The sequence below is a fragment of the Sceloporus undulatus genome, chromosome 1 (assembly GCF_019175285.1).
Source record: "Sceloporus undulatus isolate JIND9_A2432 ecotype Alabama chromosome 1, SceUnd_v1.1, whole genome shotgun sequence".
NCBI lineage: Eukaryota > Metazoa > Chordata > Lepidosauria > Squamata > Phrynosomatidae > Sceloporus > Sceloporus undulatus.
In genome coordinates, this window is record NC_056522.1 from 37,271,398 (window position 1) to 37,341,494 (window position 70,097).

At 40.0% G+C, this 70,097-nt stretch overlaps 2 protein-coding genes across 2 annotated transcripts in view; one reads left to right on the top strand and one right to left on the bottom strand.

The window, feature by feature from the left end:
• The first annotated feature begins 15,999 nt into the window (after window positions 1–15,999).
• Window positions 16,000–56,169, top strand: CENPF (centromere protein F). Its single transcript, XM_042445377.1, is given in 20 exon segments — window positions 16,000–16,129; window positions 18,128–18,308; window positions 18,979–19,175; window positions 20,479–20,588; window positions 20,942–21,033; window positions 21,341–21,635; window positions 22,353–22,555; window positions 25,282–25,407; window positions 26,438–26,536; window positions 30,620–30,742; window positions 35,778–35,913; window positions 39,928–41,639; window positions 41,641–43,053; window positions 45,057–47,240; window positions 48,918–49,001; window positions 49,003–49,063; window positions 50,736–50,824; window positions 50,826–51,255; window positions 52,825–52,985; window positions 53,879–56,169. Coding segments are annotated over 19 exon segments (7,884 nt in total). The 5' UTR covers window positions 16,000–16,129; window positions 18,128–18,146; the 3' UTR covers window positions 54,086–56,169.
• Window positions 56,170–69,252: 13,083 nt separating this feature from the next.
• Window positions 69,253–70,097, bottom strand: part of LOC121919162 (spermatogenesis-associated protein 7 homolog) — a 106,029-nt gene continuing 105,184 nt past the window's right edge. The window contains exon 12 of the mRNA XM_042445463.1: window positions 69,253–69,633. Coding sequence (XP_042301397.1) covers window positions 69,618–69,633 — 16 coding nt within the window. The 3' untranslated portion in view covers window positions 69,253–69,617. The remainder of the gene's footprint in view (window positions 69,634–70,097) is intronic.

Below are 70,097 nucleotides of genomic sequence, written 5' to 3' on the forward strand. Positions count from 1 at the left end.
CCATGAAAATGCTCCTACAGTAACATCTGCATGCATTTGCTTTCAATTCACCTGCCAATTTATGGCAACTCCATGAATTTTATAGGGTTTTCTTAGGCAAAGAATATTCAGAAGTGTTTTTGCCAGTTCTTTCCTCTGAAAAATGCCAACAGCACCTGGCATTTTTTGGTGGTCTCCCTTTCAAGGACTAAGCAGAGCTAATCCTGCTTAGCTTCTAAGATCAGGTGAGATATGGTGACTTTAGGGTATTTAGGCCACTTCACAATGGCATCTACTTTGTTATAACATCTACCTGATTATATTGCTTGTTTCTCCTGCATAGCACAGTTCCCCAGGAGTGCTTTGCATGTCACACCCTAAGCTGGTAATAGGAAGGAAAAGAAGACACATTCCAGAGGTGGGCTGGAGCTCCGGTAAAGAACATAGATAAGACCTTGATGAACAGGTCTCTCTGAAGCCATAAAGTGTTTTTTTCAAAAATGTAATGTTTTTGGACCTATGCACCAATATAGTTCAAAGCTGCATGTGCTATAGCAAAAACAATTTTGTAGCGAAAAGAGATTTAGAAAGCTATTCCTCCTCCCCCTCCAACTATAACTCCATGGATCCCACTGCTGGCATGACCACTTGCCATAGGGATTGAGAGATCTGGAAGCTGTAGTCCAAAAATAAATCAATTAATAAATACAACTTTTCCAAGCCTTCTACTAAAGGTGGGGGTATTTCAGATAAATGGATGTTCAACTAGTGTCGTGCAAAATTCTACCCTTAATGCAGAGGTAGGCAACCTTTTTGAGCCGGGGGCTGGGTTGATGTCCCTCAGACAACTGGGGGGGGGGGAGCCAAAAAATAAATAATTAAATATTTTTTAAAAAATTAAATAAATAAATAAACGGGGACAAATGTAGAATAACATTTTCAAACGGAGGACACTTTTTTTAAAAAATGGAGGACACGCGAAAAAATTTGCTGATTTTTAAAAAAAATGTTAATATAAATGCATGTTTCTGAGGCTTCTATAGACAATTGCCCCCCTTGCCCACCACTTGCCCCCCCTTGCCCGCTGCTTGCCCCCCTTGCCCGCCTCCTCCTGATAGGCCAAAGGCCCCACGCCCTCACACAAGAGGCCAAAGGCTCCGGCGGCAATCAGCGGCAGGACTGGGCTGGGGCCGGTCCCAAGGCCTTGCCGGGCCGCATCCGGCCCGCGGGCCACAGGTTGCCTACCCCTGCCTTAATGGGTGTATATATATATATATATATAGAGAGAGAGAGAGAGAGAGAGAGAGAGTAGCAAGAAGAAAGATGGAAGGAGTAGTAAGAAAATATGGATTATGAATGGAAAAGAAAAGTATGTGAATCCCCCCCCCAATAATATAAGTTTCTGTGAACATGGCAATATCTTACCTGGAAATACAGTACAAATATAGTATGGCTTGCTGCTGCAGTTATTTGCCTGGAAAACTTTTCTGTTTAATTTCTTGCATAACTTGGGTCTTAAGTGCCTAACAACCTATGTCCTAGTTTGATTTTCATATAAGATAACTAAGGTCCATACAGAAAAACCAAAATAAAGCTGCTTTGGGTCACTTTGGATGTATGCTGTTTAAATGATGCATGCGTCCTAAGAGGCCAGAAGCTGCGCCAAAGCTGCACTCCAGTGGTTAGAACAGGAACGTGGCTTTGGCATGGCTTCTGGTCTCTTAGGACGCATCATTTAAACTGCATACATCCAAAGTGACCCGAAGCAGTTTTATTTTTGCCTGCCTGTATGGGCTCTAAGGCTGCATCTGCACTGCAAAAATAAGCAATTTGGTACTGCTTTAATTGCCATGGCTCTGTGCTATGGAATTCTGAGATTTGTAGCAGAAAATGTTCTTGCTTCACTCAACCAAGGACCAGAGACCCTCTCAAGCCGCAGGAGTTTACCTCATACCATGCAGCTGCAGACAAGTCTACATAAGACCACCAAACGCAGTGTGCAAACAAGACTCAAGGAACACGAGAGACACTGCAGACTGGGTCATTCCAGAAAAATCAGCAGTAGCAGAACATGTTACAAACCATCCTGGGCATAAAATACTGTTTGAAAACACTGAAATTCTGGACCATGCCAACCACTACCATGTCAGGATGCACAGGGAAGCCTTTGAAATCCACAAACACCTGGACAATTTCAACAGGAAAGAGGAAACCCTTAAAGTAAACAAGGTTTGGCTACCAGTCCTGAAACATCAACAAATGCAAATGAGAAACCTCCCAGGGTCAGGGGTTTCCCAGCAGACAATGAGCACTAATCAAGCAGACACTAATCCTCTTTTGCAGACCCTCCCACCCTGAGGCCTGCCATTAGCAAGAGAATACATGCAAATCACTCCTGCCTTTCCAGGTCACACAATAAATATACCCAACTCCTTTCCAGGCAAGCATTCTCTGAAGATGCCAGCCACAGATGCTGGCAAAATGTCAGGAAGAAACTCTTTTAGAGCATGGCCACATAGCCCAAAAAACCCACAAAAAACTATAAATAGAAAAGTTTTCCGAGCAAATAACTGCTACAGCAACCCGTATTATATTTGTTGTAAGGAGACTTACCTGTAGAAAACCTGGAAAATCCCTGACTGAAGAGACTAAAAAATGTCCTGGCTGGCTGGACCAGCTGAAGTAGTAAATCTCATGTTTCTCCTCTATTGCAGGCTGATAGGTAGGTTAAAATGTGCCAGTGGTGTTGAAACAGGAAACCATACAAGAAGACTGGCACTGGCAGAAGCCTCATCACATCCTGAAGACTCTGGTTGCTACTGCACAAAGATGGCCTTCTGTTGTGTGGTCATTGGGTTGCTTGAATGTAGGGCTAGGCAGCACAGTGGAACTTCAGTTGCAAACAGCTTTGACAGTGTAAAGGGTGCCCCTTTCTTCTCTGGGGCTGCCTGGAAGCCTCGCTCTCTTCACACTTCCTGGGGCCGGGGAGAGAGGGCGGTGAGAAGAAAAGAGAGCTCTTAGCTTGGTACTGGTACTGGGGTTGAAATGTAATGGTAGAAAAAGTGCAATGATTAATGTGCTGAATTTACATAAGCAGCATGAAAATTAATAATATGCATGATTATAATAATTTGCATAATATGCAAATTATATGTCTGGACATGAGAGACTGGAATATGGCAACTATATTTACCTGTATCAATTGCAAGCTGGTTGCCTTGCTGGAAAAAAAGATGCAATACAGTAACTTATTAGGAAAGATGAAGCTTTTTTGTCATTTGTTTTAACAGGGTAGAATAGTCTGTTCTGGAAGGGCAACACACAGTTAATGCCTCCAGATAGAAAAATAATTCTTACAGGAGGCAGACTCTTGGAAGAATACAACACAGAGAAGCAGAACTATCAGGAACTATGCCATTAGTTTGCACTTAGACAATCAAGTCATGTTCTCCCTTTGGTCTGTAATTATGAACCATATAGAAAGAGACAACACTCTCAGTCCTCAGAGATAATGGAGCTAATGGAGGTGGTCTGTCTGGAACTTTCAGTGGATGAAAGAGCTCCTGACTGTTTCCAAAGGAAGAAAATATGTGGGGTGCTTGTAGGTAATTACCTGCTGAGGGGCAGAGATGCAGTGGTGTGTGGGCCTAATGTCTTGAGAGCTTTGCTGTCCTCCAGGAGCAACAGTCAATGTCATTATAGAAAGGCTGATAAGGTTCATCAAACCCATAATCAGTTTTCCCTTCCTCCTGATTCATAGGGAAACAACTGATACAGCAAAGTATATTCATTAACATATTACAAGGGACTATGAGGCTATGGTAGGAAGCTGAAGTACCTTGGGGCACAGGTTGTTATTTCATCACTCCTTCATGTTGAAAGACTTGGCCCATGAAGAGATAAAAGAATACTGGAAGTGAATAACTGGCTCCACAGATAATGCTATTGGGAAATATTTGGTTTCTTGGACCACAGTCTGCTGTTTCATGGGAAAAAAAACACGATTTTTGGCAACATGAACCCTGTACATGGCAAATGTCGGAAGAGCGTCGTGGACAGGGGTGTTGTGGGGGGGGCGGGGGGGGGGGGGGGGGCTTTGTACTATGCAAAGAAGGGAGACACTATTCCAGAGGGCAGGAGGATACCAAGTACTGGGGACAATAGCCTCAAAGGAGCCCTGGTGGCGCAGTGGTTAAATGCCTGTACTGCAGCCATTCACTCAAAACCACAAGGTTGCGAGTTCAAAACCAGCAAAAGGGCCCAAGCTCGACTCAGGCTTGCATCCTTCCGAGGTCGCTAAAATGAGTACCCAGACTGTTGGGGGCAAATTAGCTTACTTGCTAATTAGCTTACTTGCTGTTCACCGCTATGATCTTTGGAATAGCGGTATATAAATAAAACAAATTATTAATTATTATTAATTATGATACACGGGTAACGGAGTATGATAACCCAGTAAAGGACAGTTGGGTGGGGGCAATTAGAAGACAGATAGAGTGAATAGCCCTTGCTTGGCTTTCCTATGGCTAGAGAGAATGGCTCTTGGTCTTAGATGTCTCTACATTAATAAACAAAGCATGAGAAATAAACAATAATAAACAAGATGAAGTTCAATTCTTAACACAGGGAGATAAATATGATTTAATAGGCATAACTGAAACCTGGTGGGATGGGTCTTGCAATTTCCAAATAAATACAATAGTAAATACCCTGTGCACTAAACAGGGTAAGAAGGAGGAAGAGCATTACATTACAAGGATTTTTACACCTGTGAGGAGAGTAAAAATGAAAGGGAAAGGAAACAAAACTGACATCATTGTGGGCATCGACTGTAGACCCTCAAGTCAAACTGAAGACTTGGATGATGCCTTCCTAAACAAAACCACACAACATTCCAAAAGGAGGGATACAGTAATAATAGGAGACTTCAGCCACTGATATTTATTAGTCAAACTCTGTCAAGAATATCAGATCAAACAAATACCTCACTTGCCTTGCTGACAGTTTCATTATCCAGAACGTGGATGTAATACCAAGGGGATTGACTGTCTTGGACAGGATTGTAATTAACAAAGAAGAACTGGTCAAGTGGAAACAAACAGTGGGATCCTTTAGTAAGAGGGATCACATTCTCTTGGGATTTGTTATATAGAGTAGACAGTAAGCCAAGCATAGACAAACACTCTGGATTTTAAGAAAGATGATTTATGTATTAAGTTTTAAATAATACTGGGTGAGACTTCATGGTAAGAAATGCTCAAGGAGAAAAGAATTCATGATAGACAGAAGTTTCTTGAAAGTGAATGGGATGTATAAAGCACAATTCTAATCAGAAAGAAAAGTGGAAGGTATCTGAAGAAACCAGGGTGGATGTATAAATAACTTTTAGACAAGCTGTAATTTAAATGTGACACCGGAAAGAAAGAAAAAGGAAGAGGGAATCACCAAAGAGGAATACAGAGAAATAACCAGTATTTGTAGGAAGAAAGTCAGAAAAGCTAAAGCTCAAAACAAGTTCAGGCTTTTTAAAGAGGTTAGAAATAGTTTTTAAAAAGGGTATGTTTGGAGCAAGAGAAATTAAAAACAAGTCATGCCGAAGTAATCTTATTACTTTTTTAAAATATTGTTACAAGCCTGGTAGACTAGGAGAATACTGTGATTATAGGTATATCTTAATTTCAGTTAGGCTTTTGACAAGGTCCCTTACGATGATGCTAAAGCTACTAGTGGGGTGTAACAGAGTTCTGTCCTGGGTGTGGCTTCGTTAAACATTATTGTAAATGATTTGGATGACTAAATAGATTGGTTAAAAAAAGTGGGAGAAGTATAGTAATATTACAGGTCGTGCTCATCAAATTTGCAGATGATAACTAATCAGGATTCAGAATTACTGTAACAGATTGGAGAATTGGGTCAAAACTAACAAAATTAATTTCAACAACAATAAATATAATATACTACATGTAAGCGGGGAAAATTAAACACACACATCTAGGATGACACTTGGCTTGACGGTAGTATACATAAAAGCCCAGTAATGTGATGCAGCATTTTTAAAAAAGCCAATACCATTCTAGGATTTATCAACAGGTATATAGGGAAAATCATAGTACCATTTTATTCAACTTTGGTCAGACTCATGTGAAATACTGTACCAAATTCTGATGGCTTGGTGGCACAGTGGTTAAATGCTGGTACTGCAGCCACAACGTTGTGAGTGCGATCCTTGCAGGGCTCCAAGTTGACTCAGTCTTCCATCCTTTTGTAGATCGATAAAATATGTACCCAGCTTGTTGGGGGCAATTGGCTTACAGATTGTAAATTGCTTAGAGAGTGCTGTGTTCACAATTAAGTGGTACAGAAATGTACATGCTATTGCCATACCACATATCAAGAAGGATGATGACATAAAAGGAAATCAATAAAAATTATATTAAAAAAGGAGGAGGAGGAAGAAGAGGAGGTGAGGGATAAGGACAGTTTAGAATGTGTCAAGAGAAGAGCAATAAAGATGATAAAAGATCTGGAAGCAGGCCCAATGCTTTAGGAAGCTTGGTATCTTTTAGTTCAGAGAACAGAAAACTGAGAGGTGACAGGATAGCTATCTTTAAGTATGTACAGGGATGCCATTTAGAAGATGAAACAAGCTTGTTTTCAGCTGTTCCAGAGACTTAGACATGAACCAAATTACAAGAAAAGAGATTCCATGTAAATATTAGGAAGACCATCCTGACAGTAAAAGGTGTTCAACAGTGGGATAGATTACCTCAGCTCCTGGTGGGCTCTCCTCCTTTGGAGGTGGTTAAACAGAAACTGGATGGACATTGCTCAGGAGTAAAGCTATGTATTGCTGCATGGCTGGGGTTGCAATAGATGGCTCTTGCCATCCCTTCCAAGTCTATGATTCCCAACAACAAGAAGCCATTATAGCAGTTCTATGGTCTAGGATGGTTGTTCCCAAATCAAGAACTAGGTCCCTAGATCTTGGCGGCTTGGAGGCTGTACACATCAGCCTGACAGGCCGGCTGGTGGGAGGAGTCGGGGCATAGCATCTCCATGCCCAAACTCTGTCCCCAGGATGCCATGACATCACGAGCCGCACCACACAGTGCACGGCATCATGGTGCTCCTTCGGTGCTGCATCCACATGGCACAGCACTAAAGAAGCACTGTACAGCCACAGCGCCATGGCTATCACACCCTTTCCAGGGTACAAAAAGGAGCCGCTTTTTGCAGCTCCTTTTCGCGCCCTGGAAAGGCCAGCTTGGGGCCGCGGCGTGCGATTGCTACAGCCCCGATCTGGCTGAAAAGGGGGCAGCTGGAGGCCACCCCTCGATCTCTCAGAAGCCCTAGTAAGGATGGCCACTGGTTAGCACTTCTGGAAGTAATAATATCCAGAAAGCCAAATTTGAAAACCACATCCCTTTTGTAGAATGCTTTGGATCAAGTCATAGTATTTTCTATATAACCAACTATAGCCTGTATACATTTCAGCATTCTCTCTGTGCTTTTTTTATATGCATTACTTCATAGATGGTATCAAAGTTTTGGGATATCCATCCATAAGATAGCAAGACTGAGGAATTAGAATTTGTCAAGGTTTGCTATTCACTGTCATTACAAATGCATTACAAATGCTTTTCACTCTCATTGCAACATTATAGGGTTTAATTTCAGTTTGTACTTTGGCTGTTCATAACAGACTAATCCCATCCTAACAACGGAGTCCAGAAGCATATCGTTGTCAATTATATCAAAAGCCTCTGAGGGGTCTAGCAAAACCAACAGGGACACACGCCCCCTGTCCAGTTCCCAGCAAAAATTGTCCACCAAGGCAACAAAAGCTTTCTCTGTCCCAGAAGCAGTCCTGAAACCAGACTGAAATGGACCCAGATAATCCATGTTATTCTGAAACTCCTGGAGCTTGGAGGCCACCACATACTCCAGTACCTTGCCCAAAAATAGAATGATGGAAACTGACTGATAATTATCCAGTATGTTGGGATCCAGGGAAGGCTTTTTCAGCAATGATTTTATAACTGCCTCCTTTAGACAAGCTGGAACGCTGAGCTATTATCCACTTCCTCTTCCCACTCAGCAGTCCCCCTCTGGCATTTTTTAAAATAAGCCAGGCAGGGCAGGGATCTAACATACATGTGGTGGCTCTCACCGCACCAAGAATCCTGTCTACATCATTGGGTTGCACAGTCGTGGGCACTGCCCTGACCATTTCCCCATTCCAGAGGTTGATCAAGATTTTGTTGGAATCACTTGCTGAGACAGGAGGAAACTTTTCAAGAGCAATTAGGAATCTCTCTGGATTTATAAGTCTCTTGGGGTAGACCATCTTTATAGCTTTCTCACCCACTGTGAAGGTGCTGAGTCCATCAAGTCTAAACCACCAGCAAGTGATCTGTCCATAAGAACGGAACTATAAACACTTCCTCTACTCCTAAATCACCATCATCCCATCCAGTACAGGAAACAAGGTCCAGAGTATGCCTAGCAGCATGAGTAGAGCCAGATACCACTTGGGACAGACCCATGTATGTCATAGCACAAGTGAAGTCTTGAGCCACTCCTGGAAGGGCAGTCTCAGCATGGATGTAGAAATCCCCCAGCACTACAAGCTAGGGGATGCCAACAATCCCAAGACACCAATAGAATCTCATTTGTCACACCCAGTTTCAGGCGCACACACTTGCACTGAGAAAACTTCAAGATAGGTACTTGGTTACAGTAGGAATCTCAATAGACCAGTGCAACTCTGCATCCCCATTACTCAGATCTCACTTGCTGTTGCACAGAGAACACCAACGGACAAAGTTGAGAGAAATCAACCACCTCAGCTTCATCCAACCAAAACTCTGTAAAACATAATATGGGCTGTGTAGAAACAGAATCTACCACATGGGATTTCTGCTTTGCAATATGGTAACTTCAAGTTCTGTTAGGATTACTATAACTACATCAAAGATCATTTTTCTACTGTCTGATGTGCACTCTATTAGCTACATGCTAATAGTTCTCTTGGTTAATCTTTTTTTCATCTTCTTCTTTTAGAAAAGGAATTTGGATTACATAATCCTGGAAAGCAAACCTGTTGTCATGAAGCATGATCTAACTTGTTATAATAACATGATGGCTCACAATTACTAAGACAGCACTGCAAGCCAAATACTTTTCGAGCAGATTATCATCCATAAAAATAAATAATACACTTAAAAAAGAATAGACTGAAGTTACAATGTGGACATTTTAGTGAAAATATGTTCTTTTACTGAACATTTTGAACACCAATAAAACAGCTATTCACTAAGACTCTTTTTTAAGTATGAGAGACAGATTATATTGCTCTGCTCTTATTTATAGTCTGAATAATTAATATTTTACTGTACGTTTTTTCCAACTATGTGTACTGCAGTATATTGACGGAAACTGCTTCAGGCTAGAATGCTCAAACTGCATGTTAACAGGCCAGAATCACATTTATGTGGTTTCTGTGAATGTGGTTTAAAGTTCTAAACACATTAACAATTATTAATTTTCAGAGAATAGAATACCTTTGCATAAATAAAAATGCATAGGTCTATTGCTTTTGAAATTAAGCAATCAGAAGTATACTGATGATACCCAGCCCAAGGTGGATTAGTCAAACTGAGTTTACAAAATAAAAAAGGACACAGATAAAAAAATCCACATATACAGTAGTTAAAAACATACATACAAAAATAATATTAAAACAATGTTACACTAACTATAGAATTAAAACACAATAAAACATACATTTAAAAACAAAAATTGAAACAAATATTTTTTTTGGATACTTCTCCATCCCCAGGAAAAAAAATACAAAAAGAAAGATTTGCCCATTCTGGAAGGCTTTGGGAGTGGCAATTCTTCTATAAACCCCCAAACTGGAGAGTACCATGCCTTTTTTTTTATCACTACCAGAAAAAGGTTTGAATTTGGAGGGACCACTTGTACATTTAAAGCCCTAAATGGCTTCAAACTTCAATACATGAACAATTGCCTGTCCCTGCATACAGCCTGTATGAGAATTAAGGTCGGATGGAGGAGCCCTCCTCTTTGTCACATCACTAGGAGCCACATGTTGTGGGAGGACATAGGAGAAAATCTTATCTGATGCTCTTACCTTATCGCCAGAAAAATCTTATCTCGGCTTGTGGAATACTGTAACCTTGGAGGCCCTGTTGGAACTGATGTAAAGCTTTTGGGTCTAATTCTTCCCGTTACATTCAGATTTTCACATGGTTTTAAACTATTTTAACTTCTTTTCAATTGTTTTAAATAGGAATTATTTTAATATTTTAATCCGTCAACAAATACATCACGGATTCATTTTTAACAACACTTCTAATAGATTTTTGTCTTTTCCACAGAAGAGCAATTATCATATTGGGTTTTTCTGTGGAAAAGGGAATCACCTAGTGGCAAGAACAGAAAAAAAGGGATCTGATTGTTTTTAACAGCCTGAGTCTTGTACATAGGAATAAGTAAATGTATATTTTCCTAAATTCCTTTTTCCTCTGCCCATCACTGTCTTGCTTTCTGCTTTTCCCCCTCCCTAGCTCTCCCAGCAACATTTATTTTCTCCCCCGCTTGCCTTCTGTTTCTTTCACTTGTAATTTTATTGCCTTCTATCCTCAGTTCTTCAGGCTACAGTCAAAATCCTCCTTCCCTCTCTGTTTCTCCAACTTTTTCCTTTGGGATATATGAGATTGCCACAATTATAATACTGCAACTTCCAGGAAATTTTGTAAGACGTATTCAGATAGACTGCCCTTTTGGATTATATAGCGTTGTTGGACTATCATTGATATCATTACCATATATACCCGATTATAAGTCGACCTCATGTATAAGTCGAGGGCAGGTTTTGGGTTTTGATATGACTCGTGGATTTTGATATGAATTTTGATATGACTCATGGATAACTCGAGGGTAAAACTTAGAAGCATGCAACAAAGGATCTAAAAGAGGACGCAAAGGGAAACTATGCCAAAGAACTTATAAAATTCCAGCAGACATAACTGTTTGTGCTCAGACTAAAGGCTGGATGGATAAGAGAACAGAGGAAGATCAGTGCTTCCAGTGTAGCCAGGGGTCCGTTAGGGGAATTTTATTATTATTGTTAGTAGCTCAAATATTGCAAGAGGGGGGGCTTGCTACGACAGCCCTTGCAGAATCGTCTCCCGATATGTATACGGAGTAGACCAGGGGATCCCAATAAATAGAGCTGAGACAGACTTTAATAACTAGATGTCTAATTTATTGAAATAGGGGAAACACATTCGCTACACATACACATGCATTCAAGGCTCAGGAAAAGCAGGAGTTAGCATGGAATAGGATTTTAGGCATCACTGGGGGTGATACGTACCAGAATGTAGACTCCCTCTAGGAATCCAAATGGAATATGATGAGGATGGCATGAGGCTCAGCCATGGAATGACTGGCCAGGAGCCAGGATTCAAAGGGACATAGCTTCCCCCTGAAATCCAGACTGGCCCAGTGAACAGGCAAATCTGATGATATTTATAGGCAAAATCTTGCTTCTGCCAAAGGTGCTTGATGGTGAGAACAAAGGTGTTTAATAACTTTCTTTTCACCTGGATGTCCCTGTCTGATTGTCTTAGTGGTCTTAAGCTGCTCGGACAACAGACCTGGGGAGGGGGCAAGAGCCTCAGGGAAGGCAAACATTTGCTCTTCCTGGTCCTATGATAATCCTTTTATGCGACTCTCTAGATATGATAATGTGAGTGCCCCTCAGGGGTGTGTGTACATGTCCTCATGCCTTGCTGGCAATGGTGGACAGGCTATTAGAGTTCATCTCGGGGTCATTAAGGGTTATCATTTATACCAAAATTTATATGGAGCATCATGGGTAACACCAGGACAGATAACACTTGCCTTTCACCAGTGGGTAGTTCCTGTTTTTTTTAATAAGAGTTCAAGTAGAATGCTTACATTGACTCATGGATAAGTCAAGTCAAGATTTTTGGGTCAATTTTTTGACTTAAACTTCTAGACTTATTCATGAGTATATACAGTATTTCACCATCCCTAGAATATTTTGTAATGATTTGTAACATTATTAGGATTATGGTGGTTACTATTGCAGGGGTCTGGGTGGTAAGGATTGAGTCTGCAACCTGATTGTAAGAAAACAAAATGTGGTCAGTGAGAGGCAATGGTTAATCAGTATACTCCATAAATAGCAGTTTGAACAAAGTTTTTGTTTGTTTAGAAAGATTTATCTGGTTGCACTACAACTCCCTTGTGTTAAAACTAGTATTTGGAATAGTGTTAAATACAGGGCTGGAAAAACTTTTGCGGTTTTGTTGGTCAATGCAAAATTCTGAAAACGCTGGCCCTCAATAGATCTGCAAAATACTCTGGCATGAGGGCAGAGTGGGAGTGTGGCAATCACCTGCCGATCGCTCCCATGCTGGTGTCTTGTTGCCCAACCAACGACACGTTGGGCGGTGTCACATCATGTCTTTGGCACTCGCGTGTAGACTCAAGGCATACAAGGCACACTGTGCCGAAGAGCCATGGAAAAACCGTGGCAATGGCTAGTGCACCATTTCTGTGGCACAAAAAGAAGCTGCTTTTTGCAGCTTCTTTTTGTGCTGCAGAACTGCTGGGTTGGTGGCGTGGCGTGCAGTTGCCGTGTCCCGAACCCAGGGCTTCTAGGGGTGGAGTGGTGCTACCTCTTAGCGGCGGTGTGCTGAGCCCCATATTTTGGTTATATTACAAGTGCCTTGTCTTCAAACCAGTGGTGAGAATTGTTGGAGTTTTTTTCCTGTTCAGTGCAGGAACTGGAAAATATCTTGCATATACAGTTGCCCCTTAGAAATCATGGGGGATCCATTGTGGATCCCACCCCCGCGGGTTCCAAATCTTGCACATATTCAAGCTCTATAGGTTTGAATGGGGTGCGTGCATGCTGGGCGTGTTTTGTGGCCACGCTCCCCATTAAGCTTAATGGTGGTCGCCCCTCTGTGGATTTTCAAGTCCATGGATTTGTATAGGGGCAACTATACTCAACTGTAAGTCGACCTCATGTATAAATCAAGGGCAGATTTAGGGGCCAAAATTAGGGAACTTGTCATGACTAGTAGATAAGTCAAGGGTGGTTTCTGCAGACCACCCACCTTCCACTCTGCCTCCCTACCACTTCCTTCTTCCTGCTGGGATGTGGCCTCCAGGGTGGCTGTTGGGGCTGAGATGCTAGGGAATCCTGGGAATTGTAGTTTATTGACAGAGAAGGCTAAATGTCTCACAAAACTACAATTTGCAGAATTCCATAGCATTGAGCCATGGCAGTTAAAGCAGTCTCAAACTGGATTATTTTTGCAGTGTGTTTTCAACCAAAGACAACTTTTCCAGGCTCTGATTTCTTCCCTCTTTCACTTCCAAATAACCTTCCTTCAGCCTTTCCATTACTTAGAATTGGGCAGACATTAGGGAGCAAAGGGATATATGGAAGGAACAAGACTCAGTAGCTCTAGTCAACATGGCTAATAGTCATAGGTGCTTGCTCATTCCTTGTTACAGTGCCTTTCTTAAAGAGGAAACAGCAAAAGACTGTGACACTGAAAGACAAAACCAAAACCCGGACTTTAGCTCCCAGAATCCCACACCATGGCTGAGACTTCTGGGAGATGAAGTCCATAAGTCTTAAAAGCCAGTTTATAGCTCTCATCAATGAAGAGTTATTTAGAATTTCAGTATGTAGAAAGATCTTGAATCACCTTTGAGACTAACTGAAAGAAAGAAGTTGGCAGCATGAGCTTTCATAAACTTAGGTCTACATCCTCAGATGGATTTGGATGCATTCCTCAGATGCATAAATGCACCTGAGTAAGTAGACTTAAGTCTATGAAACTCATGCTGCCCACTTCTTTCTTTCAGTGAGTTTCAGAGGTGCTACAAGATCTCTTCACATACTGATTCTACAGCCTATAGTTTAGTATTTCAGGTATGTGCTGCAATTTTAAGTATCTAAAGCTTATGCTATTAATAAAGGTGATTCACTATTATGGAGCTGTAGTGTGTGAAGTGGTGTGTGTCTGTATTTGTATTTGTTGTTATGTGTCCTCAAGTTGTTTCTGACCTAAAGTGAGTTTCCTCAGAGGGGGTTTGCTATTGCCATCCTTTGAGGCTGAGAGACTGTAACATGCTTAAGGTCACCTAGTGGGTTTCCATGGCCAAGCAGGGATTTGAATCCTGGTCTCCAGAGTCCATTGGAGTTTATCACACAGGACGGATCCCATGCAGAAACTTGATTTAAAGGGGGGGGGGAACCCACAAAAGCGGGTTGTTTTTCACACGATGTTTGGCTGTTAACCTGAATAGAAAGTAGAAATAACCTGCAAAAGCGGATCGTTTTTAAGAAAACTTTTGCATCAATGAGAAATAACATGACGTTAAGCCGAACGCAAAGTCGACAAAAGCCATTCCTTTTTTACTTTCGGAAACTTCCCGAAAGTAAAAAGGAGTGTCTTTTGTCGACATTGCATTCAGATTAATGTCGCATTATTTCTCAAACGTCGTCTGAAAAACAACCCCAAAAGCGGATTTTTAAAATCCAGTTTCCGCACGGGATTTAACCTCTGTGTGATAAAGTCCTATCTAGTCCAACGCTCAAACAACTGTCACCTGAAACCTTTCTGTCTTTTTGCTGTCAACTATATACTCCCTCTCTCTGTCCCTATGTAATCTTTTATTGAAACTGTGTTTTTTAAATATGTCTTAAATGTTCCAGCTGTTTTTAAACATTTTTAAAAAATAACGTTGCTGTTTAATTTCTTTTTCACTTTTAGAAAATTAATGTTTTAGATGCCCCCCCCCTTTTAAAAAATTATTGTAAGCTGTCTCAAGGTAATGAATAATAATAATAATTGTAAGCCGCTCTGATAGCCTTTAGGGCTGAAGGGCGGGGAATAAATACCATAAATACATAAATGAAATAAATAACATAAATTCAATAATTAAATAGACAAAAAACATTTTGAAGTGCCACAGGACTCTTTTTTTTTTGCTGATAAATTAATAGTATTATACCTTTGTGGGATTATGAATAGCATATGATGAAGAGAAGACAATAAGAAGAATTAAGATATTAATAATAATTGTTTGGTGTTTTTTATTCCGAATCACTGGTTTAGTTAATATTAAATGGTTTGATATGGATAAGATTTAGATAAGGTAGTAAATAATAGTAACAATAATAGATAATTAATGCGATTTATTACGTATTGTATGTGGAATATTATGTGAAAGGTATTTTTAAAATATTATTGTATGTAGGTTATAATATTAATTTTAAAAAAAGGAACCCCCAACTGAGGCTGCGACTAGAAATAAAGCAATTAGACACCGCTTTCAGTGCTGTAGATGCACTGTGATTTATAGTTTTACAAGGTCTTTAGCTTTTTCTGCCCAAGAGTGCCAGTGCCTCACAAAACTACAAATCCCAGGATTGTGTAGGACTGGAGGGAAGCCATGGCGGTTAAAGGGCTTATCAAGCCGCGCTGTTTCTACAATGTAGAGGTTTGAGTGTTTGGACTGTGGCTCTCTCTCTCTCTGGAGGCCAGGGTTCGAACCCTGTCTCAGCCACTGGGTGACCTTGGGCAAGTCACACTCTCTCAGCTTCAGAGGATGGCAATGGCAAAACCCTTGTGAAGAAATTTGCCATGGAAAAAAGCCTACGACAGAGTCGCCTTAAAGCAGGGAGCAACAACAAAGACGCACTCTGATGAAAACCCAACTAAATGGGCAACGCACCAAACTGCGCATGCGCGCCCTCCCCTTCAATTCCCGCTTCCTAACGAACTCTCCAGCCACACATTTTTACTTCCCTTCAGACAAAACAAACTAAGCTCCGCCCTCCCCTGTCGCCTCAGCCAATGAGGTTCGAAAAGAACCCACTTTCCCGCGCAGGAGCGAGGCACCTCGCGTTCCTATTGGCTCATCTGAAGAACGCTGGGAGAAGACTGACTCGGTGGCCGACCAATCGGCGTCTCGGATGGTCCAAACGAACTCGACGCTGGCAGATTTGAATCTCCGGCGGCGCTGGAAGCAGTCAGAAGAAGAAGGCGAGAGGAACCCGAAGGAGAAGGTAGGCTGGGTTGGGCTCTGGAGGGTCTTCACAAGGAAATGGTCCCAGGGGCTGTATAGTTTCTATGCGGTGACTGTGGCTGCATCCGCACTGGAGAGGTAATCCGGCTTGAGACAAAAGCGGTATCAAACCGGGCTATCTCTCCAGTGCGGATGCAGCCTGTGAGTATTAACTACGTATGTTTTAAACGCGGCTGCCATTTTAGGGTCTTGCCTGGTTCGTTCATAGCTGCCTTTCCCATCCCTAGTCTCTGTTTCTGGGCTGCAGAAACCCATTGCTTAGGTCTGTAATATGTAGCTCCTCTGTGGCCCTTATCTCCGTTTCCTTTTGTGTCCTCCGGCAGCAAGCCTGCCTTTGCGCTTCCCTCTTTAACTTAGCAATTGCCCCAGTGTCTTCTGCTGTCATCCGCATGATATTATACTTCTATCAGGTGGATTATCTCAGACCCAGGCCTTCTTGATTTCCCCCCATTTCCTTTGAAATGGTTGTTCTGGTTTACCGCCATTGTTAGGTTGCCCATTATTACCAACTGTGTTTTTCCTGAGAGGACACCTCTCTAGGGATCTCTAGGTCCTCCAGTGCAACTCTCTGGTCAACATCTGCCAGACATTGTCCATAGAGTTGCACTGGAGGAGCTGCAAAGGCCTAGAAGAGTATTCTCTCTAGGAATCTCCAGGTCTTTCAGTGCAACTTTTAGTTAAAGTTGGCCATAGAGTTGCACTGGAGGACCTAGAGATTCCTAGAGAGAACGTATTAATCAAATCTGTGAATAATCAAAGCTGCAAATATGGAGGGATGAGTGTCTATACATTACAGGTTGACTCATAGGTACAGGTAGAATCTGGTTTCTGTTACTACAGAAACATAAATCAATGAGACTATTTATCTTTTAAATACAGATTATTTAAAAGATGAAACCTTGATAAAGGTACAGAAATGGTTGGTGTGTTGGTCAAGGTGCCAGGCTCTTTTCTGGCACTAAAAAATGGCCTGGTTGTCCTGATGTTGTTCATTTTAGTTAAGTGCTTTCCTGTGCAAAGTGTAGTACAAAGCAGAATAAAATGCGTTTTGAAGACAGCGCTGCACCAAGTGCCAACAATAAACAGCGCTTGCCCAAATTTAAAAGCTCCTTGAGGAAGGTCATTTTCTCACTCATATCACCATCGGAGGTATCTTTAGGGAAGGCACAGGAAGAGAGCGGCTCCCAGATTGGATGACCCACTACTCTTGGCAGGGGAAGACCCTTCTGTTTGCCTAGCCCTAGAGCGTTAACTGTTGTAGAAGAAATGGGGATGAATTGCATTTGTATCATTACTACATCTTAACAGTTTTTAAAATTAATGTTTTTGACATTGATGAATCACCTGCGGTTGTTTGTTTGTTTGTTTAAGAAAAAATATTTTTATTATCCATTACTTTAATTGCAGTTTGTTTTCACTCATACTGTTAGGGTACATATTATATGTTAGGAGAAAGGTAGTATAGAAAAGAAAGAAAAGAAAGTTGCAACCAAAGTTCATCAAAATTCTTCAATGAAAGCATCATTTTGCCTTCTCACCCTGAGCCACTAAGTATGTAGTTGGGGAATAGGATTGGCTGCGCAATCTATAAATATTTAGCTTGGGAATATAATAATAATCATTTTTATTTATATCCCACCTCTCCCAAGGATCGAAGTGGGATTATATCATTCAAATAATACAGTACAATCCAGAAAAGCTATCTTTAAAACACTAATACTGAATTGCACATTCCTATTAGTTCCTTAAAATATTCAATCCTCAAATAGTTCTACAATCATAATCAGGCTGGAGCCTTAATATCTTCTCTTAAAATCAATGGGACTTACCTTGAATCATGTGTCCATAAGATTCCAGCCTGAAAGAAAACCATTCCTCGTTGAATGAGAAATCAGAATAATTTTAGATTCTTAAAGGGCAATGACTTTATTTACCATTCTTTTCTTCACTTTGTGGTGTCTGTCTCTTGTGTATAAAGGAAGTGAAAAGTAGATAAAATGAGCTGGGCTGTAGAAGAGTGGAAAGAAGGCCTTTCCACAAGAGTCCTTCACAAGATTCAAGAACTTGAAAGTCATCTGGAGAAGCTTAAAAAAGAGCGACAGCAGAAGCAGTTTCAGCTGGAATCTCTAGAGGCAGCATTACAAAAACAAAAACAGAAGGTATCCTAAGGATGTATAAAATATTACACTTATTAGGAGGAATTCTGAAATTGTTTTGTTTTTAATCAATAATAGTATGCTCTCATAATTTGTAATTGCTTTCATTATAAAAAATGGTGATGCAGGTAGTAGAAACCCCTGGATTACAGCTTCTGGCAACCTTCTGCTCTGAAGACCCATTTAAGATGACTGTAATTTGTATAATCAGAGAATGGAAGCTCCATGTAGCCAGAAGCATAATGCATGTTGTGCAGCATGATGTTCTTGGGGTTATTCAAAAATTTGTTTTTATATAACCCCAATATCTGACAAGAATAAAATATCTGGCAAGATCTGTAATCGTTAACTTTGGTATCATTATGCAAGGAATGGCAGAACATAGTGCAGCTATACACATTTGACTTGTACAGTTTGAAGAAACCTCTCCTGTGTTGTGGGCATCTGTTCCACTGGAAGGAATGTGAGCCATAAAACAGTACCTGTTTGGGGTTTTTTTTGTTTGTTTGTTTCGTTTTGTTTTGGCAAGGCATGGATAATCTATATGCTATACTCTAAAAGTAGTAGAGAGAAAAAACTTCTATTATTTAGAACCAAGTAAGATTTTTTTCATGAACTAAAAACTTAGAAGTCAAGCTGAACGTGATTATCAATTATAATCTCTTCTGCAAAGGTTGAGCAAGAAAAAAATGAAGGAGCAACTCTGAAGAGAGAAAACCAGAATTTAATGGAACTGTGTGATAACTTAGAAAACGCAAGACAGAAACTTTGTCATGAACTTCAGGTGAAAGAATCACAGGTTAACTTTCAAGAGGGGCAACTCATTTCAAGCAAGAAAAACATCGAAAAGCTAGAGCAAGAACTTAAAAGGTGAGGATTTCTTCTTTGAGGAAGAACCAAAAACATCAGAAGGTTGCGAGGTTATGCTTGTTGTCATCAACATGCTTAGAAGGATCACTCTTGATGCAGCGTATATCTTTGAAGCCAGTTTGTCTGGAAATTGTTGTTCTGTGCCTTTGAGTCATTTCTGACTTATGTCAACCCTAATGTGTGCCTATCACAGAGTCTTCTTGTCAAGATTTTAACAGAGGGAGTTTACCTTTGCCTTCTTCTGAGGCTGAGAGACTGTGATGTACCCATCATTCCATGGCAAGCAGGGATTCGAACCCTGAGCTCCAGAATCATAGTTGCACACTCATCACACTGGCTCTTTTGACTGGCATTGTGTACATTTAAAAGCAATACCATTGTGAGGAGAAGCTACAGTGTCTGAGGAACTTTAGGAGAAAAGGCAAGCAATGGTGAATGTACAGAATTATTGTATGATGTGGAGAGGGAACCTAATGAAAAGAAATACTGCTTCCTATGGTGGCATACACTGCCATAAATTTAATGATGACCCTCAATTTGGATAGCATTAAAAGGAGATTAGGCTTCATTGTAACCGTTACAGTTACAGTAGGTACAATAGTCACAGCTAGACTAACATTTTAAGACTGAAGTTTATAAAGAGTATCTGACTAAGAGTTCTGCTTTGTTTATATTCTATGGAAATTCTTCCCCAAAATCCCACGCACTGATATGAGCAACTTCTCATTGGGGCTGTAGAACAGAATGGAAGTTTGTGAAACATTGCTGTGCCTTACATATACAAACTAAATATTCCAACATGGATTAGGGTTTTCAGGTACAAAGGAATAAGAGATACAGATTAGGACACTCATCTGTTAGAAAACAAACTGCATTTGATTTACTTCCTATGGAACAGTAGGACTTAGGAATGGACACGAATAGGATTGCTCTGTAAAATGGTTGAGCTTAGGCTGCAATGGCACTGCAGAAATAATGCCATTTAGTAACGCTTTAACTGCCATGGCTCAGTCCAGTGGGATTCTGGGATTTGTACTTTTGTGAAATATTTAGCCTTTTCTGTCAGAGCACTGTTGCCACAGCAAACTACAAATCCCAGGATTCCACAGCATCAAGTCATGGCAGTTAAAACTATGTCAAATGGCATTATTTGTGCAGAGGCAGCCTCAATTCCCATTTAATTCAACGAGACCTCATTTATTTATTAAGTTGTCACATTGATTTCAGCTAATCCAATAAGGATATATCCTATTTTTGTTGTTGCATAGCTAAATTTCCTAACCTTTTTAAAAACAAAAAACAGATACAAATCTGAATTGGAAAAAAGTCAGAAGATCAGTATTGCTGGAGATGCATCTTTCGATAGCACACCACAGAAGAACTTCATTGCTCCTCTGACACCAACTTACTATGGTACATTTTGTTCTTTTTAAAAAAACTGTTTGGATGTAATTCTTAATCTTAAAAAAAATTCTCCACTGTTACCAAAAATTAAAAGCAGTTTAATCTGTCTTGTTTGTTTATTATGTCTTGTATTTATCCTGACAGCATGTCTCCTAGACATTGTGTTCTGTAATGGAAGTTCCCTATTTCTGAATAATACAATTTCATTATATTTTACATTGTAAAAACATAATTTAAATATATTAATTGTTTCCCACATAGTGTTATGTATGTTTCTATGTGTATAAGATCTTTAAAAAATAATAATGAGATTATAAGTAAAATAATAAGGTTGCTGAAGGGTTTCTATTCTGCATTGGCAGATTCAAAATTTGAAGAACTGCAAGCAAAATACAGTAAAGAAGTTGAAGAAAGGAAAAGACTGGAAGCAGAACTGAAGAGCCTGAAGTCTCAGGTAATGATTTAATTACTTGTATTTAGAATATTTAAATGCAAAATATTGATTCAGGAACAGAAAAGTGCAGCTTGTCAAAAGATAACAATACAGTTTGTCCTGTGGCAAAACATAGGAAGTAGTTCTCTGCTGATACAACAAACTGAAATACTCATATACATTCATGTATCTTTGAGTTGATGATGATGGATGAATGGGGAGTGTACTTTGTTCCTTATTTGATCTCAGACTAGCAAATTCTTATTCTCTGAAGCATTTCCATATTGTGATCAGTTCAATTAAATATTTTCTCCCTTTGTTCTAAAAGAAAACAAATGCCATGTGTCCTGAAAGTATGATAAGTCGCAGAGCAATTGCTCGGCAGCAAGCTTCCTCATCAGTGTTCTCATGGCAACAAGAGAAAACACCAAGCCACTTTTCATCCAGTAGTCAAGAAACTCCTATAAGAAATGGGTCAGTGACATCACACCTTCCTCAGGAACCTGGGGCAACTCCAAGTCACAGATATCTGAAATCAGCAAAGAAAGAGTTCACCAGCTCCAGTGTCCTCAGCAGTTCAAAGGATTCTCCACTCCTCAACAAGCTGAAAGCCCAGAACCAAGGTAGCTTGCAAATATTGTAACCAAATCAACCTTGTTTATGAATTTTGCAGTGTAGTAATTTCATAGTAAACTTATAGTACTTGTGCCCTTATACTACTAACATTACATTGGCAATAGTTGCTTCAGGGCATAAGTATATACTTCAGTTAACAAAATAGATGAGCATTATAGAAATTTGGTACCACAGACAGAAATATGGAAACAATAAGGATAAGTTCCTACTAAAAAAAGGAGCAGTTCAACATATTTTAGCATATCTTTAAGTCAAAACTACCACCATGTATATGTAAAATAAATGAAGTTACCAATCAAATAAGCCTTACATAAGGAAACAAAAAGCTTTTGAATATTCTAGAAACCACTTGGAGACTTCTTTCAAAATGCAACCAGGAATGATTTTTTTCCCCTTTCAAAAGCCTCTAATTTTCTTATGATTTCTATTTTGGAGCCCAAATTTAGACAACTATGCTTTTAAAAAAACATGCCGGGGGTACCTCGTGAGGCACACCATCTGCTTTTCCTTTCCTTTCTGTTTTTGTGTTCATGCAAACTAAGGGATTTGCTATTTACCTTGCCTATTGTAAGCAGGCGTGTACAGATTTAGTAGTATCATCTAGAGTGAAATCTTGTTCTTTTCCAGCTCAAGCTTTGTTTATTACATTGTTTTCTGCCTAAACATATGAAGTAGTGCTATATTTTTTGTTTTTTTATGCACAGAGTTAAGATCCAGCATTCAGGAACTGGAGCATAAACTGCAAATTCAAACACAAGATATGAAATTCAGCCTTACTAAACTTCAGGAAACTCAGCTACAACTTGAAAATCTAAAATTGGAATTAGCTGAAAAAGATAAAGTTCTGAACAAGACCAAAAATGAAATGAGCAGAATTACAGCACAACTTGATCAAGCTACTGATCAGGTAAAGTGCTTTCTCAAATCTCATGTGCATGTTGTCAGAATTTTAACATCTGTTTCATGCAGGCATGCCCAACACTCATTGGAACATTACACAGCAGTGGCTTGCATGTGTCTGTTGGGTTTACAGAAGGGATTTCAAATAATATTTTCACATCAGCAAAGTATCATCAAAGGAGAGGCTATCATAAAATGAACATAGGATTTTATCCACAGATTCACAAAACCTTTCTAGTGAAAAGTATGGTGCACATCTAGTTTGTCTTTAGTTCTGGAGACGGGAACATAAAGAGCTGCCTTATATTGCTGAGTAAGACCATTGCTCCATGGTGTAGCTAGCTCATGTAGGGAGAAAGTCAGAAAAGCTAAATGAACTCAGGCTTGCTAAAGAGATTAAAAACAATAAAAAGGGTGTTTTTTTTGGGGGGGGGGGGGTGAGGGTAGTGGACGTTCATACCAAAAGGAAAAACAAGGAAATGGTAGGACCACTGCATGGAGAAGATGATGAAATGCTAACAGGTAACAAAAAAGACAGAATTATTCAACACCTTTGTATCAGTTTTTGAAAAGAAAATTTTCCCTTAACCTGGGGAAAATAGAGCAGATGATGCAATAGGGGAAATGCAGCACAGAATAAGTAAAGTAGTACTGGATTACATGGCTACTCTAAATGAATTCAAATCTCCTGGGCCAGATGACCAACATCCAAGAGTATTAGAAGAACTGGCAGAAATCATCTCAACCACTGGCAATAATTTTTGAGAATTCCTGGGGAACAGGAGAGGTCCCAGCAGACCAGAGAAGATGCCCCTATTTTCAAAAAAGGAAGAAAAAAAAAGAGGACCCAGATTATTACCGCCTAGTCAGCCTGACGTCAATACCAGAAAATATTCTAGAGCAGATAATTAAACAGTCTGTAAGCACTTAGAAAGGAATGCCGTGATCACTAAAAGTCAGCATGCGTATCTCAAAAACAAGTCATATCAGACTATGATAATCTCTTTTTTTGAGAGAGAGTCACAAGCTTTGTATAGGAAGGTAATGCTGTGGCTGTAGTGCATTGTGATTTCAGTAAGGCCTTTGACAAGGTCCCCCATGATAACCTTGAATAATAATAATAATAATAAAATTTTATTTATATACCGCCCTTCTAAGAAATCAGGGCGGTGAACAACAAGAGGTAAAAATACAATTATACAGATCAATAAAATACATTATAAACAGTAAAAAACAGTTCAATAAAAATAGTAGAGATAACATGTTGGCAAAAAATGCTGACATGACATGGGGGGGGGGAAGAATTACTGGTCTGGGTAAGCTTGTTCGAAGAAGTGGGTTTTTAACCCCTTCCTGAATTGAGGTAGGGAGGTGGCTGAGCGGAGCTCAAAGGGCAGCGCGTTCCAGAGGTTGGGGGCTGAGATGGAGAAAGCCCTCCTAGAGGTGGAATTATATTTCACCTCTGGAACTCTTAGCAATAGCTGCCCTGAAGATCGAAGTGCGCGGGGCCTTGAAGACCTTGCAAGGTTTGTGAGCTAGACGAGGTGATCATTAGGTGGATTTGTAATTGGTTAACCAGTCTAACTCAAATCTCCTTTTCATCCTGGAGAGAAGTGATCAGTGGACTGCTACAGGGTTCTGTCCTAGGTCCAGTGGTATTCAACATCTTTATCAATGACTTGGGCCCCATACAGACTGCCAAAATAAAGCTGCTTTGGGTCACTTTGGAAATATGCTGTTTAAATGATACATGCGTCCTAAGAGTCCGGAAGCTGCACCAAAGCTGCGCTCCAGTCCTTAAACAGCATACCTCCAAAGTGACCCGAAGCAGCTTTATTTTGGCCTATCTGTATGGGGCCTTGGATGATGGAATGGAGGGCTTGTTTATCAAATTTGCAGATGACACTAAATTAGGATGAGTAGCTAAAACTCCAGAGGTTAGGATCAAAATTCAAAATCACCTTAACAGATTAAAAAACTGGGCCAAAACTAACAAAATGAGTTTCAATAGGGAGAAATGTAGGGTACTACACTTGTGTGATAAAAATGAAATGCACAGATATAGACTGGGTGACACCTGGTTTGACAGCAGTAAATGACAAAGGGATCTAGAAGTCTTAGTGGATCACAGACGGAACATGAGTCAGCAATGTGATGGGGCAGCTAAGAAAACCAACGAAATTCTAGGATGCATCAATAAAAGAGCTAGGGAAAATAATACTGCCAGTATATTCTGCTTCGGTCAGATTTTAATACTGTGTCCAGTTCTGGGCACCACAATTCAAAATGGATGTTGAAAAGCTTGAATATGTCCAAAGGAGGCTGACCAAAATGGTGTTTAAACTTGTATTGCAGTATGCTTTGGGTCCCATATTAGGAGAAAGGTAATTTCAGCATTCCCCCTCTCACTGCATTTTGGGAAATTGTGAAGACGCAACTTTTCAAACTGACCTTTTCAAACTTACTGATTTATTGTGGTGATTTTAAATACTTGATAAATATGATGGTTTTATTGCGGCCTTTGATTTATCTGTTTTTAATTTTCCATTAATTTGTGTTTAATGATGTTTTTAGCTACCCTGATTACTATTGGATTATTATTATTATCAGTTTGATGGAAAGTTGGGATAGAAATGAAAACATAAAATAATAAATAAATTTATTTTAAGCCTGTGTACAAATTATGTGGCACATGTTTCCAACCTTAGAAATATTTCATTACTCTTGTTTTAGTGTGCTGCAAAAGAGGAAAAGGTGAAAAGGCTTTCAGAGGAGCTCAGTTATCAGCGACAAAATTTCCAAATAGCCCAACATGCTTTACAAGAGAAAATAAAAGAGAAGGAAAAAGAATGCCAAAAGGTAAAGGTACTGCTATTCTAGCTAACACTAACCAGAGAAGACGGGGAATTCACAAAGGCTAAGAAGAGAATTCTGTGGGACTGTAATTCTCCTGATTTGCTATACATTTTGAGTGGGTAGCTAGCATTGTATCTCTGCTGAGCATTCATCTGTTTTTAGTCACAGGTTGGCATTATTTCAGTGCCATCCTATATATGCCTATCCCTGTCTGAGTTGATGCAGTCATAGAGTACTATTCTGTTAGTAAGTCCCTACTAGAGTAGATCCATTGAGTCAGTAGCTGAATAGTGAGTTGACAGAAAGGGACATCTCATTGATTCAGTGGTTCTGTTTTAGTCAGGATTAACAATAGAATTCAGAGCAATAGACTTATATTTACATACTTTAATCTGTTAAAGTACGAGACATATATAAAATAAATCTTACATATTTCACCAGGAGTTCCATGGTATTACAGAAAAAAGGAGTGCAAGAAATTGTGTGCAGGAACATAGCCTTAATATTCTTGCCTCACAAACACTGTTTTCCCTCTTCTCCTTTACATTTTTAGTCATAAGATGTTTATGAGCAGGTCTACTTGGTTTTATCCCTAATTTTCAGTTCCTATGCCTATATAGACTAGGATCCAAAGACCTCCTTAAGTTCATACATAGTGTATTAATGCTGAAGAATTTTTGCTTCTTTTGTTTGTTTATTTGAACAGCTGACATGTCACAAACTGCTTTTGAAACCACTCTTTCCAAAGCAATTGGTCATTTGGCATGGAAGGGCAGCTAATCAAGAAGATGTCAGTTGCTAGAGCTCCACTGATCTGACAGAACTAGTTTTACAGTTCTCTGTATAATATATAATTTTCTTCTTTCTCAACGGCCACATTATATTGTTGCCTTGATACATAGCATAGCAACTAAGAAGTTTCTTTTTTTACAAAACAAAATGATAGCCCTGTAATCAAGCTAAGAAGATAGGAGAATTTTAATACATTTCTTGTTTATTATTGTTTCATTTTTCTCCATCATCACCATTCCAGGAACACTCTCTTCATCTTGGACAGGTCAGGTCCAGTCTACAAGGGGAACTGCTTCAAGCCAAAGATAACTATAATCTTCTTAAAGCTGAACTGGAAAAAGTAGGTATCTCATATATGAAACATTCAAACAAAACTAGTAAGCAGACCAGTGTGTAAAGCATGAAACACTGGGCTGCTACTGAATGCTTTCCATTGTGCTGCATTGTTCAGCAAGCTGCAGAGACTAGTTAAATTTGTAGAGACTTCAAGGTTAATTTCAGTATCAAGGGTGCAACCATGAACTGCATATAATGTTGTAACTGTCCTTATGCACAGGTATTCCAACATAGTATAGCATCTAAAGAGATTCTTACTTCAAAAAGTTGAAACCAGGCTAGGGATTTGTGAATATCAGCCATAAGAATATCTGACCTAAATCAACAAAATATTTTTTTTAATGAACTGAGACATAGCTTAGGTGGAAATTCTCAGTGGTCTGAATTCATAAGTTCAAGGCATCTAGTAGGTGGGATGGTATTTTGTTTTGTTTACCCCTCTGTCTTTTTTTTTGCTACATCCAATACAAAAAAATCAAAGCAACATGTCACCAACCATAGGCTGGTTTTCAGAAAACCAAAACAAGCCATTTTCCCTCTTGCTTTTTCAGAAGAAAGTAAAGAAAGACTTTGCCCTGGTCATTGGCAGGACAGGGCTTTGTGGTGCAGGATAGCACTCCTTCACCCTCATGCATCATAATTCATACAAGGTAATGCAGGCCTCAAGGGGTTGCAGAGGAATTCAGCTACAAGTTGCAACTAGCAAGTTGAAACTAGCAATCCAACTAGCAATTTTCACAGGATAAAATTTTGTCATGTAATGACATAAGTTGCTACCAACTGCCTATGGATGACATTGAATATTATGTTCTGCTAATGTTCTGTAGTGCTACCTAGCATCCATCTGGGGACATGCCAAAGTTTACCAGTTGCATCTAGGTTATGTCAGCCTTATGTCCTTGTTTGGCTCTTTTTTGTGTATAACCTGAAGGAGAATCAAGATCCTGCTGATTTTCCCCACCCCACCTGACATCAATGCATTAGTTGTCACATCTCCCAGCATTATAAGCAAGGTCTAAAAAGCACATGCCCATGCATTGTACCCGATGAAATAGATAAAAAAAATAAGTCAGGCCAACAGATGCATAGGTTGTAATAATAAAATTTGTATCCTGCCTCTCTGTGTATTGGATCGAGGCGGGTAACAACAAACCAAAACAATAAAATCAATCATGACTATCAATAGATAAAAGCATAACAGGACATATTAGATCCTAGTTCCACAATCTCCTTCCCACCCTAAAATACCGTTAAAAACAATTCCCAATAAAATGCTTAATAAAATAAAACGAGATCAAAGTCCAGTGGGTACAGCTAAACAAATGGAGAGTGAAAATTCTGAGGAGATCAGTTTGGGAAGGCCTGCCGGAAGAGATCAGTTTTTATTGCCTTAAAGGCCTCCAAAGATGTTAGATGGCGGATCTCATCCAGCAGGTCATTACAGATGTTTGGAGCGGCAACAGAGAACGTCTTCTGGGAAGTCATCTTCAGTCTAGTTCTCGCTAACTGCAATTGGTTCTTCCCAGAGGACCTGAGAGTGCTGGAAGGATTGTATGTGAGGAGATGTTCCCTCAGGTAAGCTGGTCCCAAGCCATGCTTATAGGTATACCATTATAGGTAATAACGAACACCTTATACTGTGCCCAGAAGCTAACGGGCAGACAGTGTAGGGATTTTAAGATAGGTGTAATAGAATCAAATTTGGAAGTCCCTGTCACCAATCTGGCTGCCATATTTTGGACCAGTTGCAGCTTCCGAATGTGGCATGAAGGTTGCCCCATGTATTGGAGAAATCGAGACGAGAAGTTACCAGTGAATGTAAAACCATTTCTAGATTTTCCTGTTCCAGGAAGGGTTGTAGCTGGCGAATCAGCCGAAACTGATAATGGGCGCTCCTGGCTGTCGCATCCATCTGGGATGACAACTGAAGCGACGAGTCCTGGAGCACCCCCAAACTACGGACACAGTCCTTTAGGGGAAGTGTCACCCCATCCAGAACTGGAGAGTTTATCACCATACTCGGATTGGGATTGCCTATATGGAGTACCTCTGTTTTATTTGGATTCAATTTAAGTCTATTTTCCCTCATCCAATCCATTACTGACTTCAGGCAGTCATTCAGAGGGGAGATGACTTCCTTGGTCACTGAAGCAGTCTGAGACATGGAGAAATGAATTTGGGTGTCATCAGCATACTGATAACAGCCTGCCCCATGTCTCCAGATAATCTCACCCAGCAGTTTCATGTAAATGTTAAATAGCATTGGCGACAGTATTGCGCCTTGAGGGCAGCCTGGTTAGAGCTTCCTGTTGGCTGAACAACTGTCACCAAGCGACACCATCTGGAACCTGCAGAGCAGTGCCTCCGATTCCCAATTCCCTCAGGTGCTCCAGAAGGATACCATGGTCTATGGTATCGAAGGCCGCTGAGAGGTCCAAGAGCACCAACAGGGCCACACTTCCCCTGTCAATGCACAGATGGAGATCATCAACCAAGGCAACCATGGCAATTCGCCAATTATCTTCACTCGAGGCTTTCAAAAAGGTGGCAAAAATCTTTCTCTTCTGGCAGGCCTTCCCCGATTGATAATATCCAGAACCAATTGAATCCCCCTCCTTTTATTATTTTCCTTATTTGTGTTTTTTTATTAATTTTGATGTATTATGTATTTTTTAACCATGTTTTATTGTTTAATTTTATACTTGGGAGGGAGGGTTGGGTCGGGGTCTTGTGGGGCTTGTTGTTTTTATTGTTCTATATTGTATAAACTTTGCTGTTACCCACCTCAATGCCCAAAACGGAAGAGGCGGGATATAAATAAATATTTTTATTATTTATTTATTATGGCAGTCTCCACTCCATATCCTGACCTGAAGCCAGTTTGAAATGGATCAAGATAATCAGTGTCATCCAAGACTGCTTGGAGTTGGTTAGCAAATGCCCTCTCAATCACCTTGCCCAAAAATGGTAGAAGAGTGACCAGACGGTAGTTAGATATCTTCAGGGGATCAAGGGAAGGCTTTTTAAGAATGGGTTTGATCACAGCCAGTTTTAAACTGGCTGGAAAGCAGCCTTCCCTGAGGGGAGGCATCAATTATTGATCTTAGTAAACTCATAGTTGCCTCCCCTCCCTGGATGGCCAGCCATGAGGGGCAGGGATCGAGAGGGCAAGTGGTCTTTTAACCTTTCCAAGCAGCTTGTCTACGTCATCAGCAGTCAAAGAGTGAAATTGATCCAAATTAACCTCATTAACAGAGTTGCTGGACACTTCTCTTGTTTCTGTATTAAAGCTGGAGTCCAAGTTGGCCCTTATCTGAGAGATTTTATCTGCAAAGTAATCATTGAAGGTGTCACAGCAGGCCTCAGTAGGTTGTAATATCGAGTTCAAGGTGGAAGGAGTCTGAGTTAGCTTCTTAACCACCTTGAACAGCTCTGCTGGACAAGATTTCACAGATGCAATAGATGCAGAAAAGAAAGATTTCTTTGCTGCATTTATTGCCACTCGATAGCTTTAGGAAAAGTCCTATGATGTGTTTTGTTGGATAAGTGTCAAGTGTTGGAATGTGATATGTAAAGAGATATACAGAATTGTAGGAAATTAGGGGGTAAGATTGGTCAGAGTAGTTCAAGTCACCCATTCAGAAACCTCAAATAGGTTCAGCACCTTGGATAGCTAATCTCATTTGAGACAAAAACTTGGAGTAGATTGACTGCTTCACTGAAACAGGAGCCAACAATGGTTAAAAGATAAATCTGCAAAGGGCTTGCTTTTTTATTTTCTATTGTACTACAACTGTTTTTTCAGGCTTTTGATCAATATAGAGTGCTAAAAGCTTATACTCAAGTCGGCCACACTTTGATCTGCAAGTTTCCTTATCAGTGTGTTTAATCTATGGCTATTTTTAGCACTAGTATTTAACCTTAATTATGGTAGATGTATGTTTCTAGAGACTTGTCATTTTGACCATATAATGGTAAAAATAAAATTGGCCTGTTCTATGATTTTCCATCTACATCAACAAAGTTTTTCTATTTTGCTATGTTACATGGTCCCATATATTGAAATTTACCACCTTTTCCCTATTAGACCTGCTCAGCAAAGCAGGAACTTCAAAAAAAGGCTAATGACTTGACAGAGAAATTGAGTCAAGCAAACCAGACTATGCAGACAATAAAACTGGAGGGAAATGAATTGAAGAATATGTGTGAGGTAAGTAAAATTATACGAGTAAATTATATACTTAGCTGTATAACAGTTCCTAATCTGATATACCTCATGTGTTCCCCAGCCCTCTGAGCTCTGGAGAAGAATAGGTGTATTTAGGAACAAAGATGCTTTATGGCCCACCAAGTCTTCAAATGCCAACACCCTTGTGGCTGATCAAAAGCAGTCAAAATGGCTTCTAGCCAAGAGCTCATTTCCATCTGTTGAAACGGGTGGGGCACAGTGAGGCATGACATGGCTATTAGATCTTGCAGCCTCCCAAAGTCTAACATTCCTGGCAAAATGTTAGGAAGAAACTCTTCTAGAACATGGCCACATAGCCCAAAAAACCCACAAGAAACTATAAAATTACACTGTTTTAAGTATCCAGGAAACACACTTTTCTTGGAAGAAAAGATGAACACTCTCCTTTTTCCCACAATTTTTTGTTTCTACTGCAAACATGATTCTTAAGAAACCAGAAGTGAACTTCTGGCCACTTTTGGGTTGGAGGGTACAGCAGGTTGGGGAGGGGAATAATTAAGACCCCAGACTCACCAGACTTGCCCATCTCTGCTGTAAAATGTATACATACTCTTCTGCTTCATATGGTAGGAGTGTGTTAAATATATATAAATGCTGGAAAATGGTTAAAATATATCAGTACAGTTTCTCAGATGTGAAAACAGTTGAGCTCCTTTCCTTTGCCTTTTTTGATCAACAAGTAGGAGTCAGGTCTGGAAGCCTATCAGGAGCAGCAGTTCTGTGAATTAATAGCAGCTGGTTCTATTTTTCCAATTGTTGGAATAGAGAGAAATCCTATTTTGGAAGAAAAAGGATAAACAAAAGATCAATTTTTTTTATCCTGTTGGAGGCTGTTGTACCCTGACATCATTCAGAAATCACAGGCTTTGTTTTGACTTCTAGGTTTTTCCTTGTTTTGGGGTGGGGTTTGTGAGGTGTTGTGGGGTGTTTAGAGTAGATACACTAGTACCTGAGGCTTTCAAGAATAGCAACTAACAGGTTTGGCAATAAAATGCTCAGATATATTAGGGGGAACACATCCAACCTGTTTTAGGCCTTGAAGTATTCCTAGTGTTTGACCAGTTCTTGGCCACTTAGGCAAAATGCACTGTTAGAGAGGGAAGAGATGTTATCATTGTTCAGTAGATCTTGAATAGCCTACTGCAGCAGATGGTGTAGTCTTAAGTGTTTTTTCCTAAACTAGTCCTCTACAAATGTGTTGGACTACAGTTTTCAAGCCAACATGGCTGTTGCTGGATGAGGCTATTGGGAGTTGTAGTCCAGGTTCCCAAAGAGTGTGCCAGGTTGCAGAAGTCTGCTTTACAGTTACTTGTAATTACAGTTATTTGCTTGCTTATGCAATTAATGGATGAAATCAGAGCTTAGGAAAGCCCCCCCCCACCCATCCCACATGTTCCAGAATGCCAACATTTATACATCTCTGGCAGCAATGCTAAAATGAACAGGGCTTAGTTTCGAGTAGCCATGTTAATATCATCATCAGTCCTATCTTATGGAGAGAACATCTACACAATATCTGCTTCCAAACTTTGGCTGGAGCATTCTGGGACTTGTAGTCACTTTTTCAACTCTGAGTGAGTAGTCAAGTAGTCTGGGGAAGCAGCCAGGAAGAAGAGAACACCTTGTTGATTTCAGCAAAGAAGCCAAGCGATGAAGGTTGCCCTTTGGCTTCTGTGCAGGAGAGTTCCAGGAGCTTTTTGGTCCAAATTCTGTGCTGGAAGCCTCCAATGATAATCATAGAGGTTGTAAAACCTACTGCGCACTCCATCCTCTTGAAACCACTTGGCCTTGATTGTATCATAGTAGTGCTTCTAAAATCATTGGCTAATGGCCCATATGCTTGGGCTGAAAACTGTGTTAAGAAGTCTTTAAACTGCAGGATGCTCATTATTTGGGTGCACATCAAAAATTGCCAGAGAACCTTGAGCTTTTAAATTTGGGCACTTTCAAGGAATATTGGCACAATAGCATATCTCTTCCCTCCCTTTCTCTCTAATGGAGGCTTAAAAGATGGCATTAGGGTGGGGGAGGAAAGGATGACAATGAACAGAAGCAACAACAAGTTTAATCTTGCTTTTGGGCTGATTTGCTTAAATAGCTGGAAATACAAACCAGCTTTGCCAACAAATTTCCAGCTTATGCTTCCCATCCTGGTTGTCCCTTCTCTTAAATTTGGCTTTGCTGTACTGGTGCCCATCTGCTAGGAGTAACTAGATGGATAATTGAGGGCTCGAGACCAACAAAGCCCTGCCAATGCCATCTGTTATCTTAGCGGTTCAGGAGTGGGCGGTGTGGGCCTCTGCATGCCATTTTCTTTAGGAACAACTCTTTCGTTTTTCTTTTCCTTCACATAATTGTGGTGTGGGGAGCTGATTTTAGCAGAAAGCTTTGATGTTCAGTGGAGAGGGTCCTGAACTCTTTCATAGTCCCTGCTGTTTTTTAAAAAATAAAATAAAATTCAATGCCAGACACTCATGCTTCTGTATGTGCTGTGAAAGGAAATGTCCAGTTTTTGGCTTGTTTATCCCCAAGATTTATCCTCTATTTGTGTGAAAGACATGGCCCCCGAACCTTCCTAAATTCTAACCCTGTCTCAGTTATTGTTTTTTACTTGGAGAGTCTTGGCAGCTGTCTCAGTTTCTCTTTCCTATTAAGCTCGAAAGCGTTTTCTAGAATATTTGCCCTACAAAAGCCTTGTCATGGCATAATCTATAACTGGCTAGATGTTTCCTTGGTTAGCATATGCTGCTTGGCAGCTGTTCAGAGACCACTTCCTGTCAGCTGTCAATTGCTAGTGTAATAATTAGCATCCTCCTGGTCAGAGGTTTGAAAAAGTTACTTTTTAGGACTGCATATCCCAGAATCCCCCAATCAGCATGCCCAAAATTTCTTGAAGCTCTGTTCTTGGTATGTCTTACCTACAAAGACAACCCCCCTCCCCCATTTTTCACTTATTTGGTTGTGATTGTAGTGGTTTGAGTGCTGGACTAGAACTTTGGGGGGGCAGGGTTTAAATCCCCACTTGTCCATGGAAATCTACTGGACTTTGAGCAAGTCATACTCTCTCAGCCTCAGAGAAAGGCAAGGGCTACTCTCCAGATCTTGCCAAGAAAACCTCATTATAGGATTGCTATAAGTCAGAAATGGCTTAAAGGCACACAGCAATTTCCACTGGAAAGCCAATGTGGTGTAGTGGTTTGATCATTGGACTATGACTCTGGATACCACATAACAATTTCTTCCAAAAAAGCAGTCAGTGCAGCTCACCTTAGGTTTGCCATAAGTTGGAAACAACTTGAAGGCACACAGGAACAAGTAGCTAATAACTCTAAAAACAAACCACTAATTAAAATACCGTGTAAATACTAGTAATTTAACACACCAGTAGCTAAAAACACACCAGTGAAAGCTGTCACTTAATTAACTAGAACTCCTTTGGTCACAGGCTATTTTACATGCCTAAGGCTTGCATGAAAAACAATTCATTTCCCTGACTACAGAAGGACAATAAAATAATGAAACTGTTCTCCCTTGTCAGGGAATTCCAGAGCTTGGGAGTAACCACAATAATGTCCCTCATTCATATCATTCTGTCTCTAATGGTGGTGGGACTGTACAAAGGGTCTCCTTTAATGGTCAACATCGGTTTCGTGGTCCATAACATATTGTCTTCCTCGGTACATGTGATAGCTTGGGTGACGGGGGTTTTATGTAAAGCTGCTCTATTTAAAGTGGTTACAGTATTTTTCTGTCATTTCTGTTTAATTCTTATCTTACCAGATCAGGCATTTCAGTACCCCTGAGCACATTTTTATGATAAAAATCAGCTGTAGCAAAAATTGTCCTAATATATTTATTTCATTTTGCCATTAGGATGCTTTTTTAATCCCATTCAAGGTGGGGATTCCCTGCCACAAAAAAAGTTCTGTACCATTTTGCAGTTGAAATCTGCAGAGAAGCTGGTTATAAGAATTACACATTAGCCACAGTCGCCTCTTCTCAAAGATGGGAAGGCAGCACATGCATGTTCAATTGATCCCACCCAAACAGAACCAATGATGGATACTGATTTCAACTGAGGCAGAGGTGAAAGGACCTGGTTTAGACATGCAATAGCAATAGCAAGTACATTTCTATACTGCTTATCAGTGCACTGTAAGCTAATTTCCCCCAACAATCTGGGTACTCATTTTAGCGACCTCGGAAGGATGCAAGCCTGAGTTGAGCTTGAGTCCTTTCGCTGGTATTGAACTTGCAACCTTATGGTTTGTGAGTGAGTGGCTGCAGTACAGGCATTTAACCACTGCACTACCAGGGCTCCTGCCAACAGTCAAAGAAGTTACTTGAGATTGCAAGACCTGAGCAAGCACTGTAGAGGGTAGGGTGACTTGAAGGTCTCTCCATTCATAGGCTTATCATAAACTGAAGTCAACGTGAAGGCAGTTAAAAAAATAATAATAGTAGGCTTTCTTGCAAGTAAGTGAAAATATATATTTTCCTTAAGGATTTTATGCCCATTTCCTAGTACTGTGGGGATCACAACAAAGTTTGTTTTGTTTTCATTTTTAAGTAACAGTTATAGTATTTTTAGAATGAATAAATTTGGTTTCTAAGATTTTTTTGGCAGAAAATATCAAGTACACTAAACAAGTTTTAGTCACACATGAGTTTTCTGCATCCTAGAACAACTTACATTATCCATCCACAAAGTGTCCTGTGAATACAGAGTATTGTATTCACATTGTGAATATTGTTATGGCACCAGAGCTCTGAAAGTGAAGGCTAAATATCTCACAAAACTACAAATCCTAGAATTCAATAGCATTGAGCTATGACAGTTAAAGTGGTGTCAGACTGCATTATTTCTGTAGTGCAGATGCAGCCAGAGTCGACTTGAACACATTACAACATCTGAACTGGTCCTGTGAATCAGAAGACATAGATGTGCCTACCATAGCCATTTCTTTCATTGTTTGTTGTCAAACTTGTGTCACAGGAAGTAAAGAAGCAAAACAGCCTCATCAGCTGCCAGGCAGCTCAGCAACTACAAGAAATATGCCAATTAAAAGATGAGCTTTGTGTAACCAAACAGCTTCTACAGCAGAGTCAACATGTTTCTGAAGACATGAAAAGTGAGTCCTTTATTTATTTATTTAATCATGTTTAATTATCTTTCCAAATCATAATGTTGTGGGGTCCCACAGGGCTCTGTCCTGGGCCCAGTACTGTTCAACATCTTTATCAATGACTTGGAGGAAAAAATTGGGGGAATGCTTATCAAATTTGCAGATGACACCAAATTAGGAGGAATAGCTAATACTCCAGAGGACAGGATCAAAATTCAAAATGACCTGAATAGACTAGGAAGCTGAGCCACAGCTAACAAAATGAACTTCAACAGGGAGAAATGTAAGGTACTGCACTTAGGGCGAAAAAATGAAATGCACAGATATAGGATGGGGGACACCTGGCTGAATGAGACAACATGTGAAAGGGATCTAGGAGTCCAAGTAGACCACAAGTTGAACATGAGTCAACAGTGAGATGCGGCAGCTAACAAGGCCAATGCGATTTTAGGCTGCATCAATAGAAGTATAGTGTCTAGATCAAGGGAAGTAATAGTGCCACTATATTCTGCTCTGGTCAGGCCCCACCTGGAATATTGTGTCCAGTTCTGGGCACCACAATTCAAAAAGGACATTGAGAAACTGGAGCATGTCCAAAGGAGGGCGACTAAAATGGTGAAGGGTCTGGAAACCATGACCTATGAGGAATGCCTTAGGGAGCTGGGTATGTTTAGCCTGGAGAAAAGAAGGTTAAGAGGTGATATGATAGCCCTGTTTAAATATTTGAAGGGATGTCATATTGAGGAGGGAGCAAGCTTGTTTCTGCTGCTCCAGAGACTAGGACCCAGAGCAATGGATGAGATTCCACCTCAACATTAGGAAGAACTTCCTGACAGTAAGGGCTGTTCAACAGTGGAACACACTTCCTTGGAGTGTAGTGGAGTCTCCCTCCTTGGAGGTCTTCAGACGGAGGCTGGATGGCCATCTGTCGGGGATGCTTTGATCTGGATTTCCTGCATGGCAGGGGGTTAGACTGGATGGCCATTGCGGTCTCTTCCAACTCTATGATTCTATGATTCTAAGTGCAAAATGTATACTGTATGCTGAGTAAATTCTAGTTGGAGTTGTGTTTTACGTGATTCTTGGAGTACCATTCCAAAGTACGTGATTCTTGGAGTACCATTCCGAAGTACACATTGTATTAAAATCTTAATTAGGTCAACAGAAGGCAAAAAATCATTATGCTAGTTTTCAAAGCTCACTGGCCTCTTTTGTCTCTTTTTTTTTTAAAAAAAAAAAGGCATGGGAAAAAAAGATTTTTAGAATCACAAGTTTGCTAGCATAGTGATTTGAAAGTTAGCATGAGTTTTGTATCTTATGGTTGATGTCATGCTCCCCCCACACACCTTGAAAGTTCTTCATTGGAAGAAGAAGCAGACGTATCTATGAGGGATCATAGGAGACAACTGATGACCAGACAAGCTGTCCTCCTCTACAGGTCAGATTGAATTCAGGGCAGCAGAAGGAGCTGGAGGAAAGTGTCTCCTACCTCAATCCAAGAGTAGGGCAGAGCCTCAGTTATCTGGCCCAGACCATTCCCACAGTCAAAGTGGGGCCTGCAATCAAGATATCAGGAGGAACATGGCTATGGCACATTCTCCTTGAACACTGTCTGGGATCTGTGGTTGGCCAAACCTGCTACCTATAAAAGTCAATTACAAACACCTTGCTGAGAATAACTTCAGTCTTACTCTTTGAGTGTTCAGTGTGGTGCTGATGGTTTTACAGCCTCTGTGCTGTATAATGAATGGGTTACAGATACTCTCTAGAATCCTGATTTACAGTTTTCTTGACCCTTGATTTTTTGACACCATTTATCTCTCAGAATAGTTACTGACTATTGACTTCCTCGTGGACTCCATTCTTATAGTTAAAAGCAGGACTTGCTGGCCTAAGGAAAGTATCAACACAATGTGTGCTTCACATTTTTTTTTCATAGGCACTATGGCTGTCCCTGCATATTTGGAGTACCACTGTAGTTCAATAAATGGCACAGGAATTTTGATAGATAGTTGGGATGTGGTTATGTAAGCCTAGTCATCCTGGAAGCCAAGCAGTTATATATAAATGAAGTGCAGTAAGACTAGCACTAAAGGCTGGGACATGAGAAATGCTGTGGGGAAGATTTGCTACAATTAATGCTCCTCAACATTTTCCTTTGGTGCCTTGCCTTCTCTGGAGGTTGAGGGAACAAGCAGTGAACCATCTGATCTAGTGAGAAGATCCTACCCTTTAGTTGTATAACGATCAAGTGCTAGACTAGGACTGAGGAGACTCAGGTTCAAATGTCCACACAGCCATGAAGTTTACTTGGCGACTTTGATCCAGTCACTATTTCTCAATCTACCCAAACTCAGCAGATGGTTATGCAGATAAGGACTAGATGTGATATGTTGAGCTTCTTGGAGGAAAACAGCTATGTGAATGTGGCCAACAGATAAATAAACTGCATTTAAGCCAGGCTGCTACATTACTAGTTCTAACTGGTCATGGGGTGCAGAAGGTTAGGTTGTTTGCTTTGATTTCACTCTGTTTTTGTCAGTTAAGTCTCGATTATTTCATTATAATATTGAGTATATCCAGTTTGTTTCTTTTCGCTCGAGGGTTTATATTTCTTTTCTAAAATGCTTTTTCAAATATGCCTAATTTTATTAACTAATGTTTATTGTGAGCCATTTAGAGTACAGTTCATTATGGAAAAATGAAACATAGGTAAACTATGGTCTGAAACAGACTGGCAGTAAGAGCTGGCTTAGAGGCGGCATGGGGGCATGGCGCTTAGATGATGCATGCCCTGATGCTGCCCCCAAGCCAGAGTCATACCACCCACCTGACCAGACTGTGAGCACTGTTGCTGTGCTCCAGCAGCACAGCCTATATATGCTGCGTGCTGCAGGAGCGCCACAAGGCAGCGGCTGGAAGGGTGCCCTTTTGGCAGCTCAAAAAGGAGCTGCATTTTGCCGCCTCTTTTTGAGCCAGCAAACAGCTGGATTGGGGTTGTGCCCCGATCCGGCAATCAAAAGGGAAGCATGAAGTTGCCCCTTCACAGCCATTTGTTTTGGCCCCACATAACTACTACTACTACTACTACTACTACTAATAAAGTTATTTATATACCGCTTTTCCAAAAAGATCAAAGCAGTTTACAAAATTACATAAAAATACATACAATACATAAACAATTTACTTAAGCAAATAAATAAAATACCTAAACAGTACATAGCATATACAAACTAAAATTCCATCCCTCATCCCTTAACTAAATTCAGGAAGGGCAGGCATGTGATCAAAAATAAATGTGTAGAACCTGAAAAATTCTAATTAAGGGAAAATCTGGTAGCCACTTCTTTTTGACCAAACACATAGGGCCAGTGTTTCTTGTATCAGAGTTGCAGGAGTTCTGTCCAAACCTGAATTTCTTTCAATTTGAATTTCTTTTATTATGTACTGTGTATCATTTGCATATTTAAAAAGAAACAAACTTTGAAAGTGCAGTGCCTGCCTACTTGCTGGTGCATTGTATAGTGTATTAAAATCAGAAACTTGGCATATTTTGTAAGCTATTTTTAACTCCCTCAGTCTACTTTATTTTAAAAGTAACTCCAGAATTTCTAGTGACTTGGTTTGTATCACATTCTGCCAAACCATGGTTTAGAAAGTTGGGGAAGAGCTTGTGCTTGTGCCCTCCCTGCTTCCTTCGAATATTGGGTTTAATGGAGAAATACCTTGTTTGATTAAAACTGTTTGCCACTGCATCAGAATTGGCAAACTTTGATTTGTGTATGCTGTCCAAACCAGGTTACAAAGCAGAGTAAAACTATGGTCTGCTCTCCTTGCATGGAAAGTTTACAACAATGCCAATTTTCCAGCTTTAGTTGTTAAGGAGGTGTTCATTTTTATTGGTGTATTGGCAATGTGTACACTGGCAAAAATGTTTTCATGTAATAGCCAATTAAAGTATTTCCATTTTTATTAATATAATATTTAATAAAATTTTCTCCATAATCTTTCTGTTTACAGATAAAAATAGCTCTTTGGAAAATGAGTTAAAATTGCTTGAAGGGAAACTTAATAAGCAAGATAATTTGGTTATTTTAGAGAATATGAAACTTGCTATTTCAGACTTGGAAAATCAACGAGATTCTCTCCAGCAGCTCTTGAAGCATAAAGAAAACATAGTTGAAGAGCTTAGTATGAAACTGGGAGAACTGGAAACGTTGCAAAAAGCTTGTGCAGAAGGTGAAGGACTTAAAATAGAGATTGCGATTCTTTCTCAATGGAAAAAAGAAAATGAACAACTCTTGATTGAGCTTGGCTTAGAAAAGGAAGGATTGAAGCACAAAATTTGCAGCTTGGAAAATGCTCTGATGATTGAACAGGTTAAAAGTAAAGAGAGTCTAAGAGCTCTTGAAAATGAAAATGTAAGCATAAATCTGGAGATGAAAAATCTCAATCAAATTGTGGAAGACAAAACAAGAGAGCTACAGGTGCTAAGAAAAGCCAATGCTGACCTTCAAGAAAAAAATGCAACATCTGAAGAAAAACATAGGAAAGAGAGAGAAAACAACTCACTGAAATTAGCTGTGTTAGTTAAACAGGTGGCTGACCTACAAGAAGAGCTAGAGTCATCTAGAAATGAGGTATTAGAAAATAAAAAATGTATTGCCTCTCTTGAAGCATCTCTTGCTTCCTGTGTGCAATTAGACATACACTTACAAAAACAATCAGAAGGACTGTCCCAAGCCAGAGATGAAATGCAAAGAAAATTGATGGAAGTAGAGCAGAAACATACAGATTTTGTACAGGAAAAGGAACAGGAGATTAGTAGATTACAAACAACTCTATTTGACAAGCAGGACTTGCTCACTAAAGTGTTGGCATCTCTTAAGGAAAGTGATGAGAAACTCAAAATGTTGATAAAAGAATCAGATGGCCAACAAGCAGACATTCAGGATTTAAAAATAGAAAAGTTATTACACGAGGATTCAGCACAGCAGCTACAAATTCTGCCTCCATCAGTAAGCCAAAAGGAACTTGATTTGTCTATGCCATTATCCTCAAATAAAAAGGAAAATGAACAAGTTAATGTAGAAAATTCCATCGTTAAAAGTACTGTCAATAATTTAGAACTAAAAAATCTGGACTTCGTGCAAAGAAACCTATCTCTTTCTAATAATTTGAGGGAAAGGGAGGAAAACCTCTTGGAGCTGTCAGACAGTCATAGCGAAAATAATTTGTTGATGTCAGAAGCTAAAAAGGAATTGGAAAGGAAATGTTTATCACTGGAAGCAAAGAATGAGAACTTAGAATGTGTTTTCAGGGAGGAAGCATACCATCTTGAAGTGGAGAAAGCCAAATTTGAAGTTCAAGAGAAACAACGTACAAGTAAATGTGAGGAACTGGACTTAAAGCTTATGTCTTTGGACAAGAAAAAAGATCCCTTGCTTTTGCAACTTGAAAAAAATCAGCCAGTGCCAGAAACAGGTGAGATTTTAAGACAGGAGGGGGCAGCACAAAATAAAATGCAATATTCTGGCAGTATGTTGCTGCAAGGGAAAGGGCAACTGGTTGAGGCAAAGAAAATGAGGAATGAGCATGCAACAAATGACTTGACTTTAGACAATACTTCCCTGGAACAGCTCAGATTAGCTATGGAAGAAAAGGAAGATGAATTGCATAAATACCAAGTTAAACTTGAGATGCTTCAAATGGATATTGAGGATAAAGAAGTTTTTTTTAGAAAACTACTTTGTACAAGTAAAGCAATTGGAGACTGTTTTGAGAACGATGGAAATGAAACTGGAAGAAAGTGAAATAGAAAAAGAGAACTTGAAACAGGAACTGCAAGGTCTTAAACATTTAGAAAACCAGACTTCAGAAATGTCAGCGGTAGATGGGAATGATCAGTCATCAATGTATTTCAGTGCTGATACCAAGGGCAGCATTTACGAAGAAACAGATGCCAACTGTTCATCACTTCCTCACAATCTGATGCCTGGCCAAAATGATTATGTCCAGTTAGTATCTTCCCTACATATGACTTTGAACAAGCTAAATGAATTGGAGAAAATGTGTGAACACCTGCAGATAGAAAAGTTAGAGCTGAAAGACTCACAATTGGAATGTATCGTGAGCACAGATATTATGGCACAAGAACTCATGGACAAAAGTAACAAGGTAAAAGAAGAGGGACTTCCTTTTTCTAGTGTATTGATAGATAAAAATAAAATAACAGCACAACCTGATGTGGAGCAAATACATGTAATCTCTCTGGGATGTTGTGATGGAATTGACTATGAAGATTTCAAACTATCTAACAAAGAAATTAAAGCACACTTTGAAAGTGTCAAAGAAAAAATATTTTCTTTGAAAAAGCTATATGAGGAGCAGAGTTTGAATATGTCCTCCAAAATATCAGAACTACAGTGTTATATTGAAATGTTGAAAGAAAAGAATATTGCACTGTCAACAAGCCTCTACCAAGTTGATACTGGTTCATTTGCAGTTCAGATGACCCCATGCCCAGTGGATATAGTGTATCAGTCAGATGAATTTTTTTGCATTGAGTTTCCATATTGTGGTGAAACTTCCTATTATACCAATATTACTCTTACGGAGTCCAGTTTTGATGGTGATCTGTACAAACCACCAAGTAAAATAGATGGACTACATAATAACAAACAAGCTAATCTAGAAGGTATAGCTGACAGAGATTGCCATTCTCTTCCAGAGATGTACAGTAATGATAAATGGGTCTCTCTTGTGAAACAGGAGCATCTCATTACCAAAAGGCCTAGTCTGAAAAATAAAATTGAACCCTTGCTGAGTGAGCCTCTTGAGATGTCTTTCAAGAAGCTTGAAGAATCATTTTGGTCTCATAAAAATCTGGAAGACAAGGAGATACAAAAGATTCAAGAGTTACTCCATTCTGTAAGAGAGGAGGTAGATGGTCTCCAAAAGCAAACTGTATCTGACAACAAACAATGGCATCAAAAACTCCATAATGTGATATTGCAGGTAACATCTACATTGACCACTGAGAAGAAACATATTGAGATGTTATCTCAAGTACAAGAAGAACCACAACCGAAATTGGAAGACCACAATTTCAGTTTTCAGCCACTACTTTGCGTTGAAAGCAAACATGTAAGTTTGTCTAATTTCTTAACATACAGACCTAAAATTGGGGGGGGGGGGGAAATCCCTTTAGATATATACAATGGCTTATATATACTAGTTTTACCCAAAGCCTAGGGAAATGTATTTTTGGGCTATAATTCTTTATCTTCCCCAATAGAATTTGGCAGTTGTACAGTACTCTGAAAAAAATAAATTTTCTATGCTCTGTGTGTTTATTTTCAGGTAAATGGGGTTATTCTGTATGGCAGCACAGAGAGCTGCTTGTAGAGAAGGAGTATTTAAAAGCTGCCATCATATACAGTGCAACCCTCCAGACTGGGATCAGATGGTTTTACTAAAGAATATTTCCTCCACAGCCCAACTTGAAGCTTTTTTAAAAATACTAGAATTTTGTATACACTGTAATCTTGTATGATCAGAAACAATTAAACTCAGAAAAAATATTTGCTTTTTAGATCATACAGTGGGCCCCTCCCTTATGCGGGGGATCTGTTCCAGATCCTCCTGCATAAAGGGAATTCCACGTATGCTTGAGCCCCATTCAAAAGAAGCGGTGTGGCTTCTTCTGGGGTGTGCTGAGCCTTCTGAGGCGCTCCGAGCCTTCTTCTGGCATGGCTTTCAGCATATGCTGAAAGCTGCATAAGTCGCGTCCGCATATAACGTGGGCACACTGTATTTAATATTATCTTTATTATTATCTTCCATTGATACAGAATCTGTGGATACAGAGGGCAATTTAAATTTATGCCTTCATCAAGATTGTGTCCCCAAGTTAGCTATCAAATTCAGTAAAATGCAATATAAATATAAAATAATTAAAAATGGCAAACAAATACAAAAACTAAGATGGGAACATATTTATATGGGCCCGATACATAGTGGCCCTTTGCGGCATCATGGTGACGTGCTAGGGTTGCTTCAGGGCGGTGTGTGCACATGCCCCGCAACCCTAGCACACAGTGAGGACATCGCAGCTGTGCAGCACTATCCACACAGCATGCAAAGCTATGATGTCACAGCAGCGCAGTGCCCAAACAGCACTGCGCAGCTGTGATGCCATCGCGTTGTCTCTGGTGGTTTGCGGCAGTGCAACTGCGCCGCAAAAAGGAGCCACTTCAGCTCGCTCCCTTCTTGCTGTGCAGCATCGTTGTGCATTTTGCTTGCTGCGGCGCTGCTGCGGAGCAAGGAAAGGCGCCTCCCCGGCACCTCTTTTTGGCGCTCTGTACTGTGCCATAGATAAGATGGCAAAAAACTCAAACTACTTACAGTAAGTTTAAATGCATGAAACCTCTCAACAAATGAATGTCTTAACCTAACACTCAAATTCAGGAGTTGACAGCTAATGGTTATAGCCTTGCATGCAACTTTTGGCCTAATTTGCAATCTCGTGCCACTTTGGGTCTCAAATTAGGAGAAAGATAGATATAAAAACAAATTCAAAATTTCTTCAGAATAATGGAAAAAATGTTCTGTCCCTTCCTCATCACACTGATGAGTTGGGAGGAACAAGAAGAATGAAGAGGGTACTAGAAAGAGAGATAATGTCTCCTGCCTTTCACCTGGAGTGAAGAAGAGAATATGATCCTCACAGAAAAAAAGGTCTCTATACCCTGCTTCAATTGGGGTGGTAGCTGTGGAAGGCAAAGGTGCAGCAGGCTTCTCTGAGGAGAATATTCCATTGAAGATAAGGCTGTGTCTTTGGGCTTTACTGATGGTGAACACACAGGTAAAATTCTTAGATTACGAACTCAATAAATAGTCAGATTGATGAAGAAGATAATCCTACAACTTTAGTCACTACTGATCTATTGCACTCAAGAAGTGAATGGTATTTCCACTATTGCTCGTATATCTAGATTGCTAGTTTCTTACCAGTTATCATAATTGTTATGTCAACTAATATAAAACCATCCACTTATAAGTATTTATTATGCATAATTCAGTAGAAATCTAACATTTGCTCATAAGCATTCATCTTATAAAACTATTATTTTTCTACCCATTTTTAGCATTCACAGATTCCTGCTGAGCAAGCAAATCATCCCTTGTGTCAACTGGAAGAGTATGATTTCTCTAATGAGAACTTGGTTCTTGAAATGGTGAATAATAAAGTAACAGCAAGGACATGTGAAGCAAATGGAACAGAAATAAAGAGATTGGTTTCTGAATCAGAAATTAGTGTAAAATCTACAGAAAAACTACTTTCAGGTGTAGATTCAGAAACCAGAAAAACAGCAAATAAATCTGTTGCTCCCACAAACTGTCCTGATGTGCTATCATTTCCTCCAAATTACAGCAGGAGTACAGTGCCTATGACTTTCTTGGAAAACCATATGATTGTGGATGGGCCTTATTCCGAAATAAAGCAGGATTATAGTAAAAATAAGTTTTCCTGTAACTTGGAGGAAAGCAGTAAAAATGTTGATTCTCTGCAACTGGAAATCCAATGTTTAAAGTCAAATTTGGATTTGAAGGACAAAGAATTGGCTGAAAGGATAAATGTTTGTGCGGAGCTGGACAAAACAGTTGCAGTACTCAAACAAGAAAAGATAGACTTAAGTGAGGCACTGAAATCAGTTACTTTTGATAACCAGCAATTATCGTATAATCTGATGACTCTTGGGATAGAACTGAACAAGGCAAAAACTGATCTGGACATGTATAAACGAAGACTCTCTGATGCAACAGATGCTCTTCATGATTTAGAAATAACGAAGGCAGACTGGACTGAGAAGTTTCTTGAAACTGAGAATGAACTGAGAAGGATAAAATCAGAGAAAACGAATGTTGAAAACCATGCACTATTCATGGAGGCTGATATTGAAGAGCTTCAGTCAAAGAATAAGCAGTTAGAAAAGGACAAGGAAAATGAATTGAAAACCATTTTTGGCCTTCAAGATCAGCTTCGTATAATCACAACTGAGAGAAACCAATTTATTCAAGATCTGAGTGCTTTGTCAAAGGATAAAGAAGAATTAGATCAAAAGTGCCAAAAAATGCAAGAAACTATAAAAGAACTTGAGTCGAGTCGAGTGGATTCTGCTGAATTTATCAGGATATTGGAAACAGAAGCTAAGACCCAGGCAAAATTGCTTCAGGTTGCCAAGGCTGATAATGATCAGTTATCATCACAAAAAGAGGGCCTTATATTGCAGTTACAGAATTTGAATAAAGTTGCAAGGGATCTTGTGTTAGAAAAAGAGGAAGCACAAAACCAAGTAGAGTGTCTAAGAGAGGAAAAAGAAGCAAGCCTTCAGGAATATGAAACCCTACACAGCAAGTTAAGTATCTCCAAAATGGAAAATGCCAAAATTTCCAAGTCTTTGGAAGGGTCACTCATAGAAAAGGGTGAGCTTGCAGATAGACTGAATTCTGCCCAGGAAGAGGTGGATCAGCTGCGACGGGGCATTGAGAAACTAAAAATAAAAATAGAAGCCGATGAAAAGAACAAACATTGCCTGGCTGAAAAATGGAAAGAAACTGAGCGTAAAGCTGACTCTCTTGTAGACAAAATTGAGAGCCTTGAAAGAGAATTGCAGATGTCAGAGGAGAATTTGGAGGATGCAATTCTTCAAGCAGAGGTGGCTAAAGCAGAGACAGAAATAGCAAATGCTGAGATAGAAAAGATGTGTGTGACCTTGCAAGGTTTAGAATGTGAAATGAATGCCTTAAAATCAGAAAAAGAGTATCTAGAGAACAAACTGGAGGAAAAACAAGTCAAACTATCCATTTTAGAAAGTTCTCATATAGCACTTGTGAAACAGGTAGAAGAAGAAGAGAAGGGAAAAGTGAAAATGAGAGGTGAATATGAAAGGGAACTTTTGCCAATGGAATTCCAGTTGAACCATGTCCATGAGGAAGTAAAACTGTCTCTCAGAGAGCAAGAGATTCTTGGGGCAAATGAGCAGGATCTGTTTAATAAAATAACTTCTCTCAGACAGGAGAATACACAGTTAGTTCATCATCTGGAGGAAGGAAAACATAAAAATTCTGAAATAGAAGAACTTACAGAAGCCCTGATTCAAGCATTCCAAGACATCATGCAAAAAATGGATAAAAATTCTTCTTTTCTTGAGCAGATGCCAAAGAGTGGAAGTTTGCAGGATATTTCACAGGATTCACAAGAATCTTTTAAACTTTCTGAAGAGGAGTTGGAAACCGTAACATCTGAAAAAAATGCCTCCCTTGGAAAGGTAATGTAAAGTACCATAGCACATAGACTACCCTGTAACAAGTCTTGTATGAAGTAAAAGACTGATTTCAAATTTTACACAGAGGGAAGCTTGGTAACTTGTTAAAATGAGTATGCAGCACTGTGAAGGTAAAATGTATTTCAGTGCCAATACGTAAAAAAGGCTACAGGAACAACTTCAAATGTGAGTCCAGAAAAGTAAAACTGACTGTCTGTGAAGAGTGGTAGAGGATATTTTTGATTTTTAAATTTAAATATAGTTTAAAATTATTTTCCATCAGCATCCCTATAACTAACTATAAAACACAGACATCTCAATTTACTCCCATTGTATTCAGTGGGGCTTATTGTTAGGTAGCTGTGCATAGAATTATGGCTGTAGTCCTTCCTTTTGCAAGCTAATTTATTCCAAATATACTGGACTGTAGTTCCTATCCTTTCTGGCTGGAGATATTAAGAGTCACAGTTCTGTAACACGTGGAGGGCATCAAAGTAGGGAATCCTGGAATCTTCTATAAATGGGCTGATTGTTGAACAGTACTTATAACTGACTGAAGGGTTGTAATATTTTTCATTTCATTTTTCAAATCTACAGTGCTATATAAAAGCATAATAATAATAATAATTTCTACATATAATAATAATAATATGTTTTATTTATATACCGCTATTCCAAAGATCATAGCAGTGAACAGCAAGTAAGCTAATTTGCCCCCAACAGTCTGGGTACTCATTTTAGCGACCTCGGAAGGATGCAAGCCTGAGTCGAGCTTGGGCCCTTTTGCTGGTCTTGAACTCGCAACCTTGTGGTCTTGAGTGAATGGCTGCAGTACAGGCATTTAACCACTGCGCCACCAGGGCTCCATATTGTTCATTCAAATGTTTCTTTGCTGTCCTTCATCAGATTATTCATCAGATTCCAGGGCAGTACATAACAATACAGATAATACATTATTTTAAAATGTAGTATCTTGAAGATCCATGATTTCACCGCATGTTTTACACTATAATTGTGTTCGTAATTTCTGTGGCCAATTCTGAAACCTGATTCTAAGGCTTTCTGAGAATCAGAAGTTAGTTGAGCTGGTCTCAAGATGTAGCTATGCCGTCTACCATCAGAGCTGTATTTAAAGCCTCATCAGCATGATAGAGTGTATCAGATCTCATATTTGACTGGCATAATCTTTTTGAGAGTTGAAGGCCACTTTTATGCCATGATAAATAGTGTTCCTAATATAATAAAATCTAATTTAGTTTTGAACCCCACTAATCTTAACAATCATATGACAAAAGATAAACATTACAAGGCTCATTTAGAATTTGTGAAATTAAATTGCCGGGGAGGTATAAACATGTTTATCCATGCAGAAAAGATCTCGAAGTAGACAGACCTCTTTCAGAAATTCCAGGGTGCCACCACTGAAAAAAGTCTTTACCTTGTAATTATGTAGTGCACTTTCAATTAAGAAGGCAATTACAGTAGAAGCTCAATGGAATATCATAAATTTACAGGCAAATTGGTATAAGAATCAGTGCTCTTTCAGGTATTGGGGTTCAAAGAAAATTCCCACATCTTGTACTGGGCACAGAAACAAAGAGATAAACAGGGCAATGTAATGAAATATCTCAGAGGTTTAAACTGCAATAACAATATGCATTATTTTAAAATGTTTTTCAGGGGGGAAAATTTAAGAAAGAATATGTTGCTTTCCGTCATAAATTTCAGCAGTGGTTAGAAAGCTGTATTGAACTAAAGCAGGAAAAAAAAACTCATGATGAACCAGATTCACAAACTTGAGACCCAGCTGAAGATGGCACATCTATGTAAGTTGCATGCCTCTTTTAAAAGACCAAAGTAACCCTCTTCCACAGGTTACTTCACCTGCTAACTGATTGCTTTACAATTGCTTTGTTGGACAAGGACATACTGAAATTCTCACTAGATTATAATACGTATGAACTGGGTGTGACTACTAAAGTTATCACAGTTTGATACCACTTCAATTGTCCTGTCTCCATTCTACAGCACTGATCTGGAGTTAGATGATGTGCTTAAAATTCCCTTCCAGAGTTCTATTGCTTTAGTTTAGAGAAGAAGATTAGATCTCTAGAAAGAGTCTAAAGCTGAATCTTTCTTGATCACAGTCCTTTTAGAACACACAACATTCCTCTCCTTCCAGTGTGAAAACACTTACTTTCAATGCCCAAGGGCTTTAAGATGATTTAAAACAACAACAACAACAACTCCAGTTTACTTTGTTGTTTTTGGGAAGAACCAAGTTTTTAAAATGTATGGCAATCTAAAAGACAAAGTTGTGGCCTCTTGATTTGGGGTAGACATGAGATGCTGTCCACCCAATGCAGAGCATGTCCATGTACTACAGTTAAAGCAGTTTGATTCTACTTTAAATGTCATAACTCTGCTATACAGAATTGTAAGATCACTGAGATGGGGAGGAGGAGAAAGGAAAAAAGAATCATCCCCTACTCCTAAAAACTTTATACTGTTTTTAGCTAAGTGATTTTAATTGTTTTAATTTTTTTGTTGTAAAAACAAATTAAACAATTTTATCTGTGACCTGCCTTGGGTCCCTTTCTGTGAGTAAGGCAGCATTGAAATGAGATAGACAGACCGAGAGACAGACAGACAAACTTGCCAAAACACAGCCTTTTATGGTTCAGGCCCTTTCCTGTACCAAAAAGAGCCCTGAAAACAACATAGCAGAGAAAAATTTTCTCTCCTGAAGAAAGGGTTGTCTCACTGACAACAGCTCCTCTAATTTATGTGGCAGTAAGTGAGGGAGGCAGCAGGTGGGGCTGGGAAGGTGCCTGTGGTGTGTATGTGTTCCTGTTTTGAATATAGCTATTTACACAGATCTCCTTCTATTTCCCTCAGTGCCACCATGCTTCTGTTGCTATAAGTCTTTGGCAACAACAGAGACAAAGTTCCTGTTTCATATGAAGACTAGTAATTTATTTCTGAATTATTTATTTACTGAAATATTTTAACTCCTAATGTGTTTTAGATTAAAAATGGCCAATATGGCAACCTACAAGTTGTTATGATTGCATGATGTGCAGTATCTGTCAACAGCAAAATAGGAAAACCCCTGAAGACAGCCCAGAGAAGCAATCCTCCAAAACACAGAATTGATGAAACTCAGATCATTTAAACCCAGGAGGACATAGATTGCCCCATGGGAGAAGTTCCACAATCTTGGTTCTACTTTGAAAAACTCCTGTCGTGGGTGACCTTTTGGAGATAGAGAACATGAACTCTGATCAAATTCTTAAAGTATAGAGAAAGTGCATATCTGAAAGAGTGGATAATGTTTCTGGTGTTTTTGGCTCTCCAAAAGAGACTTTTCAGATGTGTTTATTGTCCAGTTGAATATTTTCACAGATACTTGAACACAATATACACCCTCTGAAAATACTGTCAAGGCTTTGTTGCCAAGCCTCCAGAAAGAGTAACAGCCCTTCTTTTATTCTTTAGGTTGTCATAAGGATACTTATACCAAGGAAATGGAATGGTTGGGTGGATCATTTGAAGAGAGAGCCATGGAGACAGATAAGACCCTGGAGCCGGAAAAAACTGAAGGTTTCTGTTGAAGAGACAGCCACAGAGGCAGATCTGAACCTGGACAAGTTCTGTGCCCTGCTCATTAATCACCACAAATTAGAGGAAGAAAATGAGATGTTAAGAACACAAGTCTCTTTATTGAATGCTCAACTGAAGCAAAGCAATATCACCAGTTCTCCTTGCCAAAGTTCACAAAGCCCAGCAAAGAGTAGTGATAGGTACCCTATAGAACATACATTATCTGAAGAGGTTACTGAGATTACTTCAACGAGCTGCAAGTCCCAAGAAAACAGAAGCATTAGTGAAGGGGTCACATCTCCTTTACTGGAGACCATTACTAATAAAAGTAATGCATTTCAACATCATAGTCCTCTGGTGCTCCAAGTCAACACAGAACATGAATCTGATGGCTCCCTGGTAATGGAGAGAGAAGGTAGTCACTTTTAAAATAATATTTGCTTTTGTTCAGTACTAGTAGCAGCAGTAGCAGAAGCAGATGTATTTTTAGTTTTTTTTGTGGGTTTTTTTGGGCTATGTGGCCATGTTCCAGAAAAGTTTCTTCCTGACGTTTTGCCAGCATCTGTGGCTGGCATCTTCAGAGAATGTTTGCCTGGAAGGGACTTGGATATATATAATGTGTGACCTGGAAAGGCAGGAGTGATTTGCATGTATATTGTTTTTGCTGCTATAATGGCAGGCCTCAGGGTGGAGGGTCTGCAAAAGAGGATTGATGTCTGCAGACCCTCCACCCTGAGGCCTGCCATTAGCAACAAAAACAGAAATATCACCTGTAAATGCTAAAAGTTGTGATGGAACATGAGTGAAAGAAGGCTGAGGCAAGGAAGCTAAAATGTTCATTAAATAAAATGTGGAGTGTATAAATTGGAGAAGAGGGCTGTTCTTATAAACTTACAGCCTAAAGCGATGAGTATTTACTTTGAAGAGAATCCCACTTACTGTGGCACTTACATGTGACACTGGTAGGCTGGGAGGTGATAAGCAAATACTTTAAATAAAGGACTTAATATATGAATAAATAAGCTTTCATCTTTGATTTACCTACCATAGATGGATAGAGATAGTAAGAGCAATGGTAATTATTCCCTGCATGACCAAAAAAAATTTCCCCCCCTTTCCTAGCTTGTTATTCCAGTGAAGTAACAGCTAGAATTACAAATGTGAATAGGGATGTAACTGGTACATGCAAAATGAAAAAGGAAAACCTGCCATGGCTGAAAAATTGTTGCCAGCCTAGTGTCATTAGGGAGGAGGGTATACAGAAATGAACTGCTTCCTTGAAATTGGATTCTGTATTCTGCCCTCTCTTGATCAAATAGAACAGTTCTCTCTCTAATCTATGTTCTCAGTAAAGGCTCAGTTTCTTTTATGATTACTTCCAACAGAGGTGAGGACTCCTAAGATGTACTAGGCCCAGCCTTTATTATGAATCATGACCATTGTGACTTATAACTCAAATCACTTCCTGCTGAAGAAATCATAAAAGAATTTCATGGGACAATGTCTAAATAGAAGTGTATGTGCTTTCACATTTCAGCAGATGCTTAATCCTACTTTCATTACTGTATCTTGATGTGTGTGAATTGCTTCTTTTTCAACATCAGCATCTTGTTTTTTAAAACAGATTGTAACACACACACAACCCACACACATTTACCATTTTAAAATCTTTTTTTTTTTCAAAACTAGAAGTGGAATTCTGACTTTGTGTGTGGGTTTTTGCAGTCAATGTCACTCTCAGAAGGTCCAGAATTCTGCCCCCTGGACAGCCCCCTACTTTGTAGCAGTATTTTTCACATAGGCTGCAGTCATCAGAAAATATTTCTTCATCACTGCCGGGGGGGGGGGGTCCATGTAACATATTAACTGTTTTCAAATGTTATGGAGTCCTTTTTGGTAGGGGAAAATGCATTATTAATGGTAATTTACTGGGAATGTGGGTTATTGTTACATACGTACTCTTAGGGATTTTCTGATCTTTCAGGAACCGACAGCCCTTGTCTTTCCCATTCATCAAATCAAAGAAAGAGTCCTTGCCTTGTCTATCAAAGCTTGAGAATCTCCCAGTTTTCCAGTAACCCAGATGAGAACAGTGACTTGTCTGAGAACCTTAAAGCACCAGCAGAGGGCAGCAAACTACAAAAGGTAATTGCCATGATGAACTATGAGCTGGAATGTATCAGAGCTCAGGAACTTCATAGTGTGAAACATATCTGTCTGAGTGCCTTTGCTTGTGTCTTACCCTGCTTATACAGCTTTTAAAGAAATCAGTATAAAGACAGAAAAAGGTGAGATACAACCCCATTATCCAATCTTACGAAACCTTACATATTTGACTAATTAAACAGAGCACAGTTCCACAGACACTTAGCATGGGTACTTCTGGCACTTACCAGGGGACAATTGTGTATTTTTGTTTCTTGAATGTAAAAACCTGAATAGCTAGAGTAGGCACTCAGTACATAGGTGTATGTAGCGGGGTTAAGCAAAGTAGGTCTCTGGGACCACTTGTGCCCTCCAGGCTGTTTTTTTTTTTTTTTTTTGGCAGCTCTCAACCACTCCAAAGTCCCCAAATCAACCTTTGTGTCGGTAAAGCAGGGTGAATGACAGTTCACCTTTTTAATAAGCTTCAAGCCCCCCTGCACTGTTCAGCATTATCAAATAGCTGTTTTCTAAGCCAAAAGCGAATTTCTGGCACCTGTAGTTCTTTCTTTAAAAGACCTTGTAGACTTTGGATCCTCTTCTAATAACCAACAAAGGGAGTTCCTGGAGCATCTACTCTGCTAATATAATTAAAATTGTCAACATTGGAAATTGAAAATAACTTTCTTCTCCCTCAGGAAGGAGACCCTGAGCATGGCCATGCCCGCTACTCATAAAAAGCAATGGCTTGTTCAAGGGAGTGTAGGAGTTTTGGATAACTAGGTCTTCTGCTCTACTGCTTTAAACTTAGATGTGAAATGAATCCTTATCCAGATGAACTAAACATCTTTCTTGTGGCTCTAAAGTAACATTTGATTTTGTTATGTTTTTTCCAGATAAGCAATGCTCAGCTGCAAGATGTACAAGTTCTTGGTTCATCCCTGGACTTTACTTCCAGATCTCCACTTTCTGCCTTTAACCAGTCAATCCAAGCAGATGCTGAAAGATTTGAAAGATCTGCTGAATGTCTTCATAGCATCCCAACCAAATGGTCCCTAAATTCAGAAGAAAATGAACTGAATGAAGCCTGCCATGTACAGTGAATCTGAACTATTTCAGAAATAAAACTGTTGAGTATGAAGGATAGTTCAGATACAAAAGGATAACAACAAATTCAGTTTGTGACCATCTTTCAGAGCCAGTTTAGATAATATCCAATAGAAAATTTGTGTTTACTGCATTTATGGCACCAGGAAGCTTGCTGCTGATCCAGACTTCCAAGAACAATCAGCTATATGTATGATCCTTACCTTTCCGTTACCTGCAGATGTTTCATTTTAGCGAAACATGCATTTCTATTGTGTGCAGGGTCAGGGAATTACATATGGGAAGAGATCCTGAGGCAGCTCCCCAGTATATTCAAGCTCTGGCCTTCTGCAACAGTGTCATCCCAGGTGCACATCATGCACTGATACTAGGGTGCTTCCAGATGGAAAGCTACCAGTCAAAATTGTGTGTATCCTGCTTTTCCCACCTTGACTTTTTTCTTGACTTTTTTTTATATGAAAGACGGGAAAATACCTCTAGTTACCCCTGTAACCTGGGATACAGATGAATTGGGCAAACTATGGTCTGGGTGTCATGCATTCAGCCCACAATGCCCAACAATTTTCCCATCACTGTCCTAGAACAAATGGGGAGAATTTTTTATCTGGAAATGGCCAGTAACAGCCTCAAGCCTTTGAGAGCACTGTTGATCATTTTGCCATGTTTTCATTTTCATTTTTGCTCCCCTCCTTTTTTTTAGGGCCTGTATAATTCTTTATTCAAAACTTCCTATGATTTCCAGCTATTTCCTGTTTTGTTTTGTTTCTAAAGGTTATATAGACCTAAGAAAAGTTATCAGAATGCTAAAAACTTTGCAAAATAGCCTGCAACATCCCCCGAGGTTGAATTATTGGCCATTTTGGAGTGTGTGTGGGGGAATCCCACATGGTGACAATAGTGTTTCAGAAATCCCCCAGAAGAGCAATACAGTCCCACTCCTACATCTGGCAGTTGCTCACATCTAGGGAAAGTGGTTGCAGGATAAAAGTTTCTTCTGGGCATATCCCAGAAAGTAAATGCGTTTGAGTTTGTTCTGGCCCTGGAAGAAAGAGTTGTTTGCATTGGATTTCCCTCAAAAGAAATCCTTGGTCTATACTGCAGCCTTCTCATCTATTTCCTACTGTGTTGTCTTTCTTGCAGTAGGGGAGTGGCAACTTCCATTGAAAGACATTAGCACTCCTTCCTCAGAAATCTTTAGCTTTAGTACCATTTGAAAGTTACAGGGTTCACACAGCACTAAACTTTGGTCTGACACTTTGCAGAAAGGAGCCCACACAAAGCTGGGAGATCACTTGCTCCTTCCGCTCAGGGTAGGGAGAATTTTGTTTTTTAAGCTCATAATATTCTGTTTTGCTTTGCTGAATTTATGTTTCCCTGACATTCAAACTTGGAACCATAGCTCCTGAAAAACCCAATTCATCTGCTAAACCAGGCCAAATACTGTACAAATGGGGGTTTATTTTAAACCGCAGCTCCTGGCTGGCACATAACCACAAGTGAGGAACCAGCTAAAGTGAAATGGATGTCTGATTTATTCCATGTTAGTTGGAAGCAAATGAAGGGGGTGGGGAAGAGACCATTGAAATGTGTGGCACTGTGTGGAGTTGCTTCCTCCATGTACATAGTACTAGGTTTAGCATTAGATGGAAACACTGACTGTCCTTTTTCTCCCAATAATTTGGTTAGTGGGGCATGTCCTTCCCCCTACACTTGTGTTGGTGAACCCATGGCATGCATACCATCTGTGGTACACAAAGCCATCAGAGAGGCTGCCAAACGGTTGCCACTAAAAGGAGAAGTGGGGAGGTGTGTGCATGTGCTGGCCTGTCTCCTTGCTGTGGCCCGGTTCTCCCATAGAAAATTGAGCTATGACGAGGGGTAGTGCACAGCCCTTCTGGGTGGAAGTCCCGCTGCTTCTGACTGGAAGCTTGCTACCCTTCCAGCTGGAAGTTCTGCTTCCCTGGGCACAATCCCCTGGGGGATGCCATTACCTTCCTTCTCCTCCCAGACTTGGGTGGGGGGAGTTTTGTGTGCTTTCAAGTTGTTTCAAGCAGCCCTAAAGCAACCCTATCAAGGGGTTTTCTTGGTAAGCTTTATCAGAAGGGGGGTTGCCATTGCTGTCCTCTGAGGCTGAGAGAGTGTGACTTTGGGGTGTGTGTTGTGTGCCTTCAAGTTGTTTCTGGCGACCCTATCAGGGTTTTCTTGGCAAGTTTCATCAGAGGGGATTTGTCATTGCCATCCTCGGAGGCTGAAAGAGTGTGATTTGCCCAGTTACCTGTTGGGCTTCTGCAGCTTCATGGGAAATTGAACACTGATCTTCCAGAGAACTAGTCACAGCAAACCTGTTACAGGGTTTGTCCAGAGGGACAGAAGGCCCACACCTTGCTATGTATGGGATTCTGGGAACAAGTTTTGTGAGGTGTAATGAGGCTATTGTTGTTTTTGTGTGCCTCCAATTTATGGCAACCTTAAGGTGAATCTATAATGGAGTTTTCTTGGCAAGATTTCTTCAGAGAAGATTTGCCATTGCCTTCCCCTGAGGCTGAGAGAAAGTCTTGCCCAAGGTGTCCCAGTGGGTTTCATGGCTGAACTGGGATTTGAGCCCTGGTCTCCAGAGTTGCATGCTCAAACCACTGTCTATCTTTGTTCTTGTTATTGTGCTGTGCCTTCTGTGTTTTATTATGCTTGTTGTGTGCCTCCAAGTAATTTCCAACTTATGGGCCCAGAGCTCCCTCCCTTCCAAGCGCTGTTTCCTGACAATCCTAAGGTGAAACTCATGGGGCAAGCTTTGTCAGAGGAGGATTTCCATTGTGATCCTCTGAGGCTTAGAGAGCATGACTTATGTGTGGTGTCTTCAAGTCATTTCCGACTTATGGCGATCCTAAGGTGGAACTATCATGGCGTTTTCTTGACAAGATTTGTCCAGGGTGGGTGGAAGATTGCTATTGCTAGCCTGATTCTGAGAGAGTGTGTCTTAGGGTTTTCCTGAGAAGTCCCGCCCCTGGAAGGTGGAAGTCCTGCCCTAGAAATCACACCCCCAGAAGGTGGAAGTTTTGCCCCGACACCTGGTGCAGGAATGCCATTGAGTTTGGGCAGTCGTTCTCTAAAAGGCTTGCCATCACTGCCCTACACCATTCAAAACTGGCACAAGGAGAGTAAAGCCAGAGGTGTGCTATGTCCTTGTCTAAAGCATTCTCCTAAAATGAGTGCTCACAACTCTTATTCCATCAGCCCCCCCTTTCTCCCCTTTGACACCTGTGTTTTATTAATATGTCTGCAAGGCAGCAGTTCCTCCCCTTCCAGTTGGCTAAAAGGTCCACCTAGACAGAATAGTCACTGTTTACAGAGGGAGGAATGAAAAAGATGCAAGCAACAAGAAAACTGTTGTATGCAATAGGTCTGGATTGACATCATTTCAGATAAGAAACCTTTGGAACAGTAATTTTCAAATTGGAACATATCGCCTCAAGGGTACTCAAGCTCTCATCAAGGTTACAAAGTACCTAAGGGATACAGATTAAAGACACTTCAGGGAACAAAAATAGCTTGCTGCCTGTACAATCCTGCTAAGTGGCTTCTGTTCTCTGCCCGTGCTCCCCCCAACCCCTTTCTTTTTTCCTTTTTTAAAAAACTACCTTTCAATGCTTCATTTAATAGTGTCTATGAAAGCAAAACAGCTCTCTCAATTGTTAGATCTGTCAGCGTCCCCCTAAGTAACGTAGATGAAGATCAACAAGATAATTGCACATTTGGGAAAGAGCTTGGACTCCTCAAACAAACTGCCCCCCTTTTGAGTGTAAACCACTTTTGGAACTAGAGAGGTAGTCCGGGGGATGTCCAACCGAGTCTGCCTCTGTGACATAGAAATCAGATGCTCAAACAAGCAAATCTTGTGTATGTCTGTTTAGCTCCTGTAGTTCTTGGTCTTTCTTCTGAATCATGTTAGTCATCCCAACTACAGAGTTAAGCAATCGATCCAATGGAATTTACATAAGTGATGGCTCAGCATTCAGTAATTGATTCAATGGATCTGCTCTGCTTTGTACAACAATAGCATCATGTGGCTCTCAAGATATTGTTGGACTGCTTCTCCTAGCATCCCTTGTCATTGGCTGTGCTGGCTAAGGCTTTTACAATCAAACAGCATCTGGAAGATTGCATACTTCTCATCTTGGAGTTAAGTCTAACAAACAGAATTCAGACTAGAATTTAAATAGGTGCAGCCCTTCAGAGATTGTTGGACTGCCACTCCTGTGTTCCCTTACCATTGCCAACAGTATCTGTAGAGCCACAAATTCCCCACTCCTGGTTGAAATCAAGGCAACTGTGTAATTCTGTTATGTTCAGCCCAAACCATCCTTCAGCTCTTGTGTTCAGCTTGGTCTCTAGACTTGAAGAAAAATATAGGTAGACAGGAGTGGGTATAAGCAAGTAATACATTCTGAACTATATTAAGTAGAGGTGAGGAAGGTGGCCAGTTCGGGAACATTGAGAAGTGAAGCTGAAGGAGGTGAAATTAACAACTAAGGGGTCTCATGAAATCTGTGTTGGTGGGAGCATTTGTGTTCTGTTGGAAATGGGATCGCAAATTAGGATTTGCTTAAAGGAAGCTACTGGGGGTGATGTTTGTGATGCACTTTTTATGTCCTACCACTACGTTTAATTGATGACAGCACCCTGGGCCTTTTTATCTCACCGCTGCCACCAAAATATGTGATGCACTCCACATCACGATCTACTCTAGACTCAGTGTTCAGTAGCGTATTTTGTGTTTCAAAACTAAGACCAAGCGGTTTGCCAAACAATAATAAAAGTTCATTATAAAACAAACTGAACAATGCGTTATGGACACTATGTTGCTGTATTAGTCTTAGTTACTTAGTTGCAGATGAAACTATATTCTTATTGAAAGCAGTCCTTAATTTTTCACCCAGAGTAGGTTGTCCGTCAAAGCAATTTGAGTTCTTTCAATACCATACTTTGACCTGAAACCAGGTTGAAATTGATCCAGAGTTATCAAAGAAGATAATGGCGGGTTATAGACTGCCGCTTTGAGGCGGTCTGCCGCTGCCACCGCTTGCTCCGTAAGGGAGCCGTCGCAGCCACACCGCGCGGCTCCGTTACGGAGCAAAAAAGAAGCTCCAAAATGGAGCTTCTTCTTGCGGCACCCTAATGACGTCGCGGGGCGCATTCGCGATGTCATTAGCGCCGCGACACGTTCGGACGCACAGCGTCCGATACGTAAAGATGGCGCCGCCCGTATGAACAGGGCGCCGCCATCTTGTACGTATTCTATACGTACTAGGGTTAGGGGGGTGCGGAAGCACCGCCCCTTCCTAACCCTAGTACGTATAGAATACGTACTAAATGGCGGCCTGTAACCCGCCAATGCATTTTCAAAATAAACCTTATTTCACTATATGACCTCATGTTGGTGCTGCAGTGGCTGGGATGGTTGAATTTGTGACCCAGATCAAGGTAGTGGATAATCAAGTCCAAAGTGTTTTGGACTATACTTAAGGCAGTGTTATTTCCTTTCCCTTTAAACACTATTGCCAGGAAACAAACTGCATTGATAGTTTTTTGTGGGTTTTTTGGACTATGTGACCATGTTCTAGAAGAATTGGGTCCTGACATTTCACTAGCATCTGTGGCTGGCAAAACGTCAGGAATAAACTCTTCTAGAACATGGCCACATAGCCCCCCCCCCCCCCAATTCATAAAAAACTGGATGCTGGCCATGAAAGCCTTCGACTTCAAATTGCATTGACTTTCCTTCTGAGAATTCCCTGCATTTTGACAGCAGGTTTGCTATGATACTTAAAATCTGAAATTCATGCAGGACACTTGCCTGTTTTGCTGAACCTCACTGTTCCTCTGTATGAACTGAAAGTATGTCTTCAAACTTCATAACATTCACCCTGTGGCCAAGTGTCACAGTAGAAGTAGTTGTGAAGGTGCTGACGACACTTATTCACCATTGCAGAATTTCTTAGCAAGAAATCTCCGGTAGGTTTCTGTTAACACCCAGAATTCATTAGAATACTGTTTGTAAACACTGATTAATGAACACTTACTTCATTGCCTTTTTAGTAACTTTATGTTTAAATTTCTATTAGTTGATTAAATTTAGTCATCGCTTCTCTAATGAAGTGCAATATTAATTGCAAATGTTTCACTCAGAGCAGATTTCTTCAGCTGTAAGGTCAAGAGCACAATCTACACATAAAAAAGCGAACATGAAATTCCAGGAGCCTAAACTGAACTATATCAAATGTGAATTAAATATTAAATGTGTGTGTGTGTTACTATAAAAGCCTAGGGAGCAATTCAGTTACAATCAAGGGGCAAATTATTGCTCTTGTTTTGTGCCAGCTCAGCTGCTGGTACCCCTCCAAGCTATATTCAGCAATATCATTAAGAACTGGCTAGTATTCACAGGGTTTAGGAGAATGATATTTCTGGTCATGGAAAACTTTAGGTAGGGTCATCACCAAGAAGTAAGTCCTATTCAGGCATTCAAGACATCGTACAGCTAAAATGAAAGGGAGCAGTAGCAATGAACACAGCAATGCTAAGCACCACCCTTTCCCTCCACCCAGGTTGCTTTCCACCATTAGTTGAAGGGAGACGTGTCAGGTCGATGTGGCACACTTGGCCTGGAAATTACATGGATGTGGCCACTAGGTGGAACTGGAGCAGGGGTAACTACAGTTCAAGTGGCAGGTGTGCATGAGTCAGCATTTGGAAGCTGTGCATCATGGGACATCTGATGCAACATGCACTGTAGGTAAAGTCAGTCAAGGGGTGCATCATGGGAAATGGTATGATGCAACCTGCCCTAGGAATGAAACCAGCATGGTTTCATTGGTGGCAAGACACCACATGACTTCACACAAGACCACCAATAAAAGGGAGAAGATGTTTATCTCCAGTGTTGGGTTGTTGTGGTCGGTGACTGGCGTAGCACTTTGTCTGTTTGTATATAGAGCTGTGAGTATCCAGAAGGCTGTCTGGTACTCTGTGCGATCCTGTAAATAGCTTGCAACAAGTGAATTAAAGCCTTCTTGTTTGAGAGCCTTGCTGTCCAGCAGTGTTTATTTCTTCAAGCTGGGAGTTCAAGGCTGGTCAGCTGCATTCGGAGGAATTTTTCCTTCTCTGCCTGAAGCCTTTGCAGACGTCTCTCCAAAGCCTTCTCATGGCGTCCTGTCTGCATGGATCAACTGCACGTGGTGGTAGTGGACACAGCACATCTCTCTAGGCCCCAACAAGGCGATCAATGGGAGAGGAACCTTTTCTACTCATGCAACTCATACAATATGGAGCCTTGAAGGAAAAGACCTCTAGGTGCATAACAATGTTTATTAATGCCCAATGTCTCAGCAGGGTTTCAAATCAATAGTCCTTCACATGTTATTGGACTTCAACAGCCCTAGCCAACAGTGAAGTATGAGGAATGACTAGAGATGCAGTACAGCAACATCTGGAGACCCACCTGATTGCCACCTCTGATTTTGGAAGAAAAGGTCCTTTGGGATGACAAAGGTCCAAACCATCTTTAATAGATCCATTGACTGAACAGAACATCGCTAGGTGTGACTGACCACATTATTTTACTCTTGAAATGTGGTAGGCCTCAATTGCCGGGAATCTTTCCTAGTTCCAGGGATTGAAGCTAGATGCATGCAAAACATGTGCTATGCCACTGAATGCTGGCATTTCCCCACTGAATTCAATGATAAGAGTAAAGCATTAGTCCCACTGACCTCAGCTTACATTTGTCGGTTTTATTTTCATGAATTGTGCCCTAGCCATTCAAATCCATAGTCAGCTATGAGGCTAATATATGGTGATGGGAAAGTTCACTCAAGCTGCATCTGGACTGCAGAAACAATCCAGTTTGACGCCACTTTAACTGCCATGGCTCAATGCTATGGTATTCTGGGAATTGTGACACCAGAGCTTTCTGAGTGAATGTCTCACAAAACTACAATTTCCATAATTGCATAGCATTGAGCCATGGCAATTAAAGTGATGCCAAACTGGATTATTTTTGCAGTGCGGACTGTCCCTCAGTCTGACCATAATAACCTGTGGAGAAAGCTTTGAAAAGTGTGTATATTGATACAGTTCTGAATTCTGTAGGAAGAACTTATGCAGCAAAGTCTCTACAAGCTATTCATTTTATTGCTGCTCTTTAGCATGATGTACATGTTGAGTGCCATCCAATGAAAATGCTTTCTTTTCATCTTTGTTCTCAAGTGTATCTCTCTTAGTTTACTGCCAGTTGCAAGCATCTGCTGTTTTGAGCCTGTTTTATATGTGTCTTATTATCTACCAGCCTTGGCTAGAAATTTACAGACACATTAAGGAAAAAAGATATGGATGGAGGATATTTATTGCTTTGTTATGTCGAGTTTAACTTCAGTGTACAAACTCTAAAGATAAATGGAAAGTCAATGGCAATGGAAAAGGCATAGTACAGAAAAATATGGGGGCTTGCGAAAAGTATTTTTAAAACCGCCATTGAAACTGCTGCCAAGAAGAATGCTCTCATTAGGTAAAGGCGGTTCCTTCTTGAGTGGTGAAAAAACATGGAAATCATTTGTTGCATGAGTTTGTGGATGCCTGGAACCAGATATTGTGTTGCTTTTAATTAGAGTGGTTCCATTTGCATTAACAGAACTATGGTGAATTATCCTAGCAATTATACAGCAGCACCCTGAGGTTTTAAATAAATGTATACTTCTTTTAAAAATAGGATTAATTTCTCTTGCAGTTTTACTCATCCATGGAAGACTCGCCCCTCCCCAAATACAATTTTTTATGTCAGGCCACATAAAGGAAATTCTAATAATATGATGGGGGCACACATTTTATCCAAAATGTTCTTTCAACAGCCAAGAATTGTTTTTGAGTTTTCTAAAATAGATAACAACCACCAGGAATAGAGTGAAGTGTTACCCTTATATCTAGGATTTTTAGTATCTGAATTTATTTATTTTTTCAACTACAGCTCCCATAATTCCCCCAGTTGATATAGCCAGTGGGCATGTTTGCCCTAGGATCCTGGGATCTTTAGCCAAATGTAATTTATCTCTGAATATGAATGCTATCTTCAATGTGTTCTTAGGATACAGAAGAGCTCAATGTTCTTAAATCATGCCAAAATATGCTAAGATACAGTTAATGCCCTTATATTTTCCTAGATTTTATAAATTCACTTCAGTGGTTCAGTTCACAGGAATGGACAGAATTATAATCGTAGACTGGTGGAGAAGTAGCACAGTCCCTGTGTGACCAGGATAAGTCTGTTTTCTATGGGAAATGAGTCACTTTCACAGGTCTCTGCCTTGCATCTGTGCATCACAATATAAGCTTGCTATGTGCATATTGCTAATTTTTTATTTCATTTTTTATTTAGTAGAGTACTTATACCCTGCCCTTCAGTCCTAAAGGCTATCAGAACGGCTTACAATTATTATTATTTTTAATTAGATGGTTCCCTGCACTCAGGCTTACAATCTAAAAGGACACGCCACAAAAGGAGAAGGGAATGGTGGTGGGGAAGGGGATCAGGTCCAGCAATTCTTCTCTCCCTCTGAGGCCTGGACCAAGGCAGATGGACTGGAGGGAGGGCTCTGCTTCTTACTTTAAGCCAGGCCCAATGGAGCTGGCAGGCCTCACTCTCCCTCTGATGATGTAAATGGCAAAGGGAGGGCTCATCCGCTTACTTTAGGCCAGGCCTGATGGAGGATTTGTTTTGTTCTGGAAGGAAGCAACAAATAATTTAAGCAATTTTCTTCCTGCTGCAAGAAACTATTTAAAAAGTGTGGAGTTTTCAAAGACTATTCATGTCGAGATTTATTCCCCACAAAAATGGCATGTGGTATTTCTGCTCAGATGATAGCATATTATGCATGGGAAGTAGCATTTTCTATCCAGGAAACTATACATTTCTACATATTATTTTATGTGCAGAATACTGTATGCTGTTACTTCTTCCTTCTCCTTGACTGCATCCACCCTGCAGAAATAATCCAGTTAGACAGCACTTTAACTGCTGTGGCTCAGTGCTATCAAATTCTGGGATTTGTAGTTTTGTGGGCTATTTAGCTTTTTCTGTCAGAGAGCTCTGGTGCCACAAATAAGCACTTCCCAGAATTCCATAGCACTGAGCCATGTCAGTTAAAGTAGTATCAAACTGGTTTATTTCTGCCGTAAAGATGCGGCCTATGAGACATGAAACCAGGAAAGCACTTATATTCTCTGAAGATGAATTCTAATGTTGTGAAGGGAATATTACAAGGTCCACATTCAATTTCAGAGTATCCTATAAAGCAAAGGATGCTTGAAATGTCCTTGGAGGTAAGACAGACAGGCTAATACTGAATGTTGGGTGAGCAGAAAGATGAGCTTGTGCAACGGAGCTTTTCTTTCCACTGTTAACTCCGTATCCTCAAAAACCCTTTGCCAGTCCTGGACTGGAACAACCACTGTCTGATGAGGCTGAAGTGGGAGAGAAGAGAGACCAAAATGAACCTTTCATGAACAAGATTTTCTCACTCAGTTTGGAACAATTCTTTCCTCTTATAAGGCATATCCCACAATGGTTGGTTTTTCAAAATAGCTAAATATGTTTTTTTTGGCATGGGGGACTGCAGAGAGAAGGGCAGATGGATCCATTGTGTAAGCTTCCTTCTGTTGACACACTAGTGTGTGTACCTTCAGGTCACCTGTCAACTTATGGCAACCCCATGGATTTCATAAGGTTTTCTTAGAAAAGGAATTCTCAATGGTGATTTTGCCAGTTCCTTCCTCTGAAGCACATGGTATTTGTTGACAGTCTCTCATCCAAATACTAACCAGGGCTGATCCTTCTTACTTTCAAGATCAGATAGGATCTGGTGCCTTTTGTGTATATCACCCACATTATACTGGGGAGGAAGAAAAATGTTCACTTGACACAATAACCTTGCCTTCATCTCTCTGTGGTGGAATGAGTAGAATAGAACTATTACAGTGGGCCCTTGTTATCTTCTGGGGTTTGGTTCCAGAAGCCCCCGTGGATAACAAAATCTGTGGATGCTCAAGTCCCATTAAATACAGTGACATAGCAAAATGATGTCCCTTATATAAAAGGGCAAAATCAAGGTTTGCTATTTGAAATTTATACTTTTTTGGAATATTTTCAAGCACTGAATGCTTGAATCCGTGAATAAAAAAATCCGTGGATAAGGAGGGCCGAATGTACTTATCATTAATTTCAGGAATATTAAGTAACTGAAAAACACAGGCTATAAGTAAAATAAAATAAAATCCTATCTCTATATGAGCTTTACAGATAAGTCAGATGGATAATGTTCCCAAGTCAATTCAGGCAACAGCTGGGGGCAGCAGACAACAGTAGGTAACTAATGTTCAATGTGTACTTTAATGGGAAAGGTACAAGAAAATCATATAATGCATTTATCTCCAAGCATTTTGGGGACATACCATTCTCTTTGCAGTGATGTTAAACATGTAGAGGACAGGGTCATAGATATAAAATAAGAAAAGCACAGTATGGCTGAGGGCTGGACTTAATGGCAAGCATTAAATATTTTTGTCTGATCACGTCTTGGGCCTTGAGGCCAGTAGCTCATTAAATGGGCAGACACACAAAGAATCAGGGTAAATCTTCTGACACCTGCAATAAACATTCAGTCATTTTTGCTTATTACCCTTCAGTACCCAAAGCAAAGTAAAATTTCTTCTGTCTTTGTGGGTATAAAGAAAGAATGTGACAATAACTTTGATTCTGACATTGCACTGTTAGTGCATTTGAATTCATTTGTTGACATTTCATTTTCTCATTCAACACATGTCTACTCAGAAATAAGTTACTAGGCTGAAGTTCTGTAATTTGGAATAGATATGCATAGACTTGCATTGTAGAGCTGAGTTGTATGTTTTTTTTTTTAATTTGATCAATGTATAGCTCACCTTTTTACCACAAGAAGATTTACCCTAACCACTGTAAATTCAGTTAAATGTGTTACAAATCTAGCAAAGTGTAGAAAGAACAGACGTTTAATGTCTACCACTTTCCTCGTTATAAAAGTGGCCAGTTACAACAACGAAACAATACCAACTCTACAAGACAAAGTTTGAAAGCTGAGGTGTCACCACTGAAAAGGCCCTCTCATCACTACCAACTGTGGTCTGAACATGATCCTCCCAAGCAATGTTAACACTGAAGCAGGCTTTTATGAGAGAAAGTGTCTGTTCAGGTACCCTGTACCAAAGCCATTTAACATAACATTATACATGTGAAAAGATTTCATATTCCAGCCATGACAGTTTCTGCACACCATCTTTGTTGACTTCTGACAAGTAGTCAAGAGATAGCTTTTGGCAGCAGTGTGTACTGCTTGCTAACTGACTGAAAGTGAGGTTGAACTTATTTCCTAACTTTCTGAGATGGAACTCGAGGCTTAATTCATAGGCCATTAACCAAACCTATTTAGGAACAAGTGGTTGATGTGGTGCATCATAGCTTCATAATGTACTGCACTGTTAGGTTGTGTCAGGCATCATTTAGATATATTTGCACATCCCTTTCTGTAATACAGCATTTCTCAACCATACTATAGGCTCACTTTTTTCTGATTAAAATTTTAGGCTCATTCAGTTTTTTCTGTTTTTGGAATGATAAGGGTTGGAAAGGCCAGCAAAAGCCATCTAGTTCAACTCCCTGTTATACAGGAATGCATGGCACTAAAGCACTTCTGAGATATACCAATCTCTCTGTTTGAAGACCTCCAAAGAGAGTCCACACCCTCCAAGGCAGTCTGTTCCACTGGTAAATATCTCTTGCCATCAAGAAGTTCTTCCTAAAGGGTCTGATTAGAGGAAATTTTAATTAGCTCAAATTGTTGAGAGGGGGGCCCTTATAATACCCCACAGGACCAACTCCCATCCTGTCTACGAAGGGACCAAACAACTTCTTAGGAAATAGTGCAGAGGCAGGCTTTATTATTTGAAGTCTAATATTTATTAAATGGAAAAACACACAGCCACCCAAAAGCACACACATACACATGCACATCCAAGCCTGAGGAAACAAAAGGTGGAATTCAGGAACAGATGGCGAGGCAGAACTAACAGTGGTACTTATTTCTGAGGCGACCTTTTCTGGGAATCCAATGGAACACTGATAGAGATATGGAACATAGCCGCATGGAGGGAGCGACAGTGCCGGAGCTAAGTTGGGTCACTAAACCAGTGTAGTCTTGGTCTGCTTCCAACTTAGCACACTTGGGCCAAAAGACCCGGGAGTTTTTAAAGGGGGCCAAACAGAGCCCAAGCCAGAGGTGTTTAATTAGTATTGTAACACTTGGATCAAGGTGCCAGGATGGGATAATCTGAAGGGTCCATAGGTGGGGAGAGGTGCTAAGCTGCTCAAGTGGGCAAACATTGCACATTTTCCTAGTCATTTAGATTAAAATGACTCTCAGACTGTCTGGAAAGGCATTGTTTATTGAGGCTGACCTCATTTTGGGTTTGTTGTGTATGTGGTCCTACACTTTGGAGCTTATGGCAGACTTTTAGACCAAAGTCCATCTGGGGTCATCTAAGGTATCATTTATGCCCAAAATTTCAGAAAAAAAGGGGTGCCCATAACACTAACATGTAGGCAGGATCTTTTTTTTTCCTTTTAATTTCAATCCATTGGTTTATTTTATAGTTTCTAAAGGAGCAGAAAATAAGCTAACTCCATCTTCTAAATGACATGCCTTAAATATTTCAATATCACCTCTCAGTACTGTATTATCTTTTCCAAGCGAAACATACACAGCTCCCCCAATAAGGCTTAGTTTCTAGACTTTTTACCATCGTTGTCATCCCCTTTTGAACATGTTGCAGCTTCTTGAACTGTGGGGCTTAGACTGGACACAGTATTCCAGGAGAGCTCTGACCAAACCAGAATAGAGTAGCACTACTACATCCCTTGATCTGAACACTACGCTCCTGTTGATGCAGCCTAGAACTACACTGACATTTTGGGATGTTGCATCACACTGCTTGACTTGTGGTCTGCTAAGACCCCTAGATCCTTTTCACATGCACTGTTATCAAACCAGGTGCCACTATCCTATATTTGCAGATTTCATTTTTCCTGCTTAGATGTAGTATCTTGCATTTATCCCTGTTGAAATTAATTTTGTTAGTTTTGGCTCAACTATCTAATCTATCAAGATTATTTTGAATTCTGACCCTGTCTTCTGGCTAATTTACTATCCCCTCTCCCCATTTGGTGTCATCTACAAACTTGATAATCATGCTCCCATTCTGTCAATCAAGTGATTTATAAAAATGTTGAACAATACCAGTCCCAGCTGGTATTCCAGAATCCTGAGTCTCCCAAGTAATCCTTTCTCTCCCAGACAAAGAGGAACCACTGGTAGGCACTCTTTAAATTTGATCAGTCAAGCAGGTACAAATCCACCTACAGAATTATCTAATCCAATTTGGCTGCAAAATATAATGGGTGACTTCATCAAAAACCTTAGTGAAATCAAGATATACTATAATTTATCTTTATTCAAATTTTAGGAGTGTGCAAGGAAAAATGAAGAAAAACAATTGCAAGAAGATATAACCCTCTCCATTATCTTAGAGATATATAATACCATTAGGTAAACTTTTATGGGGGCTTCCTTTATCCTGTTTTAGTCTGACATCTCTCCCTCACCCATTTTCAGAACTCTGCTACCTGATCACCAGCCTTCTCCAGTAAGATTTTAAGTATCTGCTTGGACAGAAATTTTAGCTCTGCAAAAGAGGATGTATAGTGTTCCTAAGGTATGTGTATGTATATACATAGACACTAAGGCTGACCAATGCATTGCATTAACCTCTGTCCCCAAGAATTTATGAATGCATTCCTAGGTGGGTGACAGCCGAGGGGATGAGACCTCTTTCATAGAGGGCAGGGGCCACACAGACCCACATTTTTGGCTAAAATGACTGGAAATCTCCTTTGACATTTACTTATTTTGCTTATTTTTGTTGGTTTAGAGGAATTGGGGTCTAATTAGAGACAAACTCCTATTCCAGGAGTGGTGACTGATCCCTTTGGGGTGGATTTTAACCAGAATTTTAAAAAGTGAGTGTGATGGGTAGGGCTAGGTGGAATGGTGGGGGTGGGTGGGTTGAAGACTGCCAAAAGTGGGTGAGACCACAGACAGCCCTACTTTTCTCACCCCTGCCTCTGATGAATATGGACCTGGGCTTTATGAACTCACAGTAAAGAAAACAGATGGGAAAAGCTTTCGCAGCAATGACAATTTTATTGCTTTGAACATGAGTTTTAATTAAGTTTAGCTACCTTTACATTTTGTAATTTTGAACAACTCTATTAATGGTTATTCAGAATGCAGTGAGTTCATTTGTAGCTGCTTCTTGTGTGTCCAATAACTCCAGTCCTTTGATCAATGTACTTTATTAGTTTATTTAGATGATTCAGGCAGAAGGGATCTTCTCTCAGAATGTAAAAATTCTATTCAAGGATGAGAAAGGAGCATTAGTTGGCTGGATTTGAAAGTAACCATATTACTTTGACCCTTATAATTGGGTCAAAATGAAATTTCTTTAGGTGGAAAATAGTTGACCATTTGTAGGGAGGGATATTCAGAGAATTTATTGATGGCGTTAATGAAGAGAATTCCCTGCCTCTAATTATTTATATATTTCCTTTGGGGAGCATACACTAGTAGCTCTTCCAAAATGAACTATTTGGCATTTACAGCCAGAACATCCCTGTCTTTTCAAGGCTACTTCAAATATTTGCAAATATTGAATAAAAGTGGGCCTCACAACAAAACATTGTATAGTGGAATGCTTTTCAACTTGATAGCCATGGCCTTTTCCAAGATACTTCATTCCCCCTTCCTGTTCGTTCCATTTTCACAATCCCCAATGTTCAGTGGTCCCTGGGTATGCTTGGTGTTTAGTGGCTTTCTC